At 41.5% G+C, this 66,296-nt stretch overlaps 12 non-coding genes across 12 annotated transcripts; 4 read left to right on the top strand and 8 right to left on the bottom strand.

Annotated features, from left to right (window-relative positions):
* Nucleotides 1-13,073: 13,073 nt before the first annotated feature.
* On the top strand, nucleotides 13,074-13,146 carry trnam-cau (transfer RNA methionine (anticodon CAU)). The gene has a single exon. It is a non-coding gene; the product is annotated as a tRNA-Met (tRNA).
* Nucleotides 13,147-13,717: 571 nt separating this feature from the next.
* Nucleotides 13,718-13,790, top strand: trnam-cau (transfer RNA methionine (anticodon CAU)). Its single transcript has one exon. It is a non-coding gene; the product is annotated as a tRNA-Met (tRNA).
* Nucleotides 13,791-17,371: 3,581 nt separating this feature from the next.
* On the bottom strand, nucleotides 17,372-17,444 carry trnak-cuu (transfer RNA lysine (anticodon CUU)). The gene has a single exon. It is a non-coding gene; the product is annotated as a tRNA-Lys (tRNA).
* A 717-nt stretch (nucleotides 17,445-18,161) lies between these two features.
* On the bottom strand, nucleotides 18,162-18,272 carry trnal-caa (transfer RNA leucine (anticodon CAA)). Its single transcript has 2 exons — nucleotides 18,235-18,272; nucleotides 18,162-18,207 (listed from the first exon to the last, which is right to left on the bottom strand). It is a non-coding gene; the product is annotated as a tRNA-Leu (tRNA).
* Nucleotides 18,273-19,133: 861 nt separating this feature from the next.
* On the bottom strand, nucleotides 19,134-19,207 carry trnan-guu (transfer RNA asparagine (anticodon GUU)). Its single transcript has one exon. It is a non-coding gene; the product is annotated as a tRNA-Asn (tRNA).
* A 902-nt stretch (nucleotides 19,208-20,109) lies between these two features.
* Nucleotides 20,110-20,183, bottom strand: trnan-guu (transfer RNA asparagine (anticodon GUU)). The gene has a single exon. It is a non-coding gene; the product is annotated as a tRNA-Asn (tRNA).
* Nucleotides 20,184-49,226: 29,043 nt separating this feature from the next.
* Nucleotides 49,227-49,299, top strand: trnam-cau (transfer RNA methionine (anticodon CAU)). Its single transcript has one exon. It is a non-coding gene; the product is annotated as a tRNA-Met (tRNA).
* Nucleotides 49,300-49,870: 571 nt separating this feature from the next.
* trnam-cau (transfer RNA methionine (anticodon CAU)) lies at nucleotides 49,871-49,943 on the top strand. The gene has a single exon. It is a non-coding gene; the product is annotated as a tRNA-Met (tRNA).
* Nucleotides 49,944-53,524: 3,581 nt separating this feature from the next.
* trnak-cuu (transfer RNA lysine (anticodon CUU)) lies at nucleotides 53,525-53,597 on the bottom strand. Its single transcript has one exon. It is a non-coding gene; the product is annotated as a tRNA-Lys (tRNA).
* Nucleotides 53,598-54,314: 717 nt separating this feature from the next.
* trnal-caa (transfer RNA leucine (anticodon CAA)) lies at nucleotides 54,315-54,425 on the bottom strand. Its single transcript has 2 exons — nucleotides 54,388-54,425; nucleotides 54,315-54,360 (listed from the first exon to the last, which is right to left on the bottom strand). It is a non-coding gene; the product is annotated as a tRNA-Leu (tRNA).
* Nucleotides 54,426-55,262: 837 nt separating this feature from the next.
* trnan-guu (transfer RNA asparagine (anticodon GUU)) lies at nucleotides 55,263-55,336 on the bottom strand. Its single transcript has one exon. It is a non-coding gene; the product is annotated as a tRNA-Asn (tRNA).
* A 902-nt stretch (nucleotides 55,337-56,238) lies between these two features.
* On the bottom strand, nucleotides 56,239-56,312 carry trnan-guu (transfer RNA asparagine (anticodon GUU)). The gene has a single exon. It is a non-coding gene; the product is annotated as a tRNA-Asn (tRNA).
* Nucleotides 56,313-66,296: the final 9,984 nt, after the last annotated feature.

Below are 66,296 nucleotides of genomic sequence, written 5' to 3'. Positions count from 1 at the left end.
AAAGAGGCAGAACAGAGTGAGGAGAGATACCGCTAGGAACAGAGATCGCGGAAATTTTTTACACGGTATTGCTAGTCATAACAGTATTTCCTTTCTACAAATGTTATATATGTATGTGTTGTATGTCTGTTATACATCTCTTATTACAAAGTATTAGTTGAGAAACGGCCATAGTTAACCGGGTCGCCAGGCTGCTGCTGCACCGTTCATCATCATTCATCATCGGATTAATTACTGAGGTAAGTAAATAACGTCAACAAGTCAAAATGTGTGTTTTATGATGGTATAACTTTACAAAGCTGTCCGGTACATGCAAGTACCGTCTCCATTCGGCGTGTTGTGTGTCAAACTATTATATCAAAAACGACTGTAATGTAGAGGCTGTCTTAAAGTTCAACGCATCACTAGCTGTGTCTTTGGCTGCTTTAAAACAACTGGATTTAAATGACAATTTATGTGCAGTAGATGATGATTTTAATACATGTGGTACTTTGATCTTGCCGTAGCTTTGGTGTACATGATGAGCATATTTTGTCTCCCTTTGAAGTAGTGTATAATGCGGACATCGTTTGTTGTTATTGTTGTGTGGATCGTCCTTGGTCATATATTCCCACGGTGACGTTACAAGGGCTATGTTTGTTTGTTGTAATTTTGCTCCAGATCTGACTCCAGATCAGAAGGTTGTGTGTTCGAATCACATCAGGGTCATTGCTCATCCTTTATAGTTGCTGCATCACTGTTTACATACTTTAACCTTTACAATATTATCCATCTTCTGTCTGTCCACAGGTGTCAGGTAATAAATTAGGATATAAAAACATTGTGGACGCAGTATTGTGTCACAGATTCAGGTAGAAGTTCAGTAGTACCTATTGAGCTTTCTTCCTAAATTACATAATACATACATAAATCCACCAATACATACATACAAACATACATACATACATACCTACATACATACATACATACATACATACATACATACATACACCAATGCATACAAACATACATACATAAATCCACCAATACATACATACAAACATACATACATACATACATACATACATCCACCAATGCATACATACAAACATACATACATACATCCACCAATGCATACATACAAACATACATACATACATCCACCAATGCATACATACAAACATACATACATACATCCACCAATGCATACATACATACAAACATACATGCATACATACATACAAACATACATACATACATACATACATACATACAAACATACATACATACATACATACAAACATACATGCATACATACATACATACATACATACATACAAACATACATACATACATCCACCAATGCATACATACAAACATACATACATACATCCACCAATGCATACATACAAACATACATACATACATCCACCAATGCATACATACAAACATACATACATACATCCACCAATGCATACATACAAACATACATACATACATCCACCAATGCATACATACAAACATACATACATACATCCACCAATGCATACATACATACAAACATACATGCATGCATACATACAAACATACATACATACATACATACATTGTCAGCTGGCTGTCACACGTTGCTCTTCGGCGTCCTAACAATCTGATGATCATAACTAAACGAGCCACGCTCAGTAAGTAAACCCAAGTGAAATTGCACACTCAGGCTACGGCTACACGAAAACGAAACGAGGTTTTTTTTGAAAACGGGTACGAAAATTCTTGCGACCACACGGAAACGCGCTGCTGTCCAGACGAAAACGGATGAAAACGATGAAACGATGCAGTACACACGCCACTGTGTCACGCCACGCTGTGAGACAATAGAGAAGTGTTAAAATTGGCTCACAGCGTCAACGTGTGACTGACGCAAAAACGTTTTAGCTGTAACAATGGAAACGAAACGAGGCCGTTTTCAAACTTTCCCACTCTGGAACCCGTTCTCAAAAACTATCGTTTTGGGGTAGTGGGAACGCCGGCTCCGTGTGGCCGCGACAGCGAAACGATAAGAAAAAGTATCGTTTACAGTGAAAAACGTTTTCGTGTAGCCGCAGCCTCAAAGTGTGGATAATAAGTGTGCCCAATATGTCGAATGACGGGCCAGTTACGAGGATGAAAGATAAGAAAGAAGCCACCGCAGGTGACTCCGGGCTGTCAGGCAATGTGCTGCAGGAGCTGAAGACGCTGAACAATAAAATGGACGGGATGAAAGATATGTTTGAAAAACAACTAAACTCCAAGATGGACAGTTTGCGTAACTCGATGGAAAAGTTGATTACGGAAAACAGAGACTGCCTGAAAGCCGAACTCGCTCTGAAAACCAAAGAAATTCAAGGCAATTTGGATCTGGAGCTCGGCCATGTAGTGGCGAGAATTGATCAGCTGGAAGCCAAGTTGGATGGGGTGAAAAACAAAGCGAGTATTCGTTTTGACCCTGATGTTTTGGTGATCATCTCTGGCGTACAGTATGTGGAAGGGGAAAACGTTATGGCTGTTGTTAAGGAGCTGCTTATCCAGGGGCTACAGTGGGAGAGTCCCTGCGGCGTGGTGGCAGCCGAAAGGCTGGGAGAGAGAGGAGGACGGCCCGGGGTGATAAAGGTGGAATTCGGCTCTGTGCAGGATAAAGTGGATGTGCTGCGCAAGAAACTGAGGCTGAAAAGTGACGACAAGTTCAGATGAGTTTACATTCGATCAGCCAGTACTCACACCGAAAGACTGGTGGAACTGAACTTCAGAACTTTATTGGATGAAATACCCTCTGGCCGACAGTTTTACATCACCGGGAACGGGAGAGTGAGAAGACGCCCTGCGGCTGCAGGTGTGGATGACAGCCGAAGCGTGGAGCAGAGACAGGGGGTTGACCATTGAGGATCATTCGCTCAGCCCGTAAATCATGATCAATTCGTCCTTGTGCACTGGAATATAAATGGATGGACGGATATGAACTATGAACTTAGACTCCTGATGCTACTGAACTTTAAGCCCGACTTTATTTCCCTTAACGAAACGCATTTAACCGGACTAAATGGGATTAATATAGATGGTTATACTTGGTTTGGTTATAATAGGAAAACTCACTTTAAAGCCCCTAAAGGGTCGGGGGGTGTGGGTATTTTGGTAAAAAATGATGTCTTCAGTTCATATAGCGTCAGTGTATTGGATAAATCAATAGATGGTACAATTGGTTTACAGGTTAAGCATCTAGTGTCAGAGTACTGTTTTAGAATCTTTTCTTGTTATTTTCCTCCGGAGGGATCAGCATGGGCTGATGCTCATGGACTGTATAATCACCTATTGGTCCAGATGCATAATCTGGTAGACACTGATGCTGTTTATGTCTGTGGGGATTTGAACAGCCGAATAGGGCATTGGGAAGACTTTATTAGTGAGACGGATATGCATGTCCCACCTAGAGTCAGTTTGGATAATGTTGTAAATAAACAGGGTGAAATGTTGATAGAACTCTTGAAGGACTCCAAATGTTGTATTTTAAATGGACGGATACCTGGAAAAGATAACTTTACCTCAATATCTGTAAAAGGGAGGGCTGTTGTAGATTATATAATCACTCCTCATGATTGTTTAAGCACTTGTACTGAGTTGAACATTTACAGTCCTAATGAGTTAATTGAGAATGGGAGTGTCAGCTGTTTCATTATGCTTGGTGATCGGTGTAAAGTACCTGATCACTCATTGTTAGTTCTAAATTTTCGAGCAGGAGGGGGTTCCGCTGTGGATCATTTAGGGTCAGATAATGTTCAACCTAGTCATTATCCTCAGAAAAATATTAAAACGGTCTCTCTTCAATTTCTTTCCACTAGTGAGTGTCAAATTATGTTTGCTGAATTCTTAGATAAGCTCACTCAAGTACAGTTTCAGAAAGATATTGATAAATGGTATGGTGAATTCTGTGAATATATTTGCAGGGCTAATGATGTCCGTAGAAACGCAGGCTCCACCAGGTCAGGTGGATTTGCTAGGAAACTTAAACCTTACTGGAATGAACAGTTGAAAGAAATGTGGAAGGAAATGAGGATGGCTGAGAAAATATTTTTAAAGTGTGATAGTAATGACATGAGGAAGCAACAACTAAGGATTGAATTTAAGGTTAAACAACAGAATTTTGACAGAAAATTGAGAGCATGTAAAAGAAAATATGAGAGGGGGCAGGCATTAAAAATAGAACACTTGCAATCTAATAATCCTCAGTTGTTTTGGAACTTGATAAATAATTTGGGCCCGAAAAGAGTCAAACCCATTCCAATGGAAGTGGTGTTGGAAAATGGATCCTCTCTTTTTTCTGTTGATTGTGTTCTGAAAAAATGGGAAACTGACTTTTGCTATTTATTTTCTGGAAGGAATTGCTCAGCAGAGTGGGATAATTGTTTTTTTGAAAGGTTAGTTGATGAAAAAAATGTTATGGAGACCAGTATGCAGCAAGAGTCGTATTCCTCTAATCAGTACCTAAATATTAGTATTACTCAAGAGGAAGTTAAAAGGGCAATAGACATGCTTAAATTAAGAAAAGCTGGAGGTATTGATAACTTGTCAAAGGACCTACTTAAAGTGCCTTGTTTACTCCCAATTCTGGGTAAACTTTTCTTTGCCTGCTTTGAGTATAGTTTGATTCCCTCTGAGTGGTATAAATCCATCATTAAACCAATGCCAAAATCCCCAAATAATGATCCTAGAGTTCCTTTGAACTATAGAGGTATAAGTCTTCTAAGCTGTGTCTACAAGCTCTACTCCAGTATCCTTAACAGACGCTTATATAGTTATCTGGAAACATTTGATCTTCTGGTAGATGAACAGAATGGTTTTCGTAAGAATAGAGCCTGTATTGATCACATATTTTCTCTGTCTACTATAGTTCATGCTAGAATACAAGAGAGAAAGCCTACTTTCACTTGTTTTATTGATTTTCAGAAAGCATTTGATTGCATTAATCTTGACCTTCTCAGTTTCAAATTATTAAAAACTGGTATAGATGGCAAATTCTATAACGCCTTAAAAGTCATCTACAAAACACCAGCTGCATGTGTGCAGATCAATGATCATAGAACAGGTTGGTTTTTAACTCAGTCAGGGGTTAAGCAGGGGGACGTGTTGTCTCCAACACTGTTTGCGATCTATATTAATGATTTGATCATCGAAATTAAGCAAGCAGCTCTTGGTGTCGGACTGGGTGATTTTACAGTCGGTACTCTTCTCTATGCGGATGATTTAGTTCTCCTTCCAGAGACTGAAGATGACCTTCAAAGTCAGTTGGATATAGTTCGTGATTGGTGCAAGAAATGGAGATTAAAGATAAATGAAGATAAAACTCAGATTATGCATTTCAGGAAGAAGGGAGAACCACAGACTAAGTTTAAATTCTGTTTTGGCTCAACACGTTTGTCACATACTGAGCACTACAAATACCTAGGACTGACTCTAGATGCCCATCTTACCTTTGAAAAAGGAATAAAAGTTCTATCAGACTCTGCAGGCAGAGCACTGGGAGCTGTTCTTAATAAGGTCAAGCTGTGTAGGGATCTTGGGTATAAAACTTATACGCAGTTGTATGATTCCTGTGTCTGTCCAATTTTAGATTATGGTGCAGGAGTTTGGGGTTATTGTAAGAAAGCAAAATGTGAAGCAGTTCAGAACAGAGCTATGCGCTGCTTCCTTGGTGTACACAAAATGGCCCCCAAACTCGCAGTATGTGGGGATATGGGATGGGAGCCATGCGAAGTGCGGATTAAGGGTGACATGGTGCGACTGTGGAATAGACTCATCAACATGTCTGACAACAGACTTGTCAAACAAATTTTTTTGTGGAACCTCTCAAAAAATAGTCGTTGGACAAAGGAACTTTCCAGTATATTTCATGAAGTAGGTCTCCAATACATATATAGAAATAAATTATCCTGTAGTGTTAAACAAATTAAGATAATTTTATTTGAAAACTATAAACAAAATTGGGCAGAAGAAATTCTGTACAAACCTAAACTTAGAATGTATTGTTTGATAAAGTCTGTCTACCATCCAGAGCACTATGTCACCCTGAACCTTAGCAGAGCGCAGAGCGCAGAGGTCTGTTTGTGCCCAATTGAGAAGTGGTATCTTGCCTCTGGCGGTTGAAACTGGACGTTTCCATGCAATCCCAGAGGAGAACAGAAAGTGTCACTTGTGTGACTTAAATGAGGTGGAAAATGAGATGCATTTTGTGTTTTACTGTCCTTTTTATCATGAAGTTAGACTTAAGCTCTTCCTTAAATTGACCTTGGAATGTCATGATTTATTTTCTATGTCTGATGAGTGCAGACTTACATATTTGTTTAGCGAGAAGGTGTTTTATTTAGCCCAATATGTGTTGGAAGCTTACCAACAGCGCAGGAGAGCGCTTTATGTTTGAGTGGGGTTATTGTTTACTGAGGACTGTGTACGCTGGTTTATCAATTATGAACATGTTCTTTTGACTATTGCTTTTTGTTGCTTGTGGTGTGTCTTGTAAGCCCATGCGGGCTGGGCACCTTTTTGGTGTATGACACCGTTTAATAAAATAAACAAAACAAACAAACAACAAAACATACATACATACATACATACATACATACATACATACATACATACATACATACATACATACATACATACATACATACATGCATGCATGCATGCATGCATGCATGCATGCATGCATGCATGCATGCATGCATACATACATACATACATACATACATACATACATACATACATACATACATACATGCATGCATGCATACATACATACATACATGCATGCATGCATACATACATACATACATACATCCACCAATGCATACATACAAACAAAATACAATAATACATAAATAGTTGTACATAGTTCCAAAATGTTTGCCTCCTAAAATCCAACCCCACGTCCTCGTCGTAGGAGGCGGTAACAGAAGACTGCAAGCACAATGTTTGCAAAGTGTTCTGGCTGACGGGGCTCTGGTACAAACAGTGTTGTAGCACTTTATCATTGTTTGTTGTCTCTCTCTTTCTAAACCTACACCCAGCTCTGTGTTCCCTGTGTTGTTTATTGTCTGTCCATTTCTAAACCTACAGGTAGGAGTGTGACCTGTCCAGCTCTATGCTCCCTGTGTTGATTCAAATGATGTAACTATTTCCTTCAGGTAAATGAAACACAGTCTTGGGATCATAAGAATAATAGATACATACTGTATATCTACAGGTGGATGGTGGGAAGGAGTTGTTAATATGACCCTGTGTGTTGTTAAAATGAGCCTGATTGTACAAACTTGAATGTCAGTGTTAAAGTGTGTTAAAGTGTGTCGCTGTCTCAGACCACTGGAAGGATGCGTGTTTGGTTTGGTTTGGTTTGGTTTATTTATGGATATAGGAAGACAATGGGTATCCAAGGGATTACATGTAAAAGCGTAAAACACTTATTTCCAACATGGTCCCTGATGGGAAATGACAAGACATACAACACATGCAACAGATATCACATATACTCATATACAATCACATTCCTAAGTCACCTAATTCTCTACTTTATTCCACAAAAAACCTCTAACTCTTTGTTTAAAGACCCTTTTTGTTTCTGACTCTTTAATATTTAGTGGAAGGCTATTCCATAGCATAATCCCTGTATAAAAGAAAGAGCTACGTGCTGCGCTCTTTGCAGATGGTACCTTACAGGAGCGGACACTGGCTCTTGTTTCATGGGCATGTTGAGTATGCACCATTACAATTTGGGATCCCAAATACTTGGGGGCTAACCCATTGATGATGTTGAACATATGATTCAATTTTAGCTGTTCCACCCTTAGCTTTACCGGCAGAAAGTCCACTTTCTTAAAATCATCAAAAGTGACATGATACCTAGATGGTTTTCCTAATATAAAACGGATCATGTTGTTCTGCATAACCTGCATTTTATTTTTAATTTTCACTGTCAGTCCACTGTACCATGCTGAACAGGCATAGTCAAAATGGCACTGCACAAGCGCTGACGCAAGAAGTTTTTTTACTTTAAAATCTAATTGCCTCGTGCTACGGTACAAAAATTTCAATTTGGAAGCACTTTTATTTAATAGCTTCTCCGCAACTGTCTGACCTGTCAAAGTCTGGTCCAGTGTTAAACCTAAGTATGTAACTGTTGTCTTTGTCTGAATTTTATTACCATTACTTGTGACTTCTAACTCAGGAGCCTTTTTTAGCTTGAGTTTGGTACCAAATAAAATGCATTCAGATTTCCCCACATGTAGTGACAGTCTATTGTCTAGCAGCCACTGTCTTACATTACTCAACTCATCAGTTAGGGTGTCTTGAATCTGAGAGATGTTTCTACCAGATACGAGTAGTGAGGAATCATCAGCGTAGAGAATGACTTTACATTTAACAGCTGCTGGCATATCATTTACATAAATAAGAAATAACAAAGGGCCTAAAATTGAACCTTGGGGCACCCCACAAGATATTGGCAAAGGTTCTGACAATACTCCATCATAATCACAGATTTGATTTCTATTTGATAGATATGATTTGAACCACTGTAATGAAGCCTGGCCAAACCCCATGCATTGCAACTTAGATAAAAGAATTGAATGGTCCACTGTGTCAAACGCTTTCTGCAAATCCAATAAAACCATACCAGTATAATTTCCTTTTTCACCTTCATGTCTGATGTAATCACATAGGTGAGTGAGGCGTGTGTCAGTGGAGTATGCAGATCTAAAACCAGATTGGAGGTCATATAACAAGTTGTTTTGGGTTAAGTACCTCTCCATCTGATCATGTATATGCTCTTTGTCTCTTTTTCTTTTTTATGTGTGTGGGTATATGTGAGTTTATGTTTTCTGTAGGTGGCTGATATTAGAACCAAAGCTGAGGCGAGGGGGAGCTATGGAGAGTCAAGGACAAGATAGAGGGCCTGGACGAGCGCACGCACAATGACTTTTGATTAGATATGAAAACTGTGTTAGTATAAACACCTGTTTTGTGGAAGAGTAGTACAGTTCTGATCCTCCAAATTGACAGCCTTTTTGTTGGTGAAGGCAAGATGATCAAACACAGAGCTCTGTATGCTATATTTACAGTAAGACACTAATATATTATTAGGTAAATTAGCTTATTAGATGCCAGAAATGGATGTCACACTCCCAGACTCTCATTCATAAAAGAACACACAGGATTTTTGGCAAAAGCATAGAAAGCTTTAAGATAAAGGTAGAATGGAAAAATATAACACTGTCTATTTCTAAACTGACAGGTTGAGGTATAACCTGTCCAGCTTTGTTCTCCCTGTGTTTGTTGTGTGTTCATCTTTAAACCTACAGGAGGAGGTGTGATCTGGCCAGCTCTGTGCTCCCTGCGTTGCTGCTTGCACCACATCTTTGCATTAGTGATACACTGTCACATTACTGATTTGTATTTTATTCTTTAAATAAACATGTACTGGTTCATTTGCACAACTGTGTGTGGTCTCCTTCATGTTGATACTCCTACGAGCCAAGTGGTTTTGTAAAAGGAAAAAAAACAAGTATAGATAGGAATGAACAAATGAAAAAATAAATCAAGCACTGTCTCAATAAATGAAGCCCAAAAGGGTTCTTGACCCTCATAACATGAATATGACAGTGGGTACAACCATGTAAGTGGCAGTTGCAATAAAACAGTGATTTTCCAACACCTTCCTCTATTATTTTCTTTATTTTTGAGTGCTCCTGACGGGATTTGAACCTGCAGGGTTATGAACTACATAATGACATTAATTATATGCAGGACTGAAAAAAATGCAGTAATTTAATTGGCTGTCACAGTTCTACACCTATACATGGCTGGCCCTGCTGTGGCAAGCAGCTATTCTCTCCACTATACCACCAATGCCCTGACAGACCCTTATTTAGTCATTTATCAACTGTTTTTCTTGCAGGGCTATGACACACTCACTCTTACTCAGGAATCTTTCTATTTCTCCCTGAAATAAGAGAGAAGTCTAAAGCGTGAAACTTGTGCTTGCTTGGATTCATTCTCCAGATGCGCACAATTGCTTTCATCTAAGGCTAAAATGTTCACAACTTCAGTACAATGCACTATGCCAATTAATTTGCCAGTCAGGAATGAGTTTACCACAGTCTTGCAACCTGTACCGTGTGCACTGCTTTCAGGTCCCTGATGGTCTAGTGGCTAGGATTCGGCGCTCTCACCGCCGTGGCAGGGGTTTGATTCCCGGTCAGGGAATGAGGGAACCAAGTTTTGGCACTGTGAGTAGCGTAAACCAAAGACATTTCTGCTGTTGTTTTCCAATGACATGACTAGAATGTCAATTTAATCGAGCCCTGTCACAAATTCAATAGGACGTTGGTTTGTAAGGAGTCATCCTATGCGCACCACTTGATTTGAAATAACACTTTACAGCCAGCAGATTTACTACTTCTCTTTAGAGAAGGACTCGCTTAACTCTTTCCAGCAGCTCTAGGACCATTGTGGCTTTTAAAAACTAAAAGAATAATCAAGTTTTTCTGATACTTTGATGTGTAACACGGTGCTTAATAACATTTTGAGCAACAAAGACAAATGCTATTTGTCATTAAATGACATGGGCATCCACGAATGATACGGAAAAAGAGAAATTTCATGGTCTATTGTCGGACAAAATGTTTTTGTCCGCGGACTTGGAGCATTTGGCGATCTGGCATGGGGGAAATTTTGGGTAAAAAAAATGTATATAAATATGAACGAATTTATAAATGTATATATAATTAATATAAATATAAAAAAATCTTTCCTTACGTATTATACACGCTCCTTGGCAAAATATTTCTCCAAGGGTGACAACAATATTACTGGGCATGTATTGTTGTAATGTTTTAAATACTTGAACGCAGTTTTTCTAGAGAAGATAATTGCTTTGTATTTGGGAGTATCGTCCATTGACTCTTTTGGGCTTTCACATGCGCGCGCATACCGACAACCGGTAAGTGACATGCTGTTTATAAAGTTGTTTTGTAACGTCCCCATGCCAGTAATGTGAGAACCATGCATATGGTTTTGATGGTAAGGCTTGTGACTTTATTGTCGGATGGTTTATAAAGTGGTGTGACGTTTCTGCAGTGTGCAAGTTGTTGTTTTACGTGGAAGGGTTAGCACTTGCCCCTTAGCCACCACGTATTAGCCTCGCATGACAGGCTGCGCAAACAGCGCAATATCCACACAGGGAGCGCAGATTTGGACCTGTCTGTGTCCTACTATCAGTATTTGACAACCTCTAGCAATGGGATTGCGCTTCAAATGCCCCGGAGTTCCCCTTTAAGTGCAGTGTAATGCATGACTCAACCTGGAGGCTCCTCTGTCTTTTGTCAAAATTGCACAAGCAAAGTTAAAAAAGAACCTTTTTGTCATATTGCTATGAAAGTCACACACAAAACAAAAAAATTTCAAAAAGCCTGAGAGACCTAATGAGGGAACCTGGGAAAAAATTTGACATCAAACCTCTTTCTTTAACAAGTCAGACCAGGAAGTTATTGACTACTTGTTGTGTGCTACTTTACTTGTTACCTACTCAGCAGATATCAACCTTATGACAAACATAAAGAAATCGAACACACACTCTGATGATGGGGTGAGAGGTGGTAATGATCGAGGCCACGCCCACAGACAGCTACAGCAAGTCTCTGTGGCGCAATCGGCCAGCGCGTTCAGCTGTTAACCGAAAGGTTGGTGGTTCGAGCCCACCCAGGGGTGAGTGTGTGCATGAACAAATCTACCGGTGAGCTATAGGTTGTAGGTTGGGTAGCAAATCAAAAGATGTACAGGTTAATACCATCGCTCTTTTACGCTAGTCGTCCATTGTTCCGTCAACGCAAGCCGTATCCAACGCATTCAGTTAATTTTCAATGAAATCCGGCCGATCGTTGTCGCCGTGCTCGCAAAGCATGCTGGGATTCTGGCACGGCGAGCGGGGGACCTGCGGCACGTCAAAAAGTTGGGCTCGCTCGAAGTTTATGCAAATTTGCCACGGCAGACGTAGTGCGTTACCCAATGACAGTAGATCATGTAGTTTTTTTTCCCTTTGTTTATTCACCACTGAACATTTCGGGTATTGCTCATGTCATTGCTATTGCGGGCAAAATGAACAGCAGCAGTGGCCAGAATGGCTGTGCTAAAATGATTGTAGGCGAATAAACACACCTAAAACATCAGGCAATTGTGAGCATCTCCACTTTTGCAGTAAAGTAATGACCATCAAGGAATAGAGGTTCAATCCAGTGCATCAAATTCTTTCATGGGCAGAGGTGGAGTAGTGGATTAAACGTTATCAATAATTGTGATAGGCATTCATTTCAACAAAAGAACCAAATCACACCCATGGCCATGTTTTCACAACATGTCTTATTCATGATTCATTTTCAAATCAGAGAAAAGGTGCAGGGACAGGTGATGCAGCGAGAAGGAGATCTCCTGTGTCGCTGCAGCAGCACAATAGCAGCTCTCCTCGCTCGCAGATCCACATCCATGGTGCAATATGAAATAATGTTCCATTGCTGACGATTTATACACATTAATTTCCCTCCGAAACTCCGAAACTTCGGTTGATTAAAATCACAAGTTATTTACTTTCCCCCGGAGCCGTTCTACCGTATGTTCTATCTACAACTCCGTATACACGCCCACTGTAGTAGCAACACGGTGACACTAGGCATCCAATCCGGCGAGTTAAGTTGACGTGACGGAACAATGGACGATTATCGTTAGAGATGCCTTGCAATCAGATATTTGTCGTCTTTCAGTTTCTTCTTCCTTTATTATCTACTTAAACTTGTCATGTCAGACACATTTTTCTTCGGTTTTGCCGTTCTCGCCCCCCATAGATGTCACAGGGGGCTGCAGATTAGAAGATCTTATTTCCTACCATCCACTTATTTGATTGCCATGCAATCCATGTGAGCTGGGCAAGTGGGCATCACATACCTTTAGCAAAGTCTGCAGGACCAATGAATGGGTGTGTGAAAGTGCGCCTAGGCTGACAATACATGCATATTTATGTTTTGCAGGCCTCGTTGGCGCAGTAGGCAGCGCGTCAGTCTCATTATCTGAAGGTCGTGAGTTCGACCCTCACACGGGGCAGGTGTTTTGATGTGGTGTTTATAGCACTTCACCTCAGTTACAGCTGGAAACTTGTTGGGCACAGGTGGCTCCGATTATTCTCTGTTGGAGCTGCAGAAAGACCACTCGGAAGCTCAGTCACTACAAAGTGTGGAAAGTGTCAAACGCAACTTATGGGCATTCGAACCATCTCTCTTTTAGAAAAGCAAGTGGCATCCTGGCCAAGACCCATGACAAAGGATAGGAAGTTCATCACGCTAACATAATAGAATACGCTGTGTGACAAAAGCACCTTTGCAGACTCTCCTTCTCTTGACATAGACTGACATGGGACAATTCAGTCAAGTTTATCCCACGTGAAACTACCTCTTTTGCAACTTTCCATAAACTTTCAAAATGAGAATGAAAGCCAGATAAAGAAACTTGTGAGTTGATTGTTTAACCTCTAGTCCAGACAACAGGTCTTTTGAACAAGTAGCTACGTGCTCAACAAGCCATGTCATCACATATTTTAGCAAAGTCTGCAGGACCAATGAATGGGTGTGTGAAAGTGGGCCTAGGATGACAATACATGCACATTTCTGTTTTGCAGGCCTCGTTGGCGCAGTAGGCAGCGAGTCAGTCTCATAATCTGAAGGTCGTGAGTTCGACCCTCACACGGGGCAGGTGTTTTGATGTGTTTATAGCACTTCACCTCAGTAACAGCTGGAAACTTGGCTCCGATTATTCTCTGTTGGAGCTGCAGAAAGCCCACTCGGAAGCTCAGTCACTCCAAAGTGTGGAAGGTGTCAAACACAAGTTATGGGGTTTCGAACCATCTCTTTTTTAAAAGCATTGCAATCAGATCTTTGTCGCCTTGTGTCAAACCCAAGTTATGGGGATTCGAACCATGTCTCTTTCAGAAAAGCAAGTTGCACCCTGGCCAAGACCCATGACAAAGGATAGGAAGTTCATCACGCTAACATAATAGAATACACTGTGTGACAAAAGCACCTTTGCAGACTCTCCTTCTCTTGACATAGACTGACATGGGACACATTTTTCTTCGGCTTTGCCGTTCTCTCCCCCCATAGGTTAGAAGATCTTATTTCCTACCATCCACTTATTTGATTGCCATGCAATCCATGTGAGCTGGGCAAGTGGGCATCACATACCTTTAGCAAAGTCTGCAGGACCAATGAATGGGTGTGGGAAAGTGAGCCTAGGCTGACAATACATGCACGTTTATGATTTTTAAGCCTCGTTGGCGCTACCTCGCTCACGTTAGTCTAAATCTCACCTCCAATAGGCTTCGCACTTCTCCATTCTCACATTGAACGGTTTAGCCAATGTCACACCGACTCACAATGAACCGAGCCTATCAACGCCCGAGCTCACAATGGAACTCGGCCAATCAAGGTGAAGCCCTAACTTGGAGTTAATTTCCCATCCCCTCCCGCTCCCGCTCCCCCTCCTCCAACAAAACCAACAAAAAAACAAATTAAAGATTTTGTTTTCGTTAGGTTAGAGGATTATAAAAGTTAGCCGTTACAGAAGAGGGATTTTTCATCGAGCCGTTGTCTCTGCCGACTTAAAAAAACAATCTTACAGTAAGTATCAAGTTATATTGTTTCTTATATATCCTTCCATTCAAACAAACGTCCTATTACAGTTTTTCTCTATTGGTTTGGCTCATTTCTTGAAACAGAAATTACATTCTCAAAACTCTAAGATCATTTGGCATAACACTCTTATAGTTCAGCACAACACCATAGCTAACCTGCAAAAGCACATATCTCTCCCAAAACTGTTCACCAATGCTTCAGACCTGATTTCTTTCCCATGTAAAGAGTCAGTGCCACCCAAATTGCAAAGCTCTTTCTCAGTTGCCTAGGCTCATTTCTTGAAACAGACCGAACGTTTTCAACACTCTTTAGTACTTTTTGCTAAACTAAACTGAATGGTTCAGCAAAACACCATGGTTCACCAGCAAAAGCTCATATCTCCCCCTAAACAGTTCAGCCATGTGTCAAAATGAAGTTTCTTTCTCATTCAAATAGTCAGTGCCCCCAAAATGCATTGTCCTTTTGGCATTGTGTGAGCACTACAAGTCAAAATGTTTAGATGTTTTGTCACTATGGCATAGGACTACCTAACAGAATACAATAGTGTATAAAACTGAAGGAAAAAAGTTTCACAGTAAGAGTAGCCTCAAAGCACACACAATACACTCATACCAACCATTTTTATTCACACAAATACTGTGAAGTACGTAACTTCCATACAGTATAGTATTGTAGAAGGAAAAGAAAAATATACATAGCACACATATACTGTAATTTAAACACAAACAAAAAACAAGCAAAATTATGTGGCTATGAATGATGACATGATCTATAATTATGGCCCGAATTTCATCTGGGACAGCACGGTGTCTTCGTGCTCCTCGGCCTCTTCCCTCTATTCCACCACTGCGCATCCTCACTCCTCCTTTTCTTCTTCTTCTTCTTCTTCTGCTGGTGAGAGGAGTGTGAGTGGAAGAGCTGAGAAAAAGGCTAAGTGTAAAGGTGGTTTTTCTACCCATTATTCGCTATCCTTGTTTTCTCTGTTAAATGTTTCATTAGTTGTGTTAGTTCTGTGTACTTTGTGTAGTCTTGTGAGGTTAATTTCGAGGTTTTTTTTCGCATTTGTTTGGTGCGCTTCCCGGCCGCAATGGCGTCTGGCGGCTTCTCCATGCTGTCCCGGAAGCACGGCATCAGAGTCGGTGCCGGCTCTCCGTGCAGCGTGGAGGAAGTGGCGCTGGCCGTGGGGCTGGTTATCGGGCACGGTTCGGTAAAGTCCGCTGCCCGCATGAACAGTGCGGTGGTTTTATTTCTAGCGAAGGTGGAGCAGGTGCACAGCCTGGTGGAGGCGGGCATCACCAGGGGCGCCGCCAGGCGGGGAAAGGTGGTAACGTTTCTAAGGGCCCAGCGGCCTGGGGGGCCCTCGGAGGTAGTGATAATATAATATTAATATTATTGCCCATTCTTAGAATTTTCTAATGAATTACAACATTTTTAAAGGAAAATAAACTAATTAAACACAGTTTTCGATTTCAATAACTTTTCTTTAGTTCTTTGGCATATTGACATTTACTCGGCCCTCCCCCTCTTGCAAAATGGTGCGGTCCAGTTCTGATCAAATTGTAGTTGAACGCATCCGAAATGCAGGCAGGTGTACGGAGCGGCTGTCTGAAACACATGATGGACGGTGAGCTGACTGAAATAATCTAGAATGAAGTCGGGTTATCAGAAGCGGAAGGACAGACGGGAGAAAGACGAGAGGGCCAGTGGAGGCAGGCAACTGGTCACTCAGTTTTTCTCAAAGAAAGGTAAGTTCACTCACTGACTTTGAGCTTTCAAACACTAGATGTTAGCGAATGGTAGGCTAACATATTAATATACATCTAACTTGGATGTATAACTGAAACCTGCATGCTTTAACCTTTTCCTGTATTAACTTATCTTGCATTCATCACTGATACAGAGCCAGGCTCCACATCAGGCAATGTTGCAGCGGCCAGTGACACCACCACTGCTGAAGTGCAGCAGGACAGGAGGAGGACCAGCAGTGAAGATGGTGAGAAAGTAGCAAAGAGTACCATGTCACTTTAAAATTGATTCACAATAAGATGTTTCCCTTCTTTTAAGGGTTACACTTTTACAGCTAAGTATGGAGTCAATTTGATTGCATGCATAACTGTAACTTGCATGCATTTAACTTTTCTATGCATTAACGTCCGTGCATCACTAACCTGCATGCTTTAACTAAACTCCATTTGAATCCATGATACAGAACCAAGCCCCTCATCAGGCCATGGTGACGACAACAGGGCCAGTGCCAGCAGTGCAGATGACAGCGCAGCACAGAGTAAGGAGCAAGAGCAGGAGGGGGCAGGGTTAATGGACATTTGCCAGTCTGAAAGTGAGGATCTACTTTTAAATGATCCAGGGCTGTGGCCAGTAAAGCTCATGGACAGTGACATAACTGGTGTTGTCAGGAAATTGGCTACTACAGAGTCAAAGCAATTCTGAAGGGAAATCTTTTCCAGAGTACTTGAGGTACACAAAGGCAGCAAATGGCAGGGAAAGAATGTTTTTTATTCATATTGTGCATTTCAGGAGGTTTGTGATCATTCAAAGAGGCACCACTGAGAACGCTGTGATGGTGGTAACAGAGCTGAACTTTAAGTGCTGGATCAAACATCTGTTGATTATTGAAACTACTACATCCAACGTGGGGCTCGAATCCACGCGCCTGAGATTAAGAGTCTCATGCTCTACCGACTGAGCTAGCCGGGCTATTCACATTTTATAAAACATGCCTTCCGGAAAAAAAAAGAAGAGATAAAAAAAGCCAAAGTCAACTTTCAGAGATTTCGAATGACATGGGAACACATTCCTCCCTTTTCAACCTCTACCTACTCCACTCGACTGGATCCCACTCAGCTGTTAGGGTTTTCCAAGAGGTAATACCACCTGGCACAAGGTGGTACATTTTTAGCACCTACTCGGTCGGGGTCGAGTTGAGTCCAGCCGAAAATGTGACATTTACAGACTGCAGGCAACTGATTGGCCAGGGAGTGATGTCACTGGATGAGTCATGAAAGCCACTCCTTAACAAGAACCCGGCAACAGCAACAGTTGGATTTGATGTATTCTGTGATCGTCAACGAGGTGGATTGCTAGACGCAAAGACATAGACCAAGTAGCAGGTATAGCTTCACCTTGATGTCCTAAATTGTTGTGTCATATTTTGTCCAATAAAAGTGACATCACAGGACTTTTGGACCTCCTTGCTATAACGACCCCACCCACATTGAGGTGGTTGTGAGTAAGTACGAGTGGAAAAGAGCTTAATGTAGCAGGAGAACTGCCTCATCGCACAGCTGAATTGTGTATGTTGATGGGAGGAACTGAAGGCCCGTCTTCAGAGATAAATGCCCTTTTTCACCATGGCCTGACATGGCTTTCTTTACGGTCTTCTAATAAGAAAGTAAGATTTAAGCAAGAAATTAGTGTCAGGAGCTGGATTTGAACCCACGCCTCCTTTTGGAGACCAGAAGTCCCTGTCCTAAGGAAGGACTGAAGCCTTGAGTCTGGCACCTTAGACCACTCGGCCATCTTGACACCATTACTTCCCTGCCTGTGTAAAATATGAGAAACGTGAACCAAAATGCAAAACGCTACTCCACTTGACTAAATTCGACTCGGGTTTTAGGGTTTTCCATGAGGTAGTAACAGCTGGTAGCAGCTACATTTTTAGCACCTACACGGCAGGGATTCGAGTTGAGTCCAGCCGAAAATGTGACGTCTACAGACTGCAGGCCACTGATTGGCCAGGGAGTGATGTCACTGGATGAGTAATGAAAGCAAGAGAGGGCCAGAGGCCATGGGTTGTTATTCAGATTTTCTTTCTTTTGTTTTAAAGTGAATGATCATACTTGAGCAAACGGGGAATACAGAAATGACATGAGCCCAAAGAAAGGTCAAAGTAATGCTCTTGCACAAGTTTGAATGTTTTTTACTCATATTGTGCATTTCAGGAGGTTTGTGATCATTCAAAGAGGCACCACTGAGGACGCTGTGATGGTGGTAACAGAGCTGAACTTTGACTTTAAGTGCTGGATCAAACATCTGTTGGCCGTCCCTCCTCACGCCATATCCTGATCCAGGAACAAGGGCATGTGCACATGCACATGCACATGCACATGCACATGCACATGCACATGCACATGCACATGCACATGCACATGCACATGCACATGCACATGCACATGCACATGCTAAAACAAGGGCACGGATAGAAATGACCTTTGGCCAAATTAAATACAGGTTCATTGCTTAAAATTCTCAAGCACCATAGCTGACTTCTGACAGAGCCATCTTAAATTAATAGTATACTTCATATTTTATACATTTTGTCTTGTGGACAACTTTTCAGGCTGAAGTCTGAGTCCCTGCAGGTTCTGGTGCCTGAAAGGACACACTCGTCCCTGGGTGGGCTTGAACCACCAACCTTTCGATTAACAGCCGAACGCGCTGGCCGATTGCGCCACAGAGACTTGCTGTAGTTGTCTGTGGGCGTGGCCTCGATCATTACCACCTCTCATCCCTTCATTAGAGTATGTGTTCGATTTATTTATGTTTTTCATAAGGTTGATATCTGCTGTGTAGGTAACAAGTAAAGTAGCACACAACAAGTAGTCAATAACTTCCTGGTCTGACTTGTTAAAGAAAGAGATTTAATGTCAAATTGTTTCCCAAGTGCCCTCATTTGGTCTCTCAGCCTTTTTGAATTTTTTCTTGTTTGTGTGTGACTTTCATAGCAATATGACAAAAAGGTTGTTTTTTCACTTTGCTTGTGCAATTTTGACAAAAGACAGAGGAGCCTCAAGGTTGAGTCATGCATTACACTGCACTTAACAGGTCACCCTTGGAGAAATATTTTGCCAAGGAGCGTGTATAATGCGTAAGGAGAGCGTTTTGGTGGCAGAATGTTTACTTTAACTCACGTAATACGCATAAGTCAGAACTTCCCTGGGTGGGCTTGAACCACCAACCTTTCGGTTAACAGCCGAACGCGCTAACCCATTGCTCAACAGAGACTCTGCCTGGCTTTTGTTGGCAGTGGGCGTGGCTTCGAGCTTGACTGCTCCCTCATGGCGGTAGATACAAGCGTTCTGTATTTTTATGTGATGAGACTCGAGTGAACTGCTGCTGATCTATGTCAAACTTGAACCAAAAAGTAGGAGGTGCTATACAGCAAGATTACCAGTTACAATACAATTGTAATATCTCTCATCAAACAGCTCAGAATGCCTTGGCACCTTAACTCTTCTCAACCAAATGACTTAAAGGATAACTTGTGGATTCAGTGGGACAAGTTACCCATTACAGCTATCAATTTGCTACCAAACCTACAACTGGTTGCTGACCGGTAGATTTGTTGGTACACACACACACTCATCCCTGGGTGGGCTTGAACCACCAACCTTTCGGTTAACAGCCGAACGCGCTGGCCTATTGCGCCACAGAGACTTGCTGTAGCTGTCTGTGGGCGTGGCCTCGATCACTACCACCTCTCATCCCTTCATTAGAGTATGTGTTCGATTAATTAATGTTTGTCATAAGGTTGATATCTGCTGTGTAGGTAACAAGTAAAGTAGCACACAACAAGTAGTCAATAACTTCCTGCTCTGACTTGTTAAAGCTGCGGTCTGCAACTTTTTTTTAGTCATATTAGCTTGAACTGTCATGGGATTCTGGAAGTAGAATATTAAATAGTCTGTTTAGGAAAAATAACGAAATCTGTAGCTCCCTCTGAAGCCTGTAATCATGCTTGCAAAAACCGAGCGCTCCCGACTGTTTTTAACCAATCAAGTTAGGGTGGAGGAATCCTACCTGTCAATCACAGCTTGTGCACACGCTGCTGAGCGTGAGTCATCACACAGCTTGTGTGCGCTCACACTGGTGTGAACTTACGTGCACAACCTCGTCCACAGAGGGGGAGGGGTTTGGGGGGCGATTCGGAGCTTGTTAGAGGTTCGGGGAGGGCCTTGAAAGTTGTATCAGTTCGAATTTTCCGACTTTAGACTCTTAATTTTGAAAACCTGCCGACTGCAGCTTTAAAGAAAGAGATTTAATGTCAAATTTTTTCCCAACTGCCCTCATTTGGTCTCTCAGCCTTTTTGAATTTTGCAAGCATGTCAACCAAATGACTTAAAGGATAACTTGTGGGTTCAGTGGGACAAGTTACCCCGTGAATCTTTTGATTTGCTACCAAACATACAACTGGTTGCTGGCCAGTGGATTTTTTGGTATAAAAAATTGTCGCTGGGTGGGCTTGAACCACCAACCTTTCAGTTAACAGCCACACACGCTAAAAGATTGCGCCACAGAGACTCTGCCTGGCTTTTGTTGGCAGTGAGCGTGGCTTCGAGCTGCCCCCTCATGGCGGTAGATGCAAGAGTTCTGTATTTTTGCGTGATGAGACTTGAGTGAACATTTGACTGCTGACTAAATCTATGTCAAACTTGAACCGAAAAGTAGGAGGTGCTATACAGCAAGATTACCAGTTACAATACAATTGTAATATCTCTCATCAAACAGCTCAGCATGCTTTGGCACTAGAGCTGGGTCAAATAGTCGACGTATTCGACTTATTCGACGTCATAAATTCGTCGACATGAATAATTTGCGTTTTATGCGTCGCTACTTTTTTTTTTTTTTGGTTGAAGTCCCCGTTCCAAACGACCTACTAGATGAACTCTCACTCCAGTCCAGTGGTGGCAGTAAATATGCACCAGAGTCGCCAATCGGTGTAGACGCCTTAGTTTAAAACGGAAGAAGAAGAATTCATAACGATGGCGGCGGCAAGCAGTAGTTGGAGCACTGAAGAGCATATAGCTAAAAAATCACGCACACGGTCTTCCAAAGTCCGGGAATTTTTCACCCTTAATGCTGCTAACAATGTGGTTGTTTGCAGACTATGCAAATTTAATTTGGCGTACCACAGCAGTACATCAGCGATGCACGAACACTTAAAACGAAAGCACCCTGGAGCTCGTCAGGATGGCAGCAAAACACCGTAAGTTCTGTTAATTTCAAGATCCTCTCTGAATAAATGCTACGTTAGACTGTTGAGTTGTTGTCCAGTTATATTCCCGGCGTAAAATTTACGTCTTTTAATTACGACTAGAACAGGTCCCATGTTTGCCTAGTTTAAAGCTGTTAGCGCTACCAGTCCCGACATGTTTCTTCTGTGTTATCTATTTGCTAACACCGGACGGTGGATTTTATACTCTGCCATTATGTAGTTCTAGTCTACCTGTTGACTGTCGAAATTCCACGATCTAGTAGCAACCAGATCCAAGTAGTAAACACGCATTACAAGTTGACAATTTAAATTACATAAATAATTTTTTAAGTTGAGCCTCTGAGATGGCTGTAGTATAGCCTACTGTTAGCTAAATGTATCATAATAACAGCAATGATGTGGACGATGCTATATTTTTGATTTGCTGCTGTGAATATTCATGTACTTTATGTTTTTTGCCATTACAGGAGTAAGGAAAGCAGTGTGGCGGACCTTTTTTTTAATAAAAAGAACCAGGCACCTTGCACACCCCAGGAGGCTAGTGTGTACACAAACAGGATCGTCTCTATGATTGTGAAGGACATGAGGCCCCTTGCGATTGTTGAAGGGGAAGGCTTCCGTGAAATGATAAACACTTTCCACTCAGGATACACCCTTCCATCCAGGCGCCACTTCCTGACTTAATGGAGAAGAAGTATATGGTTACCATGGACAAAGTGAAAAGTGAACTAGAAAAAAAGCATTTCCAAACTATCCCTAACAACTGATGCTTGGACCATTCTGGCCACTGAGGCATATTTAGGTGTCACCTGTCATTTCATTAATGAAAATTAGGAGCTGACCTCGTTTAGCTTAACTACAATGCCACTTGAGGAGCGCCACACTGCTGAAAATATTGCCTCTTGGGTTGAGATGGTGGCAGATAAATTTGATTTCTCCCTTCGAGATGATGTACTGGCGATTGTACATGATAACGCAGCAAATGTTGTTGCAGCTCTTCGCATCCTAGAGGAGAAACATGCGGTAGCATCACATCGTTGTGCCGGCCATACGCTTCAGTTGGTGGTAAATCATGCCTTGAAGAACAACCCCATGATCGACAGGACACTCGGGGCTGCATGGTCTCTTGTGAAGCATTTCAAGAAAAGTGAGCCGGCTAGCAGCAAGCTGAAACAGAAACAAAAACAGTGGGGTACAGCTGAGCATACCCGGCTCCAGGATGTGTCTGTAAGATGGAACAGCTCATGCTACATGGTAAGTCGCCTTTTGGAACAACGGTGGCCGGTGGTCCCAACACTTTCTGACCCAGACGTTACACAGCGTGGGAAGCAATACATGGATTTGAGGAATGATCAGTGGATCTTACTAGAGGAACTGGAGCAGGTCCTCAAGCCTTTCGAACAGGCCACTGTTTTTCTCAGTGGAGAGTCCTATGTCACAATATCTGTTTTACCTCCACTGCTGAAGGGTCTCCATAAGTCTACAAGAAAACCACATACGGGTCTGCTTCAGATTGCTGCAGACCAAGAGATGAAAGCAAGGTGGGAGTCTGAGTCTGCTTCAAAGAGAATGGACAAAATGTGGCCATCATTGCTGCTGCCCTTGACCCCCGCTTTCGTAGGATGAAGTTCCTGTCACCCGAGGATGCTTTGAAGGTACAAGTACAAATTCAGGCTCTGATAATTTATATCAAAAGAGCCAAGCAACAACTGGAAACGATTGAGCAGGAGCACTCGGCCTCTCCCCAGCAAAAGAACACCTCTTTGCTGGACATTCTGCTTGGCTCTGCGTAGTGTGACAGAATGAGGTCAATCGCCGCGTGCAACTGCTTCAACTGTGCGAGAGCCTCACGAGCGGCGACCAGGATTTCAAACAAGTTTGATTTTCATCCGAACGATCGGGAGGTGGTCGGGAGGGCTTAATCATTGTTACCCCATGTATACCACACGATGCGAGACGCACGATTGAGCCAAAACTTGGTCCGATCTCCAAAATAGTCGCACGAGTGAAAGTCTTGTCGACATCGGGCCAAAAATCGCACAGTGCATGCCCAGCTTTAGGAGGCCAGTGCCTTATCCACGTGACTATTCAAAATAAAAAACACAACTTAAAGAAATCGGGTAAACGATCCTCTAATCCATTTAACAAAAGTGAAAGATTTCAGTCTTTTGACAACAATAATTCTTATTTTTTACTTATATCAGAAAAGTGGACTTTGGAGAACACTCGTGAGCACACCAAACGAGTTTTAATTAAGAGTGTGTAGAAAGGTTTTCAGAGTTGGTCAAGTGTCAATTGTGATGCTATGAGTGTTACATCGTCTTTTCCAGGTTTTTTAATGAGAGATGTCGAGTTTGATTTGAAAATGTATACATAGCAGAGGATGATTTTGGTCTATTGACCTCTGGGTTATGGGCCCAGCACGCTTCCGCTGCGCCACTCTGCTACACACCTCTGATGGGATTTTCGGCTCTTTTTCGAGATGCGGCTCCAATGGCTCTTCTTACTGTGGAGAGCCGGCTCTTTCGGCTCCCAAACGGCTCCCCATATATATTTTTACATTATTAATTATTAATAGCTTAAACCTAATTTTATAACATTTTGTTTCATTATTGACATTGTTAAGCACTTATGATGAGTAAAAATGCTGCATAACAGTGCTTTATAAATAAAAGTTTTATTATAACCAATTAAATTATCACAAAATAGCACCACTTCCACAAAAATAACTTAAAATAAATTAAACAGATAAAATACAAACACTCACCACAATACGAAAAAGTATCAAAGCAGCTTCATAACAAAAAAGGTGCCACAATACAAATATCAAATACAGTTCTATTCAATTAAAGTATAAAACTATGAAGGATAAAAGAGACCATGTGAACAACACCAGTTTTGAACTACTAGGCCTAGAAATGGAGAACTCACTGTATTACAAATACTCACCACAGTACGAAAAAGTATTAAAGCAGCTTCATAACAAAAAGGTACCATAATACAAGTATCACTTTCAGTGCTATTAAATTAAAGTATAAAACTATGAAGGATAAAAAACATGTGAACAACACAAGTTTTGAACCACTAGAGATGAAGAACTCACTGTGTTAAATACAAATACCCACCACAGTACGAAAAAGTATAAAAGCAGCCCCGTCACCTTATTAATTGAAAGCTGCGTGTGATTAGTCAGATGTGTGGAGCACACGCTTCCATGAGGGCAGTGGAGACCGAGGAAAAAAAACTCTCCGTCTAGCACTGGCAGAAGCTGAGCAGAGTGAGGGGGGGGGGGGGGAGACAGCGAGGTATCAAGGACAAAAAAACCGACGTGGGGACAAAACTGTCGGCTCTGTGGCACTTGCAGAGCACAAGCAAGACAGCGAGATACTGAAAGAAAAAAAAAAACGGCTCCCAAATAGGATCCCAAAACGGCTCCCATTGTGGAGCCAGTTCCTGTCGTTCACTTCAAAGAGCCGGCTCTTAGAGCCGGATCGTTCGCGACCGACACATCACTAGTCTGAGGCAGACACACTCACTGACCCTGTGGACTTCGGGGTCCCGGGCTGCTTGGCCGTGAGTCATGTACAGTCTGTGGGAGAGAAGTGTGATATGATCTGGACCGTGAACAAGGTTGTAAAGCCACGAAGAACCAAGTGACAATGTCAGTAGGGATTGCAATAAAGTAATTTACACTTAATTACATGTGCTGTCTCTTAATCAATGATTTGCATTGAACCAAAATGATAGAAAGCACCTCTCTGCCGCCTGCTGTCCAGGAGCAGAGCCACTCGGCTTCCTCGGTGCTCTCCACGGTCCTCCTGATGCCCGCGCTTTCTTCCTAGCCTTCTGGGTGTAGCTAAATGGTGAAAGAGACATCCATATTCTTCATTCAGCCCATGGAATGTATGTTTAATTCTGGTGCACAAAATAATTACTATTTTGTACCTTGAAGGCTTCTTGTCCATGGCATGGAGAGCTGTGTAGCGGTGGACTATTTCCTCCTCCTTGGCTGACTAGGCTGTACTACATGCAACTCAGAATCCTACACTCACAGTTTTCTCCAGAATTGTGCAGATATATATTGTTCAATAAATAAATCCACATGCTGCAGTGGCTTACCAGGACTTAGTAAATCATTTCACCTACCTTGTGGAACCCACAGGAGCACAGAAGGCTTCCCCCGAACAGATCCTTTGTGTGGTTCTGCAGGGGACAAGCATCAATTTTCTCCAGGGCCCTTTTCCACTTCTTGGCCCCTGGACGTTTGCCAGTAGAGAAGTGGTATTGGCCCTGGGCATATTTTACACAGATGTCCCTCCAGTAAGCATCAGGTTTCCCTGTCTTAGTCATCTGCAAACATTAATAAAACAGGTTAATGTAAAGCTAGGCTATGTGTACAGAGGGTATGAATTCATCCCCCTTTCACAAAAATAGAATCATTATTATCTAAATGTGGTTTCATGTAGGGATGTTTGAGGTTGTTTGATTTAAAATTAGGCGAAACAAAAGCAATTGCACTTAGGACAAGTCAAATTTAGGGCTGGGGTTATTACAATCTCTTCAGTATATACCCAAATGTGGAAGGCAAATTAGGTCAAATTATAAAGGGCTTGCTTTCCAGGTAAAATGTGGCGGGATTTATGTCCACACTCCTCAGAAATCTTTTAGGTGCTCTTCTGGTGAGAGGCCTTAAACATATCACAGAAAATAATAATGGACTAACTGTGCTTTCTATGTTAAAATTCTCAGAATATTCCTTCCCTATTCTCACTTGTATTTTTCTTCCTTCTAAATTTTTTTTAATCCATTTAAACATACAACCATTTATACCCATTCTTCTAATTTGAACTAATAACCCTTCTCTCCACATCATATCATACGCTCCTTCAATATAAAAAAATACTGCTACAACACTCTCTTTATTTACTTGAGCCTTTCTTATTTCATTCTCTAGACATATTACTGGATCCATTGTACTTCTCCCTCTCCTAAATCCACTTTGATACTTTGATATAAGTCCTTTACTTTCTATATAATATAACAATCTTTCATTTATCATTCTCTCCATTATTTTACATATATTGGATGTTAAAGCTCTTGGTCTATCATTTTTTATTTTTGGTTTTGATTCATCTTTTCCTGGCTTTCTAATTGGTATAACCACAGCTTCTTTCCAACTTTTTGGTAATTCTCGCTCCTCCCAAATTCTATTATACAATTCCAATCAAATATTTTTAGAAAATTCACTTAAATTACTTATCATTCCATAACAAATCTGATCTTTCCTGGAGCTGATCATTTATATTTTTAAACTGCCCTATTCAATTCCATTATTGTAAATGACATATTCAATAAATCATTCGATTCGACCATTTTCTCCAATAACTCCTTATTTTCCAGAATTGTCTTTTCTCGCCCTACTACGCTGATATTTTCAGAACTATGAATTCTAACAAACACTTTTCTCAACATCTCTGCCTTATCTTTATTTTTCACTGCTGTTGTTTCTCCATTATTTAATATTGGACATCCATTCACTCTTTTAATTCCTTTCATTCTTTTAATCACTTTTAACAGTTCTTCTTACCTTCACTTGCAATTTTTTGTATTCATTCAAATTCTGAGGGCTATGATTTCTTTTTAATACTTTAAAGGCTTTATTTTGTTTCTTCCATAGCTGCAGTACATTCTAATGTCCACCATGGTACCAACTTCCTTTCCTTTTTCCCACCTTTTATCCTTATAGTTTGACTAGCCACTTCTACAATAGCATTACATATATAAAGATTAAAATCCTCAATACTACTATTTAAATCCACTTTTGGTATTTTTAATTCACTATTATCTGAATGAGCCCTGAATCTTCTAAATCTAATTATACCTGATGAGCAACAGCTGTGTCACCTCCACGAGGAGCTGATTTAAACCTCACAGGTGGGTTGGGATGTTGTTTGCTGACTGGAACAATGGGAGCTGTTGGAGTGCTGCTGATTTCTGTGCTGACGGCTTGGCTGGCCAAAGGTTTTGCATTTTGTCTGCTCTTTTTGGTGTTAAGTCCTAAAACTGGATTGTGTCTGTTGTTCTTTCTCACGATCAGCATTTGTGCAAAATATGCTCTCTCCATAGGATCATGTTGGCCAATAGTTGGGATGAATCATGGAGCTGCCAATGAGGTTCAGAAAAAGCAAAGCGGTAAGGACAGCTGTAAGAAATGTTTTAAAGCTGTAGGTTTTCATAGTAACTCAATGCCTTTTGTGTCATAGACTTGTCTTCAAGGAAACCCCTTGAACTTGTCCAGCCAATGGATTCCATGTTGGGGAAGAACTCAAAAGAAGGTATGCAAAATGAGTTTGAGTCTTCCTTGGGTGGTGAAACTTTATAAACTGCGTTTGAGCATCGACTGGAAAATGGTTTTCAGAAGACTTCTGTTTGAACAGTTACCCGTTTCAATCTGCAGCTGTTTACTTGACTTCTGCATAGTTGTATAGTACGTGTCAGGATATGGTAAAGCCCTTTAAAGCTTTGTCACACTGCAAGAAAAGTAACTAAACTGAGTTTAGGGCCATCTATTGGGGCAGGTCTGAAGTATTTGAATTTTCTGTTTATGGCTAACTTGTCTATATTTCTTAATCCATTTTTGAACTTCTTTGCAGTCTTAATGGAAAGCAAAGAAGTTAAAGCTGCTGCATCCATTGGCGACATGAAATATAAGCAAGCTGACATCTCACAAGTAAATCTGAAGGCTAAAAGAGAAGTGAATGTTTCTCTGGCTGTCGCCGCCAATCCGACGGAGGAAGCTGCCGCAGCAGTGGCGGTTGCGGCCGCCAATCCGACAGAACCTGCCGCAGCGGTTGCGGCCGCCAATCCGACAGAACCTGCCGCAGCGGTTGCGGCCGCCAATCCGACAGAACCTGCCGCAGCGGTTGCGGCCGCCAATCCGACAGAACCTGCCGCAGCAGTGGCGGTCGCCAATCCGACAGAACCTGCCGCAGCAGTGGCGGTCGCCAATCCGACGGAAGAAGCTGCCGCAGCAGTGGCGGTCGCCAATCCGACAGAAGCTGTCGTCTAAGGCGGCTGTCATGAAGCTGTCTAACTTGCCAGCCTGAACCTCTTTTTAAATAAAACAGTGGTATTGTACAATGTGTGCTGCTGAAACCAATTCTTTGGCTCCAAATAATTTATTTATTCGTCTCGATGGAAGGGTGGCTGTCGAAGGCCTAAGGACGGGAACCAAGGAGAAATATCTTCATGTTTGGAAATGGATTTAATTTGGAGGGAACTATTTGAAGCTGCATATTCTTATAGATGCAGCACCTCAAAATGATGGCTCTGTACAGCCAGTTGCCAGCAGGGTCCTATCCAGTTTTCAGCCAAGTAACACCACCCCAGCCATAACAACAAAGTAATGTCCTTAATCAAGGAAGTGAGCTGCAATGCCTTTTCTCCACATGGGGAGGAGCAGTGACTGTTGAAGCTAAAACTGTGTACAGCTGTCTCTGTATTTTTAGTTTGGCTCGTGGAGTCATCTGAAAGTAAAATATTATGCCAGAACTCCTTTTTAAATGGTGATGAAGATGTAGGCGCCTGCAATGGTTTTTACTTCTTGCTTCTGAAGAGTGCAGACGTCTCTGTTTCCTCCTGCTGCTTACAGCTTTATTCACTTTTAAATCATTCTACTTCTTTCCGCAAGTCTTGGATATAATTTTATTTGAGGTACAATGTGATCGACACCTCCACCTCTCGGTGTCTAATGAATGAGTTAATGCGATAATAACAAGTTGACTCGCCCAGCCCTGTTTAAAATAATGGATGAAAGTAAACTAAACCCAAATTAATAAATGAAATAAAATTCAGCTGTCAGCTAAACTAAAAAAGGTAGGTATTGAGCCTCTTTTTAAAAACAACAGTCTCTGCAGCCCTGAGGTTCTCTGGCAGGTCCATAATAATGAAACGACGTCTCAACATAAGTTTTTGTTCCAACTTTAGGAACAACTAAAAGGCCGGTACCAGAGGACTTCAGGGTCCACGAGGGCCAATAATTTAAAAGCAGATCAGAAAAACAAGACCATTAAGACATTTATAAACAACTAAAAGAACCTTCAAATCAAACGGACAGGGAGCCAATGCAGCGGTTTTAAACCTGGTGTCATGTGTTCCCGCCCTCTGGTCCTCGTCAGCACACGTGCAGCTGATTCTGTAGTAATTGTAGGTAAATACTTTTTTTTGGGAAGACCAGAGAGCAGGGCATTGCAATAATCTATTCTACTAGAAATAAAAGCATGCATCAGCACCTCCGTGCTGGCAAGAGAGAGAAATGGGTGAACTCTGGCAATATTTTTAAGATGATAAAATCCTGTCTTACATTTCTATTTCATTCTATTTGTTACATTTCTAATATGTTGGATAAAATCCAGCTCAGAGTAAAAAATCTGACCAGTGATGACATGTTTAGCCGCATGTCGTCCTACAATCACTGGTTGTCTAGATGGTGTCCAGCAAACAACGTGGGCTACAGAGATAATTGGCAATCTTTCTGGAGAAAACCTGGTCTGATGAGGAGAGACGGCATCCATCCCACTTTGGAAGGAGCTGCTCTCATTTCTAGAAATATGGATGAATTTATTTGCCACCCTAAAACATGACAACCCAGGGCTCAGACCAGGATGCAGAGTTGTAGTCTTACACACTTCTCTGCAGCTTCCCACCTGCTGCTACCCACCCAATCAATTAACACAAAAGGAGCAAATCCTCTTGTGCAAAAAGAAATTATTAAAACAAAAACTTTAACTGAACAAAAAAATCAAACTATTAAATGTGGTTTGCTGAATATCAGATCTGTCCTTTCCAAGTCTCTGTTAGTGAATGAGTTGATTTGTGATCATCATATTGATATATTTTGTCTTACAGAAACCTGGCTGCAGCAGGAGGATCATGTTAGCATTACTGAAGCAACTCCCTCTGACTGTTTAAATGTTCACGTTCCTGGAACCACAGGCAGAGGAGGAGGAGTGGCAGCTATCTTCAGATCAGGGTTAGGCCGATTTCAGACCAGAGCGTGGCGTGGCGGCAGCGAAATGACGGCAGTCTTACGCCGGTTATCAGGCGGTGTGTTCAACTTGGCTTTTCACACCGGACAGTCCGCGGCCGCGGTAGTTCCGCTCCAGCCCTGTCTGCATTCCCCATTCATTTCAACGGGACACCGCCGGCCGCCGCCGCCGGCCGTCCAAAGTCCGCTGCCGTCCAAAGTCCGCTCGAGTTCTATTTTCCAAAAGCAGCGCGAGACGGAGGCGTCTCCGCGCCGCTACCGCCCGACTACCGCCGCGTCGGTGTGCAAGGACAGATCTGTTTCCATGTATTTTCACCTCTGCCGGTGAAAATCGCTTCCGTTCCGCCACGCTTTGCCGCCCTGGTCTGAAATAGGCCTTACTAATCAGTCCCAGACCCAAGATTAGTTTGAGCTCTTTTGAATCTCTGATTCTCAGTTTTTCCCACGCAAAGTGGAAATCCCAGAAACCTCTTGTGTTTGTTGTTGTGTATCGTCCACCTGGCCCTTATTCTGAGTTTCTGTCTGAATTCTCAGAGTTTTTATCCCAGTTAGTGCTGAGTACAGATAAAGTCATTGTAGTGGGTGACTTTGATAATCATGTAGATGTTGAAAATGACAGCCTAAATATGAACTTTAATTCTATATTGGACTCTATTGGATTTTCTCAGAGTGTACACAGACCGACTCACTGCCTTAATCACACCCTTGATCTTGTGCTGACTTATGGCATTGAGAGTGAACAGTTAACAGTGTTCCCTCATAACCCGGTCTTATCTGACCATTTTCTGATAACCTTTGAGTTTACATTACTTGACTATACAGTTTCTGAGAAGAAATTTACATATAGAAGGTGTCTATCAGAGGATGCTGTAACCAGATTTAAAGAGTTAATTCCATCATCCTTTTCTTCACTGCCATGTGCAGATATGACAGAAGACGACTACCTAAACTTTACTCCAGCAACACTTGACTCTCTTGTTGACAGCACTATAGTTTCAATGCTTACAGCACTGGGCAATGTTGCCCCTCTGAAAAGGAAGGTAATCAGTCAGAAGAGGTTGGCTCCTTGGTATAATTCACAGCTGCGTGCTTTAAAGCAGACTGCAAGAAAGCTGGAGAGACAGTGGCGTTCCTCTAATTTAGAAGAGTCTCAATTAGTCTGGAAAGATAGTTTAATAACGTATAAGAAAGCCCTTCGTAAAGCTAGAACTGCTTATTATTCATCATTGATAGAAGAGAATAAGAATAATCCCAGGTTTCTTTTCAGCGCTGTAGCCAGTCTGACTAAGAGTACGAGCTCTGCTGAGCCAGTTATTCCTTTAACTCTCAGCAGTGATGATTTCATGAGCTTTTTTATCAATAAAATTGTTTCTATCAGAGAGAAGATTGATGGAGTCCTTCCCACTATTATCAGTGATGTATCATCAAGTACAGCAGCTTTAGAAGTATCTTTAGAACCTGATTTGTATTTAGACGGCTTCTTCCCAGTTGATCTCTCTGAACTAACAACAGCAATAGTCTCTTCTAAACCATCAACTTGTGTTTTAGACCCAATCCCAACCAGACTGTTCAAGGAGGTATCTATAAAACCAGATGAACCCAATAGGTTGGTCAGACTACAAGCATGTCTTAAAGACATAAAGACCTGGATGACTCAGAACTGTCTGCTGCTAAATTCAGACAAAACTGAAGTCCTTATCTTTGGACCTGAGCGCTTCAGGGAGAAATTGTCTAGCTATATAGTTACTCTAGATGGTATTTCCTTTGCTTCTAGTTCTACAGTGAGGAACCTTGGAGTTATTTTTGACCAGAATTTATCATTTGACTCGCATATAAAACAGGTTTCTAGGACTGCCTTCTTTCATCTTCGTAATATTGTTAAAATCAGGAACATCTTGTCTCAGAGTGATGCAGAAAAACTAGTCCATGCATTTGTTACTTCAAGATTGGACTACTGTAATTCTTTATTATTGGGCTGTCCCACATATTCTCTGAAAAGCCTTCAGCTGATCCAAAATGCTGCAGCCAGAGTTCTGATTGAGAACTAACAGGAGAGATCATATTTCTCCAGTTTTAGCTTCTCTTCATTGGCTCTGTTAAATTCAGAATAGAATTTAAGATTCTTCTCCTTACATATAAAGCTCTTAATGACCGAGCTCCATCATATCTTAAAGATCTCATTGTAAGATATTTTCCTAACAGAGCACTTCGTTCCCAAACTGCAGGTTTACTTGAGGTTCCCAGAGTTTCTAAAAGTAGAATGGGAGGCAGAGCCTTCAGTTATCAGGCCCCTCTATTGTGGAATAAGCTGCCAGTAAATGTCCGGGAAGCAGACACCCTTTCCCCTTTTAAGACCAGGCTTAAAACTTTCCTTTTTTATAAAGCTTATAGTTAGGAATGGCTCAGGTGATCCTGAAACATCCCATAGTTAAGCTGCTATAGGCCCAGACTGCTGGGGGGCCTCATCTGTCACACCTTTCCTCACTTTACTCTCTTTATGTATGTGTGACATTATTGTGGTCATTAACTCATGTTTCCCTGTTCCAACAGATATCCTTTGAATGGTGTTACAGTGCCCCCCCCCCCCGCCCCCTTCTGTCTTCTCAAACCCCAGCTGGTCGAGGCGGATGGCCACCCTTCCTGAGTCTGGTTCTGCCAGAGGTTTCTTCCTGTTAAAAGGGAATCGTTTCTCTCCACAGTCGCCTCAGGCACGCCGCTCAGGCCGGGAGATTGGACCGAAAAACAAACAGTTTTCAGTTCAATCTGTTGGTTTCCTTAGCTAGGAAATTGTTTATGAATTGGCTCTATATGAACGAATTGGATTATTTTATGAATAATTATGATTACAATTAATTGAATTCCAATTGGCTTGAATTGGACTTTATTATCTAAGTGCCTTGAGATGACATTTGTTGTATTTGGCGCTATATAAATAAAAATGAATTGAAAATGAAAATGAATTAAACCCAATGTACCGTCTTCTAAGTGTGCAGCACTGCTTCAACACAGAACTCTTAGAAATAAACTTCCTAATAATTCCAAGTCGGTCTGTGAATTCGTATGTGTAGTCCACTGATAGTGGATTTATGGCACAGCTTCAGGTATAAAACCCTGGATTATACTCAAGGGCAATACCAAAGCTGTCTATGTATACAGTATATGACTATATAATGAGGTATAAGCAGTCAGCTGTGGTGTAGCTCACAGTATGTATAGCTACAGTACAAAATAAAACCTAAACATAACTAGTAGTTACCTTAAAGTTTACTGCTCTCACACCAGAGGTACTCTTACAGTACATAATAACATGATTTATACTCTCGAAAGATCTATTTGTTGTACTAAATCACGGGACAGTATGACAAATGCGTACTTTTAATGCAAAACAGGAAATCCCCAAAAATGAAAACTTCAGACAAAACTAGACATCGAGCAGAGCTGGAACACAAAACTGACAACAAACTCACAAGAAGGGAACAACAACAATGAGGGTCTGGCTATGAAAAAAGGAAACTGAGAGCATTCATATTGAGGAGGCTGATGATTAACACAGGACAGGTGGTGGTCTTTGGCTAACTTAAGCCAGTTTTACAGGCTGAGCAGAAAACAAGAGTATAACTGAGTAAATGGAAGAAGACAAAAGGACACGAAACAGAGATCCAGCATGAGCCAAACGGAACTAACCCAGATTCCTGAAATCAAAATGACCAAGTATGACAAATGGAAGCAAAAACCCACAGGCTGTGACACACAGGGTATATTTTAGAAATACACTAAAACTTTTTTCTTGAGTCCACTTAGTAAAATTTGTTTAAAAATGAACGTTCTTTTATTTTGCCAAGGCTTTCCCAGCTTTCTTATCTTACCAATCAGCTGCAGGTTTGACTGAAAGATCTGCAGGAACACACACCAACACACGAGTTTGCTTTCTGGTCAATAACATAGTATTATTCAGAAAATATTTCATACATAAATGTAAATATATGAATGTAAAACCCAGATTTTTTGTATTTCATAAAGATTTTCTTTCCTTTACCAAAGCCATTTAATATTATAAAAAGTAAAAATGCGCCTTTAAAATGTATATAAGATGATGTAAGCTGTAATGATGTATTTTATAGATGAATTAATAAAAAAGTTAAAAATGTAACAGAGGGTCGTCTTGACTTTATTTACTGAAGAAAACAAAAGAACCACACGTGGCGTTCAACATTGGCTGGCTCCTTTAACCTTTAATCCTCACCTTCACTTCCAGGTCAACCACAGAACCACTTCCTGCCTTGCTTATAAAATAAAGGTCTTAACATTAATACAGGATGTTATGTTTCCCTGTTCAAAAATGCTTCTATCCAGGGCTCATAAAAATACTTTATCAGGGCTCTCAAGTCTCACGCAATGAGCGTGAGACACACGCATTTCAACAAGTTCACACGCTCACACGCCACACATGCCATTTCTCACGCTGAGAAATGATCAACTTCGTCGCACAGAAATTCTAATGGCCTATACTATAAACGAATCACTGGCATGTTACTGTACGCTTGTACAGCTCAGAACTATAGCTCTGGTACAGCTGTCCTGATTTGGCAACCCATCGGCAAATCACAAAATGGAATTTCTCAGCCAATCAGAAAACAGAATTTCTTGTTGCCGGGTGAGGTCTGAAATAGCTTTCAGCTGCAAGCACGCGTTCCATGAATGCAACTATTATGCTCTGAATGCGTCCAGAAGTTGTAAACGAGCTGGAGGTGGAAGAGAACCGTCAGAATCATCAGCAGGTCATATCTTAATTTATTTTAATCTTTTATTAGTTACCATAGTTTTCCTACTCTTTGTAAAAGACCTGCCGATTAAAGTGTTCGTTGGAGTAGTAGGCCTAAATATTCAGCACACACCCTTTGACATGAGCAACTTAATGAAAAATGAAAAATATGTAGGAGTGTAATTAGGCTTCCGTGGTTAATTTTTTTCAAAGGTGTGAGCAGATTCCCAAGGATATCTACAATTGCCAAATGGTATTAGTTCTGCCGCCCTGAAATGCTGATGCAGAGAGGGTTTTTTCCATGGTGGGGCTCAATAAAACCAAGACCAGGAATAAGTTGGCTCTGAATGGAACTCTGTCATCCATCATGACTGTGAAAATGGCTGAAATTGAGCAGCAGTGCTTTAACTGAAGAGTCATAGCAAAACATGCTTCCTTGGTTGAAGAGTTGCTAGAGTGCATTAGCTTGAGACTGTGTTTTCCCTACGAGTCACCCATATTCTGAGCAGAGGTAGAGATAGCAAGGTACATTTGAAAGCTAATTATACAAGGAGCAGAGAATGCATTGGCCGGGAAGCGAACCCAGGTCACCATGGATGCATTGCACTCTTTGGCCTCTGGGGGATATTTTGGCGCATTTACAGGTAGACTCGTTTGCTTAGCCAATCAGAATAGAGTACGGCAGTTGCTAGCCAGAAAGAGGCAGAACAGAGTGAGGAGAGATACCGCTAGGAACAGAGATCGCGGAAATTTTTTACACGGTATTGCTAGTCATAACAGTATTTCCTTTCTACAAATGTTATATATGTATGTGTTGTATGTCTGTTATACATCTCTTATTACAAAGTATTAGTTGAGAAACGGCCATAGTTAACCGGGTCGCCAGGCTGCTGCTGCACCGTTCATCATCATTCATCATCGGATTAATTACTGAGGTAAGTAAATAACGTCAACAAGTCAAAATGTGTGTTTTATGATGGTATAACTTTACAAAGCTGTCCGGTACATGCAAGTACCGTCTCCATTCGGCGTGTTGTGTGTCAAACTATTATATCAAAAACGACTGTAATGTAGAGGCTGTCTTAAAGTTCAACGCATCACTAGCTGTGTCTTTGGCTGCTTTAAAACAACTGGATTTAAATGACAATTTATGTGCAGTAGATGATGATTTTAATACATGTGGTACTTTGATCTTGCCGTAGCTTTGGTGTACATGATGAGCATATTTTGTCTCCCTTTGAAGTAGTGTATAATGCGGACATCGTTTGTTGTTATTGTTGTGTGGATCGTCCTTGGTCATATATTCCCACGGTGACGTTACAAGGGCTATGTTTGTTTGTTGTAATTTTGCTCCAGATCTGACTCCAGATCAGAAGGTTGTGTGTTCGAATCACATCAGGGTCATTGCTCATCCTTTATAGTTGCTGCATCACTGTTTACATACTTTAACCTTTACAATATTATCCATCTTCTGTCTGTCCACAGGTGTCAGGTAATAAATTAGGATATAAAAACATTGTGGACGCAGTATTGTGTCACAGATTCAGGTAGAAGTTCAGTAGTACCTATTGAGCTTTCTTCCTAAATTACATAATACATACATAAATCCACCAATACATACATACAAACATACATACATACATACCTACATACATACATACATACATACATACATACATACATACACCAATGCATACAAACATACATACATAAATCCACCAATACATACATACAAACATACATACATACATACATACATACATCCACCAATGCATACATACAAACATACATACATACATCCACCAATGCATACATACAAACATACATACATACATCCACCAATGCATACATACAAACATACATACATACATCCACCAATGCATACATACATACAAACATACATGCATACATACATACAAACATACATACATACATACATACATACATACAAACATACATACATACATACATACAAACATACATGCATACATACATACAAACATACATACATACAAACATACATACATACATCCACCAATGCATACATACAAACATACATACATACATCCACCAATGCATACATACAAACATACATACATACATCCACCAATGCATACATACAAACATACATACATACATCCACCAATGCATACATACAAACATACATACATACATCCACCAATGCATACATACATACAAACATACATGCATGCATACATACAAACATACATACATACATACATACATTGTCAGCTGGCTGTCACACGTTGCTCTTCGGCGTCCTAACAATCTGATGATCATAACTAAACGAGCCACGCTCAGTAAGTAAACCCAAGTGAAATTGCACACTCAGGCTACGGCTACACGAAAACGAAACGAGGTTTTTTTTGAAAACGGGTACGAAAATTCTTGCGACCACACGGAAACGCGCTGCTGTCCAGACGAAAACGGATGAAAACGATGAAACGATGCAGTACACACGCCACTGTGTCACGCCACGCTGTGAGACAATAGAGAAGTGTTAAAATTGGCTCACAGCGTCAACGTGTGACTGACGCAAAAACGTTTTAGCTGTAACAATGGAAACGAAACGAGGCCGTTTTCAAACTTTCCCACTCTGGAACCCGTTCTCAAAAACTATCGTTTTGGGGTAGTGGGAACGCCGGCTCCGTGTGGCCGCGACAGCGAAACGATAAGAAAAAGTATCGTTTACAGTGAAAAACGTTTTCGTGTAGCCGCAGCCTCAAAGTGTGGATAATAAGTGTGCCCAATATGTCGAATGACGGGCCAGTTACGAGGATGAAAGATAAGAAAGAAGCCACCGCAGGTGACTCCGGGCTGTCAGGCAATGTGCTGCAGGAGCTGAAGACGCTGAACAATAAAATGGACGGGATGAAAGATATGTTTGAAAAACAACTAAACTCCAAGATGGACAGTTTGCGTAACTCGATGGAAAAGTTGATTACGGAAAACAGAGACTGCCTGAAAGCCGAACTCGCTCTGAAAACCAAAGAAATTCAAGGCAATTTGGATCTGGAGCTCGGCCATGTAGTGGCGAGAATTGATCAGCTGGAAGCCAAGTTGGATGGGGTGAAAAACAAAGCGAGTATTCGTTTTGACCCTGATGTTTTGGTGATCATCTCTGGCGTACAGTATGTGGAAGGGGAAAACGTTATGGCTGTTGTTAAGGAGCTGCTTATCCAGGGGCTACAGTGGGAGAGTCCCTGCGGCGTGGTGGCAGCCGAAAGGCTGGGAGAGAGAGGAGGACGGCCCGGGGTGATAAAGGTGGAATTCGGCTCTGTGCAGGATAAAGTGGATGTGCTGCGCAAGAAACTGAGGCTGAAAAGTGACGACAAGTTCAGATGAGTTTACATTCGATCAGCCAGTACTCACACCGAAAGACTGGTGGAACTGAACTTCAGAACTTTATTGGATGAAATACCCTCTGGCCGACAGTTTTACATCACCGGGAACGGGAGAGTGAGAAGACGCCCTGCGGCTGCAGGTGTGGATGACAGCCGAAGCGTGGAGCAGAGACAGGGGGTTGACCATTGAGGATCATTCGCTCAGCCCGTAAATCATGATCAATTCGTCCTTGTGCACTGGAATATAAATGGATGGACGGATATGAACTATGAACTTAGACTCCTGATGCTACTGAACTTTAAGCCCGACTTTATTTCCCTTAACGAAACGCATTTAACCGGACTAAATGGGATTAATATAGATGGTTATACTTGGTTTGGTTATAATAGGAAAACTCACTTTAAAGCCCCTAAAGGGTCGGGGGGTGTGGGTATTTTGGTAAAAAATGATGTCTTCAGTTCATATAGCGTCAGTGTATTGGATAAATCAATAGATGGTACAATTGGTTTACAGGTTAAGCATCTAGTGTCAGAGTACTGTTTTAGAATCTTTTCTTGTTATTTTCCTCCGGAGGGATCAGCATGGGCTGATGCTCATGGACTGTATAATCACCTATTGGTCCAGATGCATAATCTGGTAGACACTGATGCTGTTTATGTCTGTGGGGATTTGAACAGCCGAATAGGGCATTGGGAAGACTTTATTAGTGAGACGGATATGCATGTCCCACCTAGAGTCAGTTTGGATAATGTTGTAAATAAACAGGGTGAAATGTTGATAGAACTCTTGAAGGACTCCAAATGTTGTATTTTAAATGGACGGATACCTGGAAAAGATAACTTTACCTCAATATCTGTAAAAGGGAGGGCTGTTGTAGATTATATAATCACTCCTCATGATTGTTTAAGCACTTGTACTGAGTTGAACATTTACAGTCCTAATGAGTTAATTGAGAATGGGAGTGTCAGCTGTTTCATTATGCTTGGTGATCGGTGTAAAGTACCTGATCACTCATTGTTAGTTCTAAATTTTCGAGCAGGAGGGGGTTCCGCTGTGGATCATTTAGGGTCAGATAATGTTCAACCTAGTCATTATCCTCAGAAAAATATTAAAACGGTCTCTCTTCAATTTCTTTCCACTAGTGAGTGTCAAATTATGTTTGCTGAATTCTTAGATAAGCTCACTCAAGTACAGTTTCAGAAAGATATTGATAAATGGTATGGTGAATTCTGTGAATATATTTGCAGGGCTAATGATGTCCGTAGAAACGCAGGCTCCACCAGGTCAGGTGGATTTGCTAGGAAACTTAAACCTTACTGGAATGAACAGTTGAAAGAAATGTGGAAGGAAATGAGGATGGCTGAGAAAATATTTTTAAAGTGTGATAGTAATGACATGAGGAAGCAACAACTAAGGATTGAATTTAAGGTTAAACAACAGAATTTTGACAGAAAATTGAGAGCATGTAAAAGAAAATATGAGAGGGGGCAGGCATTAAAAATAGAACACTTGCAATCTAATAATCCTCAGTTGTTTTGGAACTTGATAAATAATTTGGGCCCGAAAAGAGTCAAACCCATTCCAATGGAAGTGGTGTTGGAAAATGGATCCTCTCTTTTTTCTGTTGATTGTGTTCTGAAAAAATGGGAAACTGACTTTTGCTATTTATTTTCTGGAAGGAATTGCTCAGCAGAGTGGGATAATTGTTTTTTTGAAAGGTTAGTTGATGAAAAAAATGTTATGGAGACCAGTATGCAGCAAGAGTCGTATTCCTCTAATCAGTACCTAAATATTAGTATTACTCAAGAGGAAGTTAAAAGGGCAATAGACATGCTTAAATTAAGAAAAGCTGGAGGTATTGATAACTTGTCAAAGGACCTACTTAAAGTGCCTTGTTTACTCCCAATTCTGGGTAAACTTTTCTTTGCCTGCTTTGAGTATAGTTTGATTCCCTCTGAGTGGTATAAATCCATCATTAAACCAATGCCAAAATCCCCAAATAATGATCCTAGAGTTCCTTTGAACTATAGAGGTATAAGTCTTCTAAGCTGTGTCTACAAGCTCTACTCCAGTATCCTTAACAGACGCTTATATAGTTATCTGGAAACATTTGATCTTCTGGTAGATGAACAGAATGGTTTTCGTAAGAATAGAGCCTGTATTGATCACATATTTTCTCTGTCTACTATAGTTCATGCTAGAATACAAGAGAGAAAGCCTACTTTCACTTGTTTTATTGATTTTCAGAAAGCATTTGATTGCATTAATCTTGACCTTCTCAGTTTCAAATTATTAAAAACTGGTATAGATGGCAAATTCTATAACGCCTTAAAAGTCATCTACAAAACACCAGCTGCATGTGTGCAGATCAATGATCATAGAACAGGTTGGTTTTTAACTCAGTCAGGGGTTAAGCAGGGGGACGTGTTGTCTCCAACACTGTTTGCGATCTATATTAATGATTTGATCATCGAAATTAAGCAAGCAGCTCTTGGTGTCGGACTGGGTGATTTTACAGTCGGTACTCTTCTCTATGCGGATGATTTAGTTCTCCTTCCAGAGACTGAAGATGACCTTCAAAGTCAGTTGGATATAGTTCGTGATTGGTGCAAGAAATGGAGATTAAAGATAAATGAAGATAAAACTCAGATTATGCATTTCAGGAAGAAGGGAGAACCACAGACTAAGTTTAAATTCTGTTTTGGCTCAACACGTTTGTCACATACTGAGCACTACAAATACCTAGGACTGACTCTAGATGCCCATCTTACCTTTGAAAAAGGAATAAAAGTTCTATCAGACTCTGCAGGCAGAGCACTGGGAGCTGTTCTTAATAAGGTCAAGCTGTGTAGGGATCTTGGGTATAAAACTTATACGCAGTTGTATGATTCCTGTGTCTGTCCAATTTTAGATTATGGTGCAGGAGTTTGGGGTTATTGTAAGAAAGCAAAATGTGAAGCAGTTCAGAACAGAGCTATGCGCTGCTTCCTTGGTGTACACAAAATGGCCCCCAAACTCGCAGTATGTGGGGATATGGGATGGGAGCCATGCGAAGTGCGGATTAAGGGTGACATGGTGCGACTGTGGAATAGACTCATCAACATGTCTGACAACAGACTTGTCAAACAAATTTTTTTGTGGAACCTCTCAAAAAATAGTCGTTGGACAAAGGAACTTTCCAGTATATTTCATGAAGTAGGTCTCCAATACATATATAGAAATAAATTATCCTGTAGTGTTAAACAAATTAAGATAATTTTATTTGAAAACTATAAACAAAATTGGGCAGAAGAAATTCTGTACAAACCTAAACTTAGAATGTATTGTTTGATAAAGTCTGTCTACCATCCAGAGCACTATGTCACCCTGAACCTTAGCAGAGCGCAGAGCGCAGAGGTCTGTTTGTGCCCAATTGAGAAGTGGTATCTTGCCTCTGGCGGTTGAAACTGGACGTTTCCATGCAATCCCAGAGGAGAACAGAAAGTGTCACTTGTGTGACTTAAATGAGGTGGAAAATGAGATGCATTTTGTGTTTTACTGTCCTTTTTATCATGAAGTTAGACTTAAGCTCTTCCTTAAATTGACCTTGGAATGTCATGATTTATTTTCTATGTCTGATGAGTGCAGACTTACATATTTGTTTAGCGAGAAGGTGTTTCATTTAGCCCAATATGTGTTGGAAGCTTACCAACAGCGCAGGAGAGCGCTTTATGTTTGAGTGGGGTTATTGTTTACTGAGGACTGTGTACGCTGGTTTATCAATTATGAACATGTTCTTTTGACTATTGCTTTTTGTTGCTTGTGGTGTGTCTTGTAAGCCCATGCGGGCTGGGCACCTTTTTGGTGTATGACACCGTTTAATAAAATAAACAAAACAAACAAACAACAAAACATACATACATACATACATACATACATACATACATACATACATACATACATGCATGCATGCATGCATGCATACATACATACATACATACATACATACATACATACATACATACATACATGCATGCATGCATGCATGCATACATACATACATACATGCATGCATGCATACATACATACATACATACATCCACCAATGCATACATACAAACAAAATACAATAATACATAAATAGTTGTACATAGTTCCAAAATGTTTGCCTCCTAAAATCCAACCCCACGTCCTCGTCGTAGGAGGCGGTAACAGAAGACTGCAAGCACAATGTTTGCAAAGTGTTCTGGCTGACGGGGCTCTGGTACAAACAGTGTTGTAGCACTTTATCATTGTTTGTTGTCTCTCTCTTTCTAAACCTACACCCAGCTCTGTGTTCCCTGTGTTGTTTATTGTCTGTCCATTTCTAAACCTACAGGTAGGAGTGTGACCTGTCCAGCTCTATGCTCCCTGTGTTGATTCAAATGATGTAACTATTTCCTTCAGGTAAATGAAACACAGTCTTGGGATCATAAGAATAATAGATACATACTGTATATCTACAGGTGGATGGTGGGAAGGAGTTGTTAATATGACCCTGTGTGTTGTTAAAATGAGCCTGATTGTACAAACTTGAATGTCAGTGTTAAAGTGTGTTAAAGTGTGTCGCTGTCTCAGACCACTGGAAGGATGCGTGTTTGGTTTGGTTTGGTTTGGTTTATTTATGGATATAGGAAGACAATGGGTATCCAAGGGATTACATGTAAAAGCGTAAAACACTTATTTCCAACATGGTCCCTGATGGGAAATGACAAGACATACAACACATGCAACAGATATCACATATACTCATATACAATCACATTCCTAAGTCACCTAATTCTCTACTTTATTCCACAAAAAACCTCTAACTCTTTGTTTAAAGACCCTTTTTGTTTCTGACTCTTTAATATTTAGTGGAAGGCTATTCCATAGCATAATCCCTGTATAAAAGAAAGAGCTACGTGCTGCGCTCTTTGCAGATGGTACCTTACAGGAGCGGACACTGGCTCTTGTTTCATGGGCATGTTGAGTATGCACCATTACAATTTGGGATCCCAAATACTTGGGGGCTAACCCATTGATGATGTTGAACATATGATTCAATTTTAGCTGTTCCACCCTTAGCTTTACCGGCAGAAAGTCCACTTTCTTAAAATCATCAAAAGTGACATGATACCTAGATGGTTTTCCTAATATAAAACGGATCATGTTGTTCTGCATAACCTGCATTTTATTTTTAATTTTCACTGTCAGTCCACTGTACCATGCTGAACAGGCATAGTCAAAATGGCACTGCACAAGCGCTGACGCAAGAAGTTTTTTTACTTTAAAATCTAATTGCCTCGTGCTACGGTACAAAAATTTCAATTTGGAAGCACTTTTATTTAATAGCTTCTCCGCAACTGTCTGACCTGTCAAAGTCTGGTCCAGTGTTAAACCTAAGTATGTAACTGTTGTCTTTGTCTGAATTTTATTACCATTACTTGTGACTTCTAACTCAGGAGCCTTTTTTAGCTTGAGTTTGGTACCAAATAAAATGCATTCAGATTTCCCCACATGTAGTGACAGTCTATTGTCTAGCAGCCACTGTCTTACATTACTCAACTCATCAGTTAGGGTGTCTTGAATCTGAGAGATGTTTCTACCAGATACGAGTAGTGAGGAATCATCAGCGTAGAGAATGACTTTACATTTAACAGCTGCTGGCATATCATTTACATAAATAAGAAATAACAAAGGGCCTAAAATTGAACCTTGGGGCACCCCACAAGATATTGGCAAAGGTTCTGACAATACTCCATCATAATCACAGATTTGATTTCTATTTGATAGATATGATTTGAACCACTGTAATGAAGCCTGGCCAAACCCCATGCATTGCAACTTAGATAAAAGAATTGAATGGTCCACTGTGTCAAACGCTTTCTGCAAATCCAATAAAACCATACCAGTATAATTTCCTTTTTCACCTTCATGTCTGATGTAATCACATAGGTGAGTGAGGCGTGTGTCAGTGGAGTATGCAGATCTAAAACCAGATTGGAGGTCATATAACAAGTTGTTTTGGGTTAAGTACCTCTCCATCTGATCATGTATATGCTCTTTGTCTCTTTTTCTTTTTTATGTGTGTGGGTATATGTGAGTTTATGTTTTCTGTAGGTGGCTGATATTAGAACCAAAGCTGAGGCGAGGGGGAGCTATGGAGAGTCAAGGACAAGATAGAGGGCCTGGACGAGCGCACGCACAATGACTTTTGATTAGATATGAAAACTGTGTTAGTATAAACACCTGTTTTGTGGAAGAGTTGTACAGTTCTGATCCTCCAAATTGACAGCCTTTTTGTTGGTGAAGGCAAGATGATCAAACACAGAGCTCTGTATGCTATATTTACAGTAAGACACTAATATATTATTAGGTAAATTAGCTTATTAGATGCCAGAAATGGATGTCACACTCCCAGACTCTCATTCATAAAAGAACACACAGGATTTTTGGCAAAAGCATAGAAAGCTTTAAGATAAAGGTAGAATGGAAAAATATAACACTGTCTATTTCTAAACTGACAGGTTGAGGTATAACCTGTCCAGCTTTGTTCTCCCTGTGTTTGTTGTGTGTTCATTTTTAAACCTACAGGAGGAGGTGTGACCTGGCCAGCTCTGTGCTCCCTGCGTTGCTGCTTGCACCACATCTTTGCATTAGTGATACACTGTCACATTACTGATTTGTATTTTATTCTTTAAATAAACATGTACTGGTTCATTTGCACAACTGTGTGTGGTCTCCTTCATGTTGATACTCCTACGAGCCAAGTGGTTTTGTAAAAGGAAAAAAAACAAGTATAGATAGGAATGAACAAATGAAAAAATAAATCAAGCACTGTCTCAATAAATGAAGCCCAAAAGGGTTCTTGACCCTCATAACATGAATATGACAGTGGGTACAACCATGTAAGTGGCAGTTGCAATAAAACAGTGATTTTCCAACACCTTCCTCTATTATTTTCTTTATTTTTGAGTGCTCCTGACGGGATTTGAACCTGCAGGGTTATGAACTACATAATGACATTAATTATATGCAGGACTGAAAAAAATGCAGTAATTTAATTGGCTGTCACAGTTCTACACCTATACATGGCTGGCCCTGCTGTGGCAAGCAGCTATTCTCTCCACTATACCACCAATGCCCTGACAGACCCTTATTTAGTCATTTATCAACTGTTTTTCTTGCAGGGCTATGACACACTCACTCTTACTCAGGAATCTTTCTATTTCTCCCTGAAATAAGAGAGAAGTCTAAAGCGTGAAACTTGTGCTTGCTTGGATTCATTCTCCAGATGCGCACAATTGCTTTCATCTAAGGCTAAAATGTTCACAACTTCAGTACAATGCACTATGCCAATTAATTTGCCAGTCAGGAATGAGTTTACCACAGTCTTGCAACCTGTACCGTGTGCACTGCTTTCAGGTCCCTGATGGTCTAGTGGCTAGGATTCGGCGCTCTCACCGCCGTGGCAGGGGTTTGATTCCCGGTCAGGGAATGAGGGAACCAAGTTTTGGCACTGTGAGTAGCGTAAACCAAAGACATTTCTGCTGTTGTTTTCCAATGACATGACTAGAATGTCAATTTAATCGAGCCCTGTCACAAATTCAATAGGACGTTGGTTTGTAAGGAGTCATCCTATGCGCACCACTTGATTTGAAATAACACTTTACAGCCAGCAGATTTACTACTTCTCTTTAGAGAAGGACTCGCTTAACTCTTTCCAGCAGCTCTAGGACCATTGTGGCTTTTAAAAACTAAAAGAATAATCAAGTTTTTCTGATACTTTGATGTGTAACACGGTGCTTAATAACATTTTGAGCAACAAAGACAAATGCTATTTGTCATTAAATGACATGGGCATCCACGAATGATACGGAAAAAGAGAAATTTCATGGTCTATTGTCGGACAAAATGTTTTTGTCCGCGGACTTGGAGCATTTGGCGATCTGGCATGGGGGAAATTTTGGGTAAAAAAAATGTATATAAATATGAACGAATTTATAAATGTATATATAATTAATATAAATATAAAAAAATCTTTCCTTACGTATTATACACGCTCCTTGGCAAAATATTTCTCCAAGGGTGACAACAATATTACTGGGCATGTATTGTTGTAATGTTTTAAATACTTGAACGCAGTTTTTCTAGAGAAGATAATTGCTTTGTATTTGGGAGTATCGTCCATTGACTCTTTTGGGCTTTCACATGCGCGCGCATACCGACAACCGGTAAGTGACATGCTGTTTATAAAGTTGTTTTGTAACGTCCCCATGCCAGTAATGTGAGAACCATGCATATGGTTTTGATGGTAAGGCTTGTGACTTTATTGTCGGATGGTTTATAAAGTGGTGTGACGTTTCTGCAGTGTGCAAGTTGTTGTTTTACGTGGAAGGGTTAGCACTTGCCCCTTAGCCACCACGTATTAGCCTCGCATGACAGGCTGCGCAAACAGCGCAATATCCACACAGGGAGCGCAGATTTGGACCTGTCTGTGTCCTACTATCAGTATTTGACAACCTCTAGCAATGGGATTGCGCTTCAAATGCCCCGGAGTTCCCCTTTAAGTGCAGTGTAATGCATGACTCAACCTGGAGGCTCCTCTGTCTTTTGTCAAAATTGCACAAGCAAAGTTAAAAAAGAACCTTTTTGTCATATTGCTATGAAAGTCACACACAAAACAAAAAAATTTCAAAAAGCCTGAGAGACCTAATGAGGGAACCTGGGAAAAAATTTGACATCAAACCTCTTTCTTTAACAAGTCAGACCAGGAAGTTATTGACTACTTGTTGTGTGCTACTTTACTTGTTACCTACTCAGCAGATATCAACCTTATGACAAACATAAAGAAATCGAACACACACTCTGATGATGGGGTGAGAGGTGGTAATGATCGAGGCCACGCCCACAGACAGCTACAGCAAGTCTCTGTGGCGCAATCGGCCAGCGCGTTCAGCTGTTAACCGAAAGGTTGGTGGTTCGAGCCCACCCAGGGGTGAGTGTGTGCATGAACAAATCTACCGGTGAGCTATAGGTTGTAGGTTGGGTAGCAAATCAAAAGATGTACAGGTTAATACCATCGCTCTTTTACGCTAGTCGTCCATTGTTCCGTCAACGCAAGCCGTATCCAACGCATTCAGTTAATTTTCAATGAAATCCGGCCGATCGTTGTCGCCGTGCTCGCAAAGCATGCTGGGATTCTGGCACGGCGAGCGGGGGACCTGCGGCACGTCAAAAAGTTGGGCTCGCTCGAAGTTTATGCAAATTTGCCACGGCAGACGTAGTGCGTTACCCAATGACAGTAGATCATGTAGTTTTTTTTCCCTTTGTTTATTCACCACTGAACATTTCGGGTATTGCTCATGTCATTGCTATTGCGGGCAAAATGAACAGCAGCAGTGGCCAGAATGGCTGTGCTAAAATGATTGTAGGCGAATAAACACACCTAAAACATCAGGCAATTGTGAGCATCTCCACTTTTGCAGTAAAGTAATGACCATCAAGGAATAGAGGTTCAATCCAGTGCATCAAATTCTTTCATGGGCAGAGGTGGAGTAGTGGATTAAACGTTATCAATAATTGTGATAGGCATTCATTTCAACAAAAGAACCAAATCACACCCATGGCCATGTTTTCACAACATGTCTTATTCATGATTCATTTTCAAATCAGAGAAAAGGTGCAGGGACAGGTGATGCAGCGAGAAGGAGATCTCCTGTGTCGCTGCAGCAGCACAATAGCAGCTCTCCTCGCTCGCAGATCCACATCCATGGTGCAATATGAAATAATGTTCCATTGCTGACGATTTATACACATTAATTTCCCTCCGAAACTCCGAAACTTCGGTTGATTAAAATCACAAGTTATTTACTTTCCCCCGGAGCCGTTCTACCGTATGTTCTATCTACAACTCCGTATACACGCCCACTGTAGTAGCAACACGGTGACACTAGGCATCCAATCCGGCGAGTTAAGTTGACGTGACGGAACAATGGACGATTATCGTTAGAGATGCCTTGCAATCAGATATTTGTCGTCTTTCAGTTTCTTCTTCCTTTATTATCTACTTAAACTTGTCATGTCAGACACATTTTTCTTCGGTTTTGCCGTTCTCGCCCCCCATAGATGTCACAGGGGGCTGCAGATTAGAAGATCTTATTTCCTACCATCCACTTATTTGATTGCCATGCAATCCATGTGAGCTGGGCAAGTGGGCATCACATACCTTTAGCAAAGTCTGCAGGACCAATGAATGGGTGTGTGAAAGTGCGCCTAGGCTGACAATACATGCATATTTATGTTTTGCAGGCCTCGTTGGCGCAGTAGGCAGCGCGTCAGTCTCATTATCTGAAGGTCGTGAGTTCGACCCTCACACGGGGCAGGTGTTTTGATGTGGTGTTTATAGCACTTCACCTCAGTTACAGCTGGAAACTTGTTGGGCACAGGTGGCTCCGATTATTCTCTGTTGGAGCTGCAGAAAGACCACTCGGAAGCTCAGTCACTACAAAGTGTGGAAAGTGTCAAACGCAACTTATGGGCATTCGAACCATCTCTCTTTTAGAAAAGCAAGTGGCATCCTGGCCAAGACCCATGACAAAGGATAGGAAGTTCATCACGCTAACATAATAGAATACGCTGTGTGACAAAAGCACCTTTGCAGACTCTCCTTCTCTTGACATAGACTGACATGGGACAATTCAGTCAAGTTTATCCCACGTGAAACTACCTCTTTTGCAACTTTCCATAAACTTTAAAAATGAGAATGAAAGCCAGATAAAGAAACTTGTGAGTTGATTGTTTAACCTCTAGTCCAGACAACAGGTCTTTTGAACAAGTAGCTACGTGCTCAACAAGCCATGTCATCACATATTTTAGCAAAGTCTGCAGGACCAATGAATGGGTGTGTGAAAGTGGGCCTAGGATGACAATACATGCACATTTCTGTTTTGCAGGCCTCGTTGGCGCAGTAGGCAGCGCGTCAGTCTCATAATCTGAAGGTCGTGAGTTCGACCCTCACACGGGGCAGGTGTTTTGATGTGTTTATAGCACTTCACCTCAGTAACAGCTGGAAACTTGGCTCCGATTATTCTCTGTTGGAGCTGCAGAAAGCCCACTCGGAAGCTCAGTCACTCCAAAGTGTGGAAGGTGTCAAACACAAGTTATGGGGTTTCGAACCATCTCTTTTTTAAAAGCATTGCAATCAGATCTTTGTCGCCTTGTGTCAAACCCAAGTTATGGGGATTCGAACCATGTCTCTTTCAGAAAAGCAAGTTGCACCCTGGCCAAGACCCATGACAAAGGATAGGAAGTTCATCACGCTAACATAATAGAATACACTGTGTGACAAAAGCACCTTTGCAGACTCTCCTTCTCTTGACATAGACTGACATGGGACACATTTTTCTTCGGCTTTGCCGTTCTCTCCCCCCATAGGTTAGAAGATCTTATTTCCTACCATCCACTTATTTGATTGCCATGCAATCCATGTGAGCTGGGCAAGTGGGCATCACATACCTTTAGCAAAGTCTGCAGGACCAATGAATGGGTGTGGGAAAGTGAGCCTAGGCTGACAATACATGCACGTTTATGATTTTTAAGCCTCGTTGGCGCTACCTCGCTCACGTTAGTCTAAATCTCACCTCCAATAGGCTTCGCACTTCTCCATTCTCACATTGAACGGTTTAGCCAATGTCACACCGACTCACAATGAACCGAGCCTATCAACGCCCGAGCTCACAATGGAACTCGGCCAATCAAGGTGAAGCCCTAACTTGGAGTTAATTTCCCATCCCCTCCCGCTCCCGCTCCCCCTCCTCCAACAAAACCAACAAAAAAACAAATTAAAGATTTTGTTTTCGTTAGGTTAGAGGATTATAAAAGTTAGCCGTTACAGAAGAGGGATTTTTCATCGAGCCGTTGTCTCTGCCGACTTAAAAAAACAATCTTACAGTAAGTATCAAGTTATATTGTTTCTTATATATCCTTCCATTCAAACAAACGTCCTATTACAGTTTTTCTCTATTGGTTTGGCTCATTTCTTGAAACAGAAATTACATTCTCAAAACTCTAAGATCATTTGGCATAACACTCTTATAGTTCAGCACAACACCATAGCTAACCTGCAAAAGCACATATCTCTCCCAAAACTGTTCACCAATGCTTCAGACCTGATTTCTTTCCCATGTAAAGAGTCAGTGCCACCCAAATTGCAAAGCTCTTTCTCAGTTGCCTAGGCTCATTTCTTGAAACAGACCGAACGTTTTCAACACTCTTTAGTACTTTTTGCTAAACTAAACTGAATGGTTCAGCAAAACACCATGGTTCACCAGCAAAAGCTCATATCTCCCCCTAAACAGTTCAGCCATGTGTCAAAATGAAGTTTCTTTCTCATTCAAATAGTCAGTGCCCCCAAAATGCATTGTCCTTTTGGCATTGTGTGAGCACTACAAGTCAAAATGTTTAGATGTTTTGTCACTATGGCATAGGACTACCTAACAGAATACAATAGTGTATAAAACTGAAGGAAAAAAGTTTCACAGTAAGAGTAGCCTCAAAGCACACACAATACACTCATACCAACCATTTTTATTCACACAAATACTGTGAAGTACGTAACTTCCATACAGTATAGTATTGTAGAAGGAAAAGAAAAATATACATAGCACACATATACTGTAATTTAAACACAAACAAAAAACAAGCAAAATTATGTGGCTATGAATGATGACATGATCTATAATTATGGCCCGAATTTCATCTGGGACAGCACGGTGTCTTCGTGCTCCTCGGCCTCTTCCCTCTATTCCACCACTGCGCATCCTCACTCCTCCTTTTCTTCTTCTTCTTCTTCTTCTGCTGGTGAGAGGAGTGTGAGTGGAAGAGCTGAGAAAAAGGCTAAGTGTAAAGGTGGTTTTTCTACCCATTATTCGCTATCCTTGTTTTCTCTGTTAAATGTTTCATTAGTTGTGTTAGTTCTGTGTACTTTGTGTAGTCTTGTGAGGTTAATTTCGAGGTTTTTTTTCGCATTTGTTTGGTGCGCTTCCCGGCCGCAATGGCGTCTGGCGGCTTCTCCATGCTGTCCCGGAAGCACGGCATCAGAGTCGGTGCCGGCTCTCCGTGCAGCGTGGAGGAAGTGGCGCTGGCCGTGGGGCTGGTTATCGGGCACGGTTCGGTAAAGTCCGCTGCCCGCATGAACAGTGCGGTGGTTTTATTTCTAGCGAAGGTGGAGCAGGTGCACAGCCTGGTGGAGGCGGGCATCACCAGGGGCGCCGCCAGGCGGGGAAAGGTGGTAACGTTTCTAAGGGCCCAGCGGCCTGGGGGGCCCTCGGAGGTAGTGATAATATAATATTAATATTATTGCCCATTCTTAGAATTTTCTAATGAATTACAACATTTTTAAAGGAAAATAAACTAATTAAACACAGTTTTCGATTTCAATAACTTTTCTTTAGTTCTTTGGCATATTGACATTTACTCGGCCCTCCCCCTCTTGCAAAATGGTGCGGTCCAGTTCTGATCAAATTGTAGTTGAACGCATCCGAAATGCAGGCAGGTGTACGGAGCGGCTGTCTGAAACACATGATGGACGGTGAGCTGACTGAAATAATCTAGAATGAAGTCGGGTTATCAGAAGCGGAAGGACAGACGGGAGAAAGACGAGAGGGCCAGTGGAGGCAGGCAACTGGTCACTCAGTTTTTCTCAAAGAAAGGTAAGTTCACTCACTGACTTTGAGCTTTCAAACACTAGATGTTAGCGAATGGTAGGCTAACATATTAATATACATCTAACTTGGATGTATAACTGAAACCTGCATGCTTTAACCTTTTCCTGTATTAACTTATCTTGCATTCATCACTGATACAGAGCCAGGCTCCACATCAGGCAATGTTGCAGCGGCCAGTGACACCACCACTGCTGAAGTGCAGCAGGACAGGAGGAGGACCAGCAGTGAAGATGGTGAGAAAGTAGCAAAGAGTACCATGTCACTTTAAAATTGATTCACAATAAGATGTTTCCCTTCTTTTAAGGGTTACACTTTTACAGCTAAGTATGGAGTCAATTTGATTGCATGCATAACTGTAACTTGCATGCATTTAACTTTTCTATGCATTAACGTCCGTGCATCACTAACCTGCATGCTTTAACTAAACTCCATTTGAATCCATGATACAGAACCAAGCCCCTCATCAGGCCATGGTGACGACAACAGGGCCAGTGCCAGCAGTGCAGATGACAGCGCAGCACAGAGTAAGGAGCAAGAGCAGGAGGGGGCAGGGTTAATGGACATTTGCCAGTCTGAAAGTGAGGATCTACTTTTAAATGATCCAGGGCTGTGGCCAGTAAAGCTCATGGACAGTGACATAACTGGTGTTGTCAGGAAATTGGCTACTACAGAGTCAAAGCAATTCTGAAGGGAAATCTTTTCCAGAGTACTTGAGGTACACAAAGGCAGCAAATGGCAGGGAAAGAATGTTTTTTATTCATATTGTGCATTTCAGGAGGTTTGTGATCATTCAAAGAGGCACCACTGAGAACGCTGTGATGGTGGTAACAGAGCTGAACTTTAAGTGCTGGATCAAACATCTGTTGATTATTGAAACTACTACATCCAACGTGGGGCTCGAATCCACGCGCCTGAGATTAAGAGTCTCATGCTCTACCGACTGAGCTAGCCGGGCTATTCACATTTTATAAAACATGCCTTCCGGAAAAAAAAAGAAGAGATAAAAAAAGCCAAAGTCAACTTTCAGAGATTTCGAATGACATGGGAACACATTCCTCCCTTTTCAACCTCTACCTACTCCACTCGACTGGATCCCACTCAGCTGTTAGGGTTTTCCAAGAGGTAATACCACCTGGCACAAGGTGGTACATTTTTAGCACCTACTCGGTCGGGGTCGAGTTGAGTCCAGCCGAAAATGTGACATTTACAGACTGCAGGCAACTGATTGGCCAGGGAGTGATGTCACTGGATGAGTCATGAAAGCCACTCCTTAACAAGAACCCGGCAACAGCAACAGTTGGATTTGATGTATTCTGTGATCGTCAACGAGGTGGATTGCTAGACGCAAAGACATAGACCAAGTAGCAGGTATAGCTTCACCTTGATGTCCTAAATTGTTGTGTCATATTTTGTCCAATAAAAGTGACATCACAGGACTTTTGGACCTCCTTGCTATAACGACCCCACCCACATTGAGGTGGTTGTGAGTAAGTACGAGTGGAAAAGAGCTTAATGTAGCAGGAGAACTGCCTCATCGCACAGCTGAATTGTGTATGTTGATGGGAGGAACTGAAGGCCCGTCTTCAGAGATAAATGCCCTTTTTCACCATGGCCTGACATGGCTTTCTTTACGGTCTTCTAATAAGAAAGTAAGATTTAAGCAAGAAATTAGTGTCAGGAGCTGGATTTGAACCCACGCCTCCTTTTGGAGACCAGAAGTCCCTGTCCTAAGGAAGGACTGAAGCCTTGAGTCTGGCACCTTAGACCACTCGGCCATCTTGACACCATTACTTCCCTGCCTGTGTAAAATATGAGAAACGTGAACCAAAATGCAAAACGCTACTCCACTTGACTAAATTCGACTCGGGTTTTAGGGTTTTCCATGAGGTAGTAACAGCTGGTAGCAGCTACATTTTTAGCACCTACACGGCAGGGATTCGAGTTGAGTCCAGCCGAAAATGTGACGTCTACAGACTGCAGGCCACTGATTGGCCAGGGAGTGATGTCACTGGATGAGTAATGAAAGCAAGAGAGGGCCAGAGGCCATGGGTTGTTATTCAGATTTTCTTTCTTTTGTTTTAAAGTGAATGATCATACTTGAGCAAACGGGGAATACAGAAATGACATGAGCCCAAAGAAAGGTCAAAGTAATGCTCTTGCACAAGTTTGAATGTTTTTTACTCATATTGTGCATTTCAGGAGGTTTGTGATCATTCAAAGAGGCACCACTGAGGACGCTGTGATGGTGGTAACAGAGCTGAACTTTGACTTTAAGTGCTGGATCAAACATCTGTTGGCCGTCCCTCCTCACGCCATATCCTGATCCAGGAACAAGGGCATGTGCACATGCACATGCACATGCACATGCACATGCACATGCACATGCACATGCACATGCACATGCACATGCACATGCTAAAACAAGGGCACGGATAGAAATGACCTTTGGCCAAATTAAATACAGGTTCATTGCTTAAAATTCTCAAGCACCATAGCTGACTTCTGACAGAGCCATCTTAAATTAATAGTATACTTCATATTTTATACATTTTGTCTTGTGGACAACTTTTCAGGCTGAAGTCTGAGTCCCTGCAGGTTCTGGTGCCTGAAAGGACACACTCGTCCCTGGGTGGGCTTGAACCACCAACCTTTCGATTAACAGCCGAACGCGCTGGCCGATTGCGCCACAGAGACTTGCTGTAGTTGTCTGTGGGCGTGGCCTCGATCATTACCACCTCTCATCCCTTCATTAGAGTATGTGTTCGATTTATTTATGTTTTTCATAAGGTTGATATCTGCTGTGTAGGTAACAAGTAAAGTAGCACACAACAAGTAGTCAATAACTTCCTGGTCTGACTTGTTAAAGAAAGAGATTTAATGTCAAATTGTTTCCCAAGTGCCCTCATTTGGTCTCTCAGCCTTTTTGAATTTTTTCTTGTTTGTGTGTGACTTTCATAGCAATATGACAAAAAGGTTGTTTTTTCACTTTGCTTGTGCAATTTTGACAAAAGACAGAGGAGCCTCCAGGTTGAGTCATGCATTACACTGCACTTAACAGGTCACCCTTGGAGAAATATTTTGCCAAGGAGCGTGTATAATGCGTAAGGAGAGCGTTTTGGTGGCAGAATGTTTACTTTAACTCACGTAATACGCATAAGTCAGAACTTCCCTGGGTGGGCTTGAACCACCAACCTTTCGGTTAACAGCCGAACGCGCTAACCCATTGCTCAACAGAGACTCTGCCTGGCTTTTGTTGGCAGTGGGCGTGGCTTCGAGCTTGACTGCTCCCTCATGGCGGTAGATACAAGCGTTCTGTATTTTTATGTGATGAGACTCGAGTGAACTGCTGCTGATCTATGTCAAACTTGAACCAAAAAGTAGGAGGTGCTATACAGCAAGATTACCAGTTACAATACAATTGTAATATCTCTCATCAAACAGCTCAGAATGCCTTGGCACCTTAACTCTTCTCAACCAAATGACTTAAAGGATAACTTGTGGATTCAGTGGGACAAGTTACCCATTACAGCTATCAATTTGCTACCAAACCTACAACTGGTTGCTGACCGGTAGATTTGTTGGTACACACACACACTCATCCCTGGGTGGGCTTGAACCACCAACCTTTCGGTTAACAGCCGAACGCGCTGGCCTATTGCGCCACAGAGACTTGCTGTAGCTGTCTGTGGGCGTGGCCTCGATCACTACCACCTCTCATCCCTTCATTAGAGTATGTGTTCGATTAATTAATGTTTGTCATAAGGTTGATATCTGCTGTGTAGGTAACAAGTAAAGTAGCACACAACAAGTAGTCAATAACTTCCTGCTCTGACTTGTTAAAGCTGCGGTCTGCAACTTTTTTTTAGTCATATTAGCTTGAACTGTCATGGGATTCTGGAAGTAGAATATTAAATAGTCTGTTTAGGAAAAATAACGAAATCTGTAGCTCCCTCTGAAGCCTGTAATCATGCTTGCAAAAACCGAGCGCTCCCGACTGTTTTTAACCAATCAAGTTAGGGTGGAGGAATCCTACCTGTCAATCACAGCTTGTGCACACGCTGCTGAGCGTGAGTCATCACACAGCTTGTGTGCGCTCACACTGGTGTGAACTTACGTGCACAACCTCGTCCACAGAGGGGGAGGGGTTTGGGGGGCGATTCGGAGCTTGTTAGAGGTTCGGGGAGGGCCTTGAAAGTTGTATCAGTTCGAATTTTCCGACTTTAGACTCTTAATTTTGAAAACCTGCCGACTGCAGCTTTAAAGAAAGAGATTTAATGTCAAATTTTTTCCCAACTGCCCTCATTTGGTCTCTCAGCCTTTTTGAATTTTGCAAGCATGTCAACCAAATGACTTAAAGGATAACTTGTGGGTTCAGTGGGACAAGTTACCCCGTGAATCTTTTGATTTGCTACCAAACATACAACTGGTTGCTGGCCAGTGGATTTTTTGGTATAAAAAATTGTCGCTGGGTGGGCTTGAACCACCAACCTTTCAGTTAACAGCCACACACGCTAAAAGATTGCGCCACAGAGACTCTGCCTGGCTTTTGTTGGCAGTGAGCGTGGCTTCGAGCTGCCCCCTCATGGCGGTAGATGCAAGAGTTCTGTATTTTTGCGTGATGAGACTTGAGTGAACATTTGACTGCTGACTAAATCTATGTCAAACTTGAACCGAAAAGTAGGAGGTGCTATACAGCAAGATTACCAGTTACAATACAATTGTAATATCTCTCATCAAACAGCTCAGCATGCTTTGGCACTAGAGCTGGGTCAAATAGTCGACGTATTCGACTTATTCGACGTCATAAATTCGTCGACATGAATAATTTGCGTTTTATGCGTCGCTACTTTTTTTTTTTTTGGTTGAAGTCCCCGTTCCAAACGACCTACTAGATGAACTCTCACTCCAGTCCAGTGGTGGCAGTAAATATGCACCAGAGTCGCCAATCGGTGTAGACGCCTTAGTTTAAAACGGAAGAAGAAGAATTCATAACGATGGCGGCGGCAAGCAGTAGTTGGAGCACTGAAGAGCATATAGCTAAAAAATCACGCACACGGTCTTCCAAAGTCCGGGAATTTTTCACCCTTAATGCTGCTAACAATGTGGTTGTTTGCAGACTATGCAAATTTAATTTGGCGTACCACAGCAGTACATCAGCGATGCACGAACACTTAAAACGAAAGCACCCTGGAGCTCGTCAGGATGGCAGCAAAACACCGTAAGTTCTGTTAATTTCAAGATCCTCTCTGAATAAATGCTACGTTAGACTGTTGAGTTGTTGTCCAGTTATATTCCCGGCGTAAAATTTACGTCTTTTAATTACGACTAGAACAGGTCCCATGTTTGCCTAGTTTAAAGCTGTTAGCGCTACCAGTCCCGACATGTTTCTTCTGTGTTATCTATTTGCTAACACCGGACGGTGGATTTTATACTCTGCCATTATGTAGTTCTAGTCTACCTGTTGACTGTCGAAATTCCACGATCTAGTAGCAACCAGATCCAAGTAGTAAACACGCATTACAAGTTGACAATTTAAATTACATAAATAATTTTTTAAGTTGAGCCTCTGAGATGGCTGTAGTATAGCCTACTGTTAGCTAAATGTATCATAATAACAGCAATGATGTGGACGATGCTATATTTTTGATTTGCTGCTGTGAATATTCATGTACTTTATGTTTTTTGCCATTACAGGAGTAAGGAAAGCAGTGTGGCGGACCTTTTTTTTAATAAAAAGAACCAGGCACCTTGCACACCCCAGGAGGCTAGTGTGTACACAAACAGGATCGTCTCTATGATTGTGAAGGACATGAGGCCCCTTGCGATTGTTGAAGGGGAAGGCTTCCGTGAAATGATAAACACTTTCCACTCAGGATACACCCTTCCATCCAGGCGCCACTTCCTGACTTAATGGAGAAGAAGTATATGGTTACCATGGACAAAGTGAAAAGTGAACTAGAAAAAAAGCATTTCCAAACTATCCCTAACAACTGATGCTTGGACCATTCTGGCCACTGAGGCATATTTAGGTGTCACCTGTCATTTCATTAATGAAAATTAGGAGCTGACCTCGTTTAGCTTAACTACAATGCCACTTGAGGAGCGCCACACTGCTGAAAATATTGCCTCTTGGGTTGAGATGGTGGCAGATAAATTTGATTTCTCCCTTCGAGATGATGTACTGGCGATTGTACATGATAACGCAGCAAATGTTGTTGCAGCTCTTCGCATCCTAGAGGAGAAACATGCGGTAGCATCACATCGTTGTGCCGGCCATACGCTTCAGTTGGTGGTAAATCATGCCTTGAAGAACAACCCCATGATCGACAGGACACTCGGGGCTGCATGGTCTCTTGTGAAGCATTTCAAGAAAAGTGAGCCGGCTAGCAGCAAGCTGAAACAGAAACAAAAACAGTGGGGTACAGCTGAGCATACCCGGCTCCAGGATGTGTCTGTAAGATGGAACAGCTCATGCTACATGGTAAGTCGCCTTTTGGAACAACGGTGGCCGGTGGTCCCAACACTTTCTGACCCAGACGTTACACAGCGTGGGAAGCAATACATGGATTTGAGGAATGATCAGTGGATCTTACTAGAGGAACTGGAGCAGGTCCTCAAGCCTTTCGAACAGGCCACTGTTTTTCTCAGTGGAGAGTCCTATGTCACAATATCTGTTTTACCTCCACTGCTGAAGGGTCTCCATAAGTCTACAAGAAAACCACATACGGGTCTGCTTCAGATTGCTGCAGACCAAGAGATGAAAGCAAGGTGGGAGTCTGAGTCTGCTTCAAAGAGAATGGACAAAATGTGGCCATCATTGCTGCTGCCCTTGACCCCCGCTTTCGTAGGATGAAGTTCCTGTCACCCGAGGATGCTTTGAAGGTACAAGTACAAATTCAGGCTCTGATAATTTATATCAAAAGAGCCAAGCAACAACTGGAAACGATTGAGCAGGAGCACTCGGCCTCTCCCCAGCAAAAGAACACCTCTTTGCTGGACATTCTGCTTGGCTCTGCGTAGTGTGACAGAATGAGGTCAATCGCCGCGTGCAACTGCTTCAACTGTGCGAGAGCCTCACGAGCGGCGACCAGGATTTCAAACAAGTTTGATTTTCATCCGAACGATCGGGAGGTGGTCGGGAGGGCTTAATCATTGTTACCCCATGTATACCACACGATGCGAGACGCACGATTGAGCCAAAACTTGGTCCGATCTCCAAAATAGTCGCACGAGTGAAAGTCTTGTCGACATCGGGCCAAAAATCGCACAGTGTATGCCCAGCTTTAGGAGGCCAGTGCCTTATCCACGTGACTATTCAAAATAAAAAACACAACTTAAAGAAATCGGGTAAACGATCCTCTAATCCATTTAACAAAAGTGAAAGATTTCAGTCTTTTGACAACAATAATTCTTATTTTTTACTTATATCAGAAAAGTGGACTTTGGAGAACACTCGTGAGCACACCAAACGAGTTTTAATTAAGAGTGTGTTGAAAGGTTTTCAGAGTTGGTCAAGTGTCAACTGTGATGCTATGAGTGTTACATCGTCTTTTCCAGGTTTTTTAATGAGAGATGTCGAGTTTGATTTGAAAATGTATACATAGCAGAGGATGATTTTGGTCTATTGACCTCTGGGTTATGGGCCCAGCACGCTTCCGCTGCGCCACTCTGCTACACACCTCTGATGGGATTTTCGGCTCTTTTTCGAAATGCGGCTCTAATGGCTCTTCTTACTGTGGAGAGCCGGCTCTTTCGGCTCCCAAACGGCTCCCCATATATATTTTTACATTATTAATTATTAATAGCTTAAACCTAATTTTATAACATTTTGTTTCATTATTGACATTGTTAAGCACTTATGATGAGTAAAAATGCTGCATAACAGTGCTTTCTAAATAAAAGTTTTATTATAACCAATTAAATTATCACAAAATAGCACCACTTCCACAAAAATAACTTAAAATAAATTAAACAGATAAAATACAAACACTCACCACAATACGAAAAAGTATCAAAGCAGCTTCATAACAAAAAAGGTGCCACAATACAAATATCAAATACAGTTCTATTCAATTAAAGTATAAAACTATGAAGGATAAAAGAGACCATGTGAACAACACCAGTTTTGAACTACTAGGCCTAGAAATGGAGAACTCACTGTATTACAAATACTCACCACAGTACGAAAAAGTATTAAAGCAGCTTCATAACAAAAAGGTACCATAATACAAGTATCACTTTCAGTGCTATTAAATTAAAGTATAAAACTATGAAGGATAAAAAACATGTGAACAACACAAGTTTTGAACCACTAGAGATGAAGAACTCACTGTGTTAAATACAAATACCCACCACAGTACGAAAAAGTATAAAAGCAGCCCCGTCACCTTATTAATTGAAAGCTGCGTGTGATTAGTCAGATGTGTGGAGCACACGCTTCCATGAGGGCAGTGGAGACCGAGGAAAAAAAACTCTCCGTCTAGCACTGGCAGAAGCTGAGCAGAGTGAGGGGGGGGGGGGGAGACAGCGAGGTATCAAGGACAAAAAAACCGACGTGGGGACAAAACTGTCGGCTCTGTGGCACTTGCAGAGCACAAGCAAGACAGCGAGATACTGAAAGAAAAAAAAAAACGGCTCCCAAATAGGATCCCAAAACGGCTCCCATTGTGGAGCCAGTTCCTGTCGTTCACTTCAAAGAGCCGGCTCTTAGAGCCGGATCGTTCGCGACCGACACATCACTAGTCTGAGGCAGACACACTCACTGACCCTGTGGACTTCGGGGTCCCGGGCTGCTTGGCCGTGAGTCATGTACAGTCTGTGGGAGAGAAGTGTGATATGATCTGGACCGTGAACAAGGTTGTAAAGCCACGAAGAACCAAGTGACAATGTCAGTAGGGATTGCAATAAAGTAATTTACACTTAATTACATGTGCTGTCTCTTAATCAATGATTTGCATTGAACCAAAATGATAGAAAGCACCTCTCTGCCGCCTGCTGTCCAGGAGCAGAGCCACTCGGCTTCCTCGGTGCTCTCCACGGTCCTCCTGATGCCCGCGCTTTCTTCCTAGCCTTCTGGGTGTAGCTAAATGGTGAAAGAGACATCCATATTCTTCATTCAGCCCATGGAATGTATGTTTAATTCTGGTGCACAAAATAATTACTATTTTGTACCTTGAAGGCTTCTTGTCCATGGCATGGAGAGCTGTGTAGCGGTGGACTATTTCCTCCTCCTTGGCTGACTAGGCTGTACTACATGCAACTCAGAATCCTACACTCACAGTTTTCTCCAGAATTGTGCAGATATATATTGTTCAATAAATAAATCCACATGCTGCAGTGGCTTACCAGGACTTAGTAAATCATTTCACCTACCTTGTGGAACCCACAGGAGCACAGAAGGCTTCCCCCGAACAGATCCTTTGTGTGGTTCTGCAGGGGACAAGCATCAATTTTCTCCAGGGCCCTTTTCCACTTCTTGGCCCCTGGACGTTTGCCAGTAGAGAAGTGGTATTGGCCCTGGGCATATTTTACACAGATGTCCCTCCAGTAAGCATCAGGTTTCCCTGTCTTAGTCATCTGCAAACATTAATAAAACAGGTTAATGTAAAGCTAGGCTATGTGTACAGAGGGTATGAATTCATCCCCCTTTCACAAAAATAGAATCATTATTATCTAAATGTGGTTTCATGTAGGGATGTTTGAGGTTGTTTGATTTAAAATTAGGCGAAACAAAAGCAATTGCACTTAGGACAAGTCAAATTTAGGGCTGGGGTTATTACAATCTCTTCAGTATATACCCAAATGTGGAAGGCAAATTAGGTCAAATTATAAAGGGCTTGCTTTCCAGGTAAAATGTGGCGGGATTTATGTCCACACTCCTCAGAAATCTTTTAGGTGCTCTTCTGGTGAGAGGCCTTAAACATATCACAGAAAATAATAATGGACTAACTGTGCTTTCTATGTTAAAATTCTCAGAATATTCCTTCCCTATTCTCACTTGTATTTTTCTTCCTTCTAAATTTTTTTTAATCCATTTAAACATACAACCATTTATACCCATTCTTCTAATTTGAACTAATAACCCTTCTCTCCACATCATATCATACGCTCCTTCAATATAAAAAAATACTGCTACAACACTCTCTTTATTTACTTGAGCCTTTCTTATTTCATTCTCTAGACATATTACTGGATCCATTGTACTTCTCCCTCTCCTAAATCCACTTTGATACTTTGATATAAGTCCTTTACTTTCTATATAATATAACAATCTTTCATTTATCATTCTCTCCATTATTTTACATATATTGGATGTTAAAGCTCTTGGTCTATCATTTTTTATTTTTGGTTTTGATTCATCTTTTCCTGGCTTTCTAATTGGTATAACCACAGCTTCTTTCCAACTTTTTGGTAATTCTCGCTCCTCCCAAATTCTATTATACAATTCCAATCAAATATTTTTAGAAAATTCACTTAAATTACTTATCATTCCATAACAAATCTGATCTTTCCTGGAGCTGATCATTTATATTTTTAAACTGCCCTATTCAATTCCATTATTGTAAATGACATATTCAATAAATCATTCGATTCGACCATTTTCTCCAATAACTCCTTATTTTCCAGAATTGTCTTTTCTCGCCCTACTACGCTGATATTTTCAGAACTATGAATTCTAACAAACACTTTTCTCAACATCTCTGCCTTATCTTTATTTTTCACTGCTGTTGTTTCTCCATTATTTAATATTGGACATCCATTCACTCTTTTAATTCCTTTCATTCTTTTAATCACTTTTAACAGTTCTTCTTACCTTCACTTGCAATTTTTTGTATTCATTCAAATTCTGAGGGCTATGATTTCTTTTTAATACTTTAAAGGCTTTATTTTGTTTCTTCCATAGCTGCAGTACATTCTAATGTCCACCATGGTACCAACTTCCTTTCCTTTTTCCCACCTTTTATCCTTATAGTTTGACTAGCCACTTCTACAATAGCATTACATATATAAAGATTAAAATCCTCAATACTACTATTTAAATCCACTTTTGGTATTTTTAATTCACTATTATCTGAATGAGCCCTGAATCTTCTAAATCTAATTATACCTGATGAGCAACAGCTGTGTCACCTCCACGAGGAGCTGATTTAAACCTCACAGGTGGGTTGGGATGTTGTTTGCTGACTGGAACAATGGGAGCTGTTGGAGTGCTGCTGATTTCTGTGCTGACGGCTTGGCTGGCCAAAGGTTTTGCATTTTGTCTGCTCTTTTTGGTGTTAAGTCCTAAAACTGGATTGTGTCTGTTGTTCTTTCTCACGATCAGCATTTGTGCAAAATATGCTCTCTCCATAGGATCATGTTGGCCAATAGTTGGGATGAATCATGGAGCTGCCAATGAGGTTCAGAAAAAGCAAAGCGGTAAGGACAGCTGTAAGAAATGTTTTAAAGCTGTAGGTTTTCATAGTAACTCAATGCCTTTTGTGTCATAGACTTGTCTTCAAGGAAACCCCTTGAACTTGTCCAGCCAATGGATTCCATGTTGGGGAAGAACTCAAAAGAAGGTATGCAAAATGAGTTTGAGTCTTCCTTGGGTGGTGAAACTTTATAAACTGCGTTTGAGCATCGACTGGAAAATGGTTTTCAGAAGACTTCTGTTTGAACAGTTACCCGTTTCAATCTGCAGCTGTTTACTTGACTTCTGCATAGTTGTATAGTACGTGTCAGGATATGGTAAAGCCCTTTAAAGCTTTGTCACACTGCAAGAAAAGTAACTAAACTGAGTTTAGGGCCATCTATTGGGGCAGGTCTGAAGTATTTGAATTTTCTGTTTATGGCTAACTTGTCTATATTTCTTAATCCATTTTTGAACTTCTTTGCAGTCTTAATGGAAAGCAAAGAAGTTAAAGCTGCTGCATCCATTGGCGACATGAAATATAAGCAAGCTGACATCTCACAAGTAAATCTGAAGGCTAAAAGAGAAGTGAATGTTTCTCTGGCTGTCGCCGCCAATCCGACGGAGGAAGCTGCCGCAGCAGTGGCGGTTGCGGCCGCCAATCCGACAGAACCTGCCGCAGCGGTTGCGGCCGCCAATCCGACAGAACCTGCCGCAGCGGTTGCGGCCGCCAATCCGACAGAACCTGCCGCAGCGGTTGCGGCCGCCAATCCGACAGAACCTGCCGCAGCAGTGGCGGTCGCCAATCCGACAGAACCTGCCGCAGCAGTGGCGGTCGCCAATCCGACGGAAGAAGCTGCCGCAGCAGTGGCGGTCGCCAATCCGACGGAAGAAGCTGCCGCAGCAGTGGCGGTCGCCAATCCGACAGAAGCTGTCGTCTAAGGCGGCTGTCATGAAGCTGTCTAACTTGCCAGCCTGAACCTCTTTTTAAATAAAACAGTGGTATTGTACAATGTGTGCTGCTGAAACCAATTCTTTGGCTCCAAATAATTTATTTATTCGTCTCGATGGAAGGGTGGCTGTCGAAGGCCTAAGGACGGGAACCAAGGAGAAATATCTTCATGTTTGGAAATGGATTTAATTTGGAGGGAACTATTTGAAGCTGCATATTCTTATAGATGCAGCACCTCAAAATGATGGCTCTGTACAGCCAGTTGCCAGCAGGGTCCTATCCAGTTTTCAGCCAAGTAACACCACCCCAGCCATAACAACAAAGTAATGTCCTTAATCAAGGAAGTGAGCTGCAATGCCTTTTCTCCACATGGGGAGGAGCAGTGACTGTTGAAGCTAAAACTGTGTACAGCTGTCTCTGTATTTTTAGTTTGGCTCGTGGAGTCATCTGAAAGTAAAATATTATGCCAGAACTCCTTTTTAAATGGTGATGAAGATGTAGGCGCCTGCAATGGTTTTTACTTCTTGCTTCTGAAGAGTGCAGACGTCTCTGCTTCCTCCTGCTGCTTACAGCTTTATTCACTTTTAAATCATTCTACTTCTTTCCGCAAGTCTTGGATATAATTTTATTTGAGGTACAATGTGATCGACACCTCCACCTCTCGGTGTCTAATGAATGAGTTAATGCGATAATAACAAGTTGACTCGCCCAGCCCTGTTTAAAATAATGGATGAAAGTAAACTAAACCCAAATTAATAAATGAAATAAAATTCAGCTGTCAGCTAAACTAAAAAAGGTAGGTATTGAGCCTCTTTTTAAAAACAACAGTCTCTGCAGCCCTGAGGTTCTCTGGCAGGTCCATAATAATGAAACGACGTCTCAACATAAGTTTTTGTTCCAACTTTAGGAACAACTAAAAGGCCGGTACCAGAGGACTTCAGGGTCCACGAGGGCCAATAATTTAAAAGCAGATCAGAAAAACAAGACCATTAAGACATTTATAAACAACTAAAAGAACCTTCAAATCAAACGGACAGGGAGCCAATGCAGCGGTTTTAAACCTGGTGTCATGTGTTCCCGCCCTCTGGTCCTCGTCAGCACACGTGCAGCTGATTCTGTAGTAATTGTAGGTAAATACTTTTTTTTGGGAAGACCAGAGAGCAGGGCATTGCAATAATCTATTCTACTAGAAATAAAAGCATGCATCAGCACCTCCGTGCTGGCAAGAGAGAGAAATGGGTGAACTCTGGCAATATTTTTAAGATGATAAAATCCTGTCTTACATTTCTATTTCATTCTATTTGTTACAT

The sequence above is a fragment of the Odontesthes bonariensis genome, chromosome 8 (assembly GCF_027942865.1).
Source record: "Odontesthes bonariensis isolate fOdoBon6 chromosome 8, fOdoBon6.hap1, whole genome shotgun sequence".
Classification (NCBI taxonomy): domain Eukaryota; kingdom Metazoa; phylum Chordata; class Actinopteri; order Atheriniformes; family Atherinopsidae; genus Odontesthes; species Odontesthes bonariensis.
This window is presented reverse-complemented; position numbering and strand designations above follow the sequence as displayed.